This window comes from Saccoglossus kowalevskii, chromosome 11 (genome assembly GCF_978046115.1).
Source record: "Saccoglossus kowalevskii chromosome 11, keSacKowa6.1, whole genome shotgun sequence".
Lineage (NCBI taxonomy): Eukaryota > Metazoa > Hemichordata > Enteropneusta > Harrimaniidae > Saccoglossus > Saccoglossus kowalevskii.
In genome coordinates this window covers 19,526,277-19,581,658 of record NC_140651.1, presented here as the reverse complement: position 1 = coordinate 19,581,658, position 55,382 = coordinate 19,526,277, and the positions used below count along the sequence as shown (strand labels likewise).

The 55,382-nt window shown below is 36.7% G+C and overlaps 3 protein-coding genes across 3 annotated transcripts; all 3 read right to left on the bottom strand.

Annotated features, from left to right (window-relative positions):
* Window positions 1-9,002: 9,002 nt before the first annotated feature.
* Window positions 9,003-13,682, bottom strand: LOC100373532 (uncharacterized). Its single transcript, XM_002738724.1, has 5 exons — window positions 13,433-13,682; window positions 12,115-12,724; window positions 11,871-11,985; window positions 9,462-9,709; window positions 9,003-9,312 (listed from the first exon to the last, which is right to left on the bottom strand). The coding sequence occupies exons 1-5, from the start codon at window positions 13,619-13,621 to the stop codon at window positions 9,113-9,115; spliced, it is 1,362 nt and encodes a 453-aa protein (XP_002738770.1). The 5' UTR covers window positions 13,622-13,682; the 3' UTR covers window positions 9,003-9,112.
* Window positions 13,683-18,856: 5,174 nt separating this feature from the next.
* Window positions 18,857-22,891, bottom strand: LOC100373828 (histamine N-methyltransferase-like). The gene is made up of 4 exons (XM_085505463.1): window positions 22,852-22,891; window positions 21,741-21,933; window positions 20,041-20,361; window positions 18,857-19,713 (listed from the first exon to the last, which is right to left on the bottom strand). The coding sequence occupies exons 2-4, from the start codon at window positions 21,925-21,927 to the stop codon at window positions 19,361-19,363; spliced, it is 861 nt and encodes a 286-aa protein (XP_085361589.1). The 5' UTR covers window positions 21,928-21,933; window positions 22,852-22,891; the 3' UTR covers window positions 18,857-19,360.
* Window positions 22,892-41,809: 18,918 nt separating this feature from the next.
* On the bottom strand, window positions 41,810-53,187 carry LOC144359462 (histamine N-methyltransferase-like). Its single transcript, XM_085505244.1, has 3 exons — window positions 53,022-53,187; window positions 42,627-42,947; window positions 41,810-42,162 (listed from the first exon to the last, which is right to left on the bottom strand). Exons 1-3 carry the CDS (start codon window positions 53,185-53,187, stop codon window positions 41,810-41,812), a joined length of 840 nt encoding a protein of 279 aa, XP_085361370.1.
* Between the last annotated feature and the right edge of the window lie 2,195 nt (window positions 53,188-55,382).

Sequence of the window (55,382 nt, the reverse complement as noted above, 5' to 3'; positions counted from 1 at the left end):
TCTATGATGTTGACGAAGGAAAGTACAGAGTGCTTGTCCCTGTACAGTCAATGTCAATGTCTTAATTACATTTGAAAATCAAAAATGTTGAATTTCAGAAAATATATAATTCCTACTGTACTAGTAATAACACTGAAGTTTGGAAGATATAAATGTAATGAGATGTATTGTCAATTTTATTGAATTCATTTCATTCTAAATACATTCTTGCCTTCCATAAGTTATAATGACGAGTGTATGCAATTCAGAAACTAAAATCTGTAAAATTTAAATCGTTTAAAACGTGTTTATGCATTCTTTGTTTTAGAGATTTGATTGAGTATTTCTTGATGTTGTTTAAATCATAGACCCTGGTCTATGTTTAAATGGCACAGATTTTTTGGGTCAGAATAGGACATGATGTGCTATCATCAATTTGAACAATAAAGTATGATATTCGTTTTAAGATTTAAACATTCGAAGTGACTTTCATTGCATCTGACATCTCAACAATTAGGGGCTATAGAAGTTGATGACACAGGGTTTGTGTATAATATATTTACAGTAATTTGCTACACAAATTCTTTTTTATAAATGAATCAAAATTAACATGGGCATGATGTATGATCCATTTGAATAATAAAATATACTAGAGATTCTTTTTTTAGTTTGGAAGATTTGAGATTATGATCTTTAAAATTTAAACTCTCGAAAATCAGACATTTTGGCCTATTGTACTATAAAAGGATGACTTATAAACACCCCTATTTGGAAACAAAAATCCGTGTTCTTCATTCTTCATAAACATCTATGTGCTCATGCAGATTCCAGGGCTATAGCCATCTTTGCTATATAAAAGATATAACTGTGGAATAAACATGCTGACAATATGTCATTATTAATTTTCTGCAGTGTCATATTGGATTCGAGGGTACTTCCATGCAAAATGGCTAGCACACTGTCAAGTCAAGAATCATATCTAAATAAAATATAGCACTAACCCAAACCATTGGTCCTGTAAACACTTTTGGGAGTGGGGGGGGGGTAAAATTGAACTATGGGTCGCTTATCTGATATACTATACTAACTTGTTTAATATGCATTTAGTAACACTGCAGTTTTAGTTCATGAGTGTATCAAGTTTAGTAAACCGTGACACTTGTATTCAAGCCTATATGCAGATTAGCAAATTTCATTCAAATCGTGATTTTAAAACGTGATCATCATTGCTATATGTTTTTCTGTATTTTCATCGTAACTCCTTTCAATGGGCTCTCTAGGTTGAATGTGTACCACGTGATAAGGGCCCAGTTCCTTGAGGCCATGGGATCTGAATAAAATCCGTTTAAATTAGCTTGTCTGCAGTCATTATCATCATACCACCATCCGCCCAAATGATCTCTTGCGCAATAGTTATTGTTATCTCGATCTATGGTTGAAAACAGCTGTTCGTTATTGTTCAAGGAGTCACCAGCAAGACCTGTGCTTTTTCCTAAATGCAACTTGTAGTTATTATCTTCATTTTCAATCATGAAAACATCATAGTCTGTGTACGAAGTAATTCCAGACCATTTTTTCAAGTCAATTCTCAGTTTATACGTAGCCTGATTTGTCAAGTGATGGATAATATTGTTGCCGATCCAGTATTCTCCTTCAGTGTTTCCAAAACCTTCCTTGTATTCAGCCCACGTTCTGGTTGTATCTGGTAAACACCAGAGATGGGTCCAACTTTATTCTGTATGTCATCACAATCTGTAAATAATAAATTATTTATTATGAGAATGAACTTAAAAAGATGAAAAATCAAAAACGACACGCATGTGCAGTGATTGTTATTGTACGTATCCAAAACAACCAATGCGCATGCGTATTAAATATATGTTTTGTCAAACAGCATTTCAAACAAACAAAATTGAACATTTCTTGTTCATTGCATTTTTAAATTTGTGGATAATTTGACTATTTTATCACCACGTGATTTTTTTTTTAATTTTTTATATTGCATCTTGAAATTAGGTTATGAGTACTATAACATGAAACATGTTTTCGCAATAAACATAGCAGTATTCATTATTTTGACAAAATATAGTTAATACGTAAAATAAAAACATTCTGCCTGTAAATATTTTCACATTTCTAAATATAATTCCAGCGTAGATTTAGTACCGTTATTGACATAGTACGAGTCAGTGTATTACAGCGGCCACCAAAATAAAATGATCATGTAAACCTAGATCTCTCGATCAGTTTTTCAATCTGCATTGCAATATCTTTTGAATGAAAAAAATCTACTTTTAATAATTTGACATGTCATTGTTAGCTTTCAGGTAGTTTTGTTTCCTTGTAAAGAAAAGTTTTTGTTGTCTCTCTTTTGTTTGAATTTATTCATATACACTTATCCAGAAAGTTGAAAAGACTGATTAAAGACATAACTATCCATTTCTGATATTTATGATTACCTTGTAGTTTATTTTATTCACGTCCACATATTTTGAGAAGCCCCCTAAAACTACGCACATGGCAAATATAAAACAACTAGTGAGCAACGTTACATACAATTGAGATGCTGAATTGTTCGAGTTATGGGCATCAAGTTATGAATATCGAGTTACAAAAATGACCACGCCCATATTTTTTAAACCACGCCCAAATTGTAACTCGATGTTCAATTCACAGTTGAACAAACTTCGAGTTACGGGCAACATAGAATGCTATTGTTGTTTAACGTCCATATTTAGTAACTCGACCTTTAATTAACAGTTAACTGAACTTCGATTTACGCGCAACATATATTTTCTTGTTGGTTTATTGATGTATGTTGCCCGTTCAAAATTCAGTTAACTGTTAATAACGTTCGAGTTACTAAATATAAATATTACACAAAACACAAAATCCAGGTTGCCCATAATTCGATGTTGGGTCAACTGATCATTAAAGTATATTGCCCGTAACAGTGGTTTCTAAAATATAGGCGTGAACATTTTTGTAACTCGATGTTTTCGTAACTCGATGTCCGTAATTCAGCATCTCCAGCAAATCACGTGCTTGTGTTGATCAGTGAGCGACATTGTTTATGAGGGATAAGCATGCTGGGTGGCGATTATGTGAACAAATAAAACCACAGTAAGATATACTGTCATTGGTTATATTTTGCCAACCAGCATGCGATAATCGAAAATGCATGTTTCTCACTGACCAGCTCACTGAGCTCTTGATTTACTGTGACAACATTGCCTATAAGTTGTTTTATTGACAGAAACACGTACAATCATCATTACAGCAGCAGTCAACACAATTTATCTTCTGCTAGTGGGATCTAGTTAACCAATCACTGTTCTATAGTTGTGTCTGATCACTGCTCTATAGTTACGCAATCACAACCCGACAGCAATCAGTGTTTTCCACTGAGGTCGAAAGAGCAATAATTTACCCACGACGTTCCATGGACGATTAGTTTCTGAGTATTTAAATTTAAGGGTGCCACCAATTATTATGTTTTTTGCCACGCACTACCACTTCTGTAATCAGTTCTAATTCACCAGCTCGGGGTAGTTCTAAGCTCTGTTGTCATTGTAGATGACCGGGGGAACTGTTCATATACTAGATACATGTCCGCCGTCGTCTGTTGTCTGTCTGTCCGTCTTCCTTCAACACTTACTGTTTCGACTTCTTCCTCAAAACTACCAGCCCGTGAGCTTTGATATGTTACATGTACCTTGGGTGGACCACTATCAGATTTGTACACTTCGTGAAGATATCATTATTCTATATTTTTTGCGAATGTTTTGGTAAAAATAATATTTTCGATTTCTTCTTCAAAACTACCAATCCTATTGCTTTGATATTTGAGGTGTACATAATTTTTGTGAACTACTTCTTTTATATTGTTGTCCAAGTTAGTTATTGAACTACCACATCGACTTTTGCTTTTGTTTTTTCTCGATAATATTGATATTAATATGTAAATCAAACTGTTGATCAAGTTATTTATGCAACCCACATTTCGTACAATACTCAATAGTCAATTCATTTCAGTTTACATTGTTTATATTTCATTTATAATTGTATTGTCATATGTTAATTTCATCTGGTCAGTACATTATAATTAAAACAATCTTTCATGTTTTTTTTCATAAACCACCACCTGCCGAGATCCCGTAAGGTGAACGTAGTAAATTATTGCTACGTTCACGTTGAGAGATCTCGAAACAATTTTAAGCCTTTGTGTTTGCAGAAGAATTACAGCAGTTGCGTGCACGCTGATAGTCGGGACCCACTTGGGACCAACTCGACTCGTGTCGAAATCATGCACCCAAACATAGAAAACGATACTCATATGATGCTAAGAAAAATTGCTTTATTGAAATTATATTCATTTGCTGTTATGGTATTTATTACGAGTCATCGTGCGCATGAACGGCAAAGAAGATTAGAAAAACAATTATTTGTTCACGCCTACTAGCATTGCGGTTGCAGCAGCGTATAAATATGTGTCGATGACAAACGTTCTGCATTCACTTAATTAATTACTACAACATCCGACCATTATACAGCTTTACTTCCCTCCATCATCATGTCATATATTATATATATATGTCTTAAATGTTCTCTTAAATTCACCGCCGATGGCGTGATTTCGGCTCCTGCCGAGTGTTCATGCAGCAAATCTCGGCACATGCCGAGTTTCGGTCCCGTGCATCCGTTCACATACACGTTTCGGCACGTGCCCACTCGGTCCCGAATATCGGCACGTGCCGAGATCTCTAACGTGAACACCCTTTACATATATTATATTTATGGCAGCGTGTGTACGAGGTGAGATGTTGACCTGCTGAAACAGGGTGCGCCATTTACTAGTAATCTTCACACGTTCTTGAAATCTTCAAAGGGTGAATTCGTTTTGATTACTATATACAACCAACTCCCAATCTGAATGATGCACGGATGACAGCTTATTGTGCTTCGTTATCATTTATGATTATTTTACACGTACTAGTCCGATATGAGAATATTTCAACACTCGTCGAAATGTTACTCCTTGCATTGTTCGCATACAGGCTTCGATGCTGTAGCAATTTATCCCCGCATCCCCATTGTATGTACGATATCATGAGTACAATGTCCTGTATTATGTGAGAGAAAGATGAATAATGCTATAACTAGCAGTAACATACATTACATTATTTACAGTGAAATAGAATTAATAATATCGAGGCGATATCACACAATAAACTATGTAACACAATATCTCCAAAATGTCCAAAGTACAGTCGTAACACATGGGCATGTGAAACATGGGAATAACAAAAAATATCCCCATTACAGCGGCGATTTAGTTTGTCTATCATAGAAACAAACACCTGTACACTAGTACTGAGTTTATTTTATTGATAGTCACATGTTAATTTCTTTCCATCATGTCGACAACTCCAAAAGGTTGCTTCCATGTTTTCTGTTTTGTGTCACGGTGTATGCGCATAGTACCATATTTTCCGTCTCAAAATAAAGTTAGTAGACATCCAACAACTATCTCATCGAAAAAAATCGATCTCGGGGCCATATGCAGAAAACAATCCAGCTTATCAACTAAGCTTGGGATCTCACCAACGCGTTACGTGATTTTCCTAATTGCAGACGTGAATTCACGTAGCACGCGATAAACTTGAACTTTCTGTGTGTCGCTTTTTAACCATGTTTTACAATAGAAAGGAATTTAAACTAAACAAATCATCGACGCAAATTTATTATCATTACTACTGTCACGCACGAGTAGTAGCATTTATGTTTTCAGTAATTTAGTAATATCATCATTTTGTAGGGACCGGAGAGTAAGAGTGGGAACACCGTGCAATGAATAGTTTGTTTGATGTTTACCGTTACGGAATGCCTATATGCAGCTCAGGTCAATGCTCTAAGGAAGCAGTTCTGACTGGACTGCTATACACATTGACACTCGAAACCAATCTTTGAACACGAAAGTATGAAGTCAATATTAGCAAGCTGAACGTGTCCTCTAAAGTATAAAGAAAGTTCAGTACTCGTTTCTAATTAATTTGCAGCTAAAAACAATTAATATTCAGAATATTTGTTATTTGATGGGATGATATAAATAGATAGTCATAGTTATGGATAGTCATCTTGTTACGTTATCAGTTGAAAAAAAATACACTATCGGTTAAATTCTTGTTACATTATCGGTTAGTGATACATTGTCAGGAATTTATTACATTATCCGTCGGGGTAACATGCCCCAGGTAATCACACACTTCACATTCGCGCTATACATAGCTGCTGTTATAGCCATTACAAACAATACTCGCCTGTCGCTCCTGTAATGTTGAATGCACCGGGATTGTATTCAGTTGGCGAGTCCGTCCCTTGACTGTCACATTCGTTCTGACCATTTAGGCGTTGTACTGACTGTAGTAATTCCTGTATCGTTGCAGTTTGCTGTTCAATCAACTCATTTTGTTGCTGAATTTGCCGGCTTAATATGGTTACCACGTCATTTTGTTGATCGTTGTCGTCGTGACATTTGCCACATTCAGGTATTGTTACAGTAAAGCTACACCCCTGACCTGCCGTGCAATACCGATGATATCTTGCTCTGTCACACTGATCCACCGTACTCTGCGAACAGATCACGGTAACTTTATACAACAGATACAGCGCCGTTGACAGAGAGAACATCTTTCCAAGCATGTTGAAACAATCTGAGTAAGGTTAGAATCGGTCTCCAAAAGTCTTGTTCAGTGAAGCATGGTAACGGTTTATGCAAATAATGATGAACCACGATAACCTGCCTCTTAGTATAGTATAGGCCCGTTGTTCCAGTCTATTATAGACTAGATGCCTTCACACCTTGAAAAATCTTGGTAGGGATCTCTGAATGGCTGGATTCCAGACTAGTCTATTGCAACAGTGACTTGGCCTCGGGCAGCATATCAATCAGGACCGGCAACTACGTGTGAGAAGGGCTAATATGTGGAAAACGCAACGCAAAAAAATATCACACAAGCATTACGTAAATACTCTTTAAGAATATAGAACATACGGTAAGATGTGATGGTGCCTATCGACTGTCTAATTTGACTAATGGTTTTTATTTTGTATATTTCAGAGAAAATACATTATTAAATTTTGGACCAATCCGATTCATACATTTTTAAATTAATCACGAGCATTTAAATTTCACATACTGTTTTATTTATTGTACCACTATTTATTTATGGACCATACAACACATAACCACACTAAACAAACACGATGTCATAATGTACCGGTATATATATACTAGTATACACCAACTGGCCACACGAACCACGCGGGCGCTTGATGCAGGAATTCTAGTTATTTGAATGAAATAATAGTTTCGAATAAAAATAGTATTTCACTTATTATATTATGTCTATGTTTTTCCCATTACCTTACCCCTTTCTTACATTACATCAATGCCTATCAATGATTAAAGCGGGGGAGTCGTCACCTGCGCATGCATCAGATGGCCATTGCGTGTTAATGTTTACAAACTAGCGTCTACCCATAAGCCCTTGCGTTTTAGCGTGTGTTGTTATCATCGCTTGGGACTCAATTCCCGCGCGTGCACAGGGGACGACCATCCCACTTTAAATGAAATGACCGGCATATGACGTACGTCACGAGTATACTGATAGTAACACTGATATGGACGTCGCCAACTTTAGATGACAATAATTATATTTGTAAAAGACAAAACTCAAAGGCAAATGTATCCTTCGTATCACCAATTAATTATGTTACTGAAAATTCGAACAATATCTATCAACAGAATCTGAAAGAATGGAAATCTTAAAAGTCAAAGTAAGCGTGGTGGCGTCAATGATCCAAATATCATAATCAAATATAGGCTATCGTAAACACTTTTGTGCATATTTCTAACTACAGTGTCCATAATAAATACTAACAACATTTTAAAATTCATACAATAAACTTTCCGAAAATATATAGTTTTGTGGACTAGGGAGGTCATCTTGGTTTCCTAATTAACTAATTAAAATACCTGTCAGGTAAACTGCATCTCTACCTTAAATAAACACTTAGCCGTCATTGTCATTTCACTGCGAATTAATTAATGTCGTGCACTCGGTATAATATCCTTGAAACTTAAAACGTATTCTGAACTGATTGTTAATTAGATAGTTAAATCATAAACATATCTCGAAGAAAATAATATCTGATTGAGCCTAGAGGCGGACGACTCAGTATCTCACAAAATATAGAAACTACACACTAATTATTATTATCTGCCTATGTACTGCATAGTGGGGTTTAGGAGGGGTTCTAATATTTATTATTTAATTATTATACAAGTTACTGCTCATATTTATTAAATGTATTGCATATGTTGAATGGAAAACTCATACTGAGTTTTTATAATTACATGCACACATCACAAATGCTTCATGTCTTTTTAAAACAAGGAATGAAATTGTCCAAAATTATTTTTGGGGGATTAACAAATTTATGAAATAGATTGTATTAAACCCAAGTTGATCATCTTTTGATCTAAATAGATCAGATATCTTCATATTTAATGTGCACATTTTTGTGTTGTTTTCCATTACATCGTGCTTTAGGCAACGAAGATCACGTCCCCGCCAACCATGCTTAAAATGTTAATGCAATTATAGTAGAACCGATGTGTCTAACAATAATTCAATTTGCAAAAAAAAAAAAAAAAAAAAAAAAAACTAGGCACATACAAATCTACTAAATAATTATTTTCATTATTAGTAGTATCGACCCTCCAATTACGAGTCTGATCAACCTGTATTGCATCTGTCCACCGATTTCAAACAAGTTAACACTTGACACGGACTTGAGGAACATGTGAACAAGTGCGGTCTAAAAAACATAATTAAAAAAAATATACTACAATTTCAACCAACAGACCCTGTCTCAAAATAACACTTTGCATTTCTGACTCGTGATTACATTTGACGCACACAAATTGCAGTGTAACGAAAGCACCAAAGCTCAACGAATTAATTTATCAAAAACATTTATTAAAATACATTGTAGTTTTTTTTCATTGACAAGAAAATTGAAAGTGTTTCTAGATTTCCTGAGTGATGGAGAATCCAATTATTTTGTTTTATTTTTTGATGACGAGGTGTTCGGGGCCAACCGGGAATTTCGTGATATTTTCAGCACCGTCTTCGGTGACAATCAAGATGTCATGTTCTCGGTATCCACCAGCACCAGGACTTCCCTCAGGAATCATGATCATAGGTTCCATTGACACAACCATTCCTGGTTCAAGGATTGTGTGGACGTCCTCTCTCAATTCCAATCCTGTATTGTAAAGACGGAGATAGAAAAAGAGAGACATTTTGACTTAAAATAAGTGATAAATCATAGTACTGACTACAAAGTAACCTTAGTTGCATTCAACACAACTGTGTATGCTTTAGTTTTGTGTTTGTTTATATTCACAAGCTTACCAGCTTCTCGTCCATAATAATGACTTAAAATCCCAAAAGAGTGACCATAGCCAATTGGAAGATCATTCAGTAAGTCATGTTCACGATATATTTCATTCAACTCCCAGGCAATGTCGCTACATCGAATCCCGGGCTTGATTAGCTCATTCCCCTTGCGCTGTACTTTGCAGTTAATCTCCCAGAGTTCTAAGTGTCTGTCGGAGGGCACATGGTCGACGAACATAGTCCTTTCTACTGCTGTGTAGTACCTGTAACGAGAAATGATATTCAAAACAAAAAGTGAATTTACGAAATTACATGCACACGACAAGATGTAAACGTACTAGTCTTTATTAGTAGAACGACTCGGTCGACAGACAATTCATATTGTGTCAGATTGTAGTTGTATTGTCGGCAATATTTAAAAGCCTTTTATGGTATGTAATATGTGTACTGTAATAAATACAACAGCTATGCGATTTTCAAGATATCTGCCCCGCCAATGGCCGAACATCGCTTTGATTAGGTTTTTAATACCCTAGAGTGTCACCAAGTCAACGAATCGCACGCGGGTTTCTCTGTTTGACGACCGGAAATGGGCTATGCACATGGACTATGATTTTACAAAATGAATAATCGATGTCAAGCATTTTTCATTAACATAGTCTGGTATGCACACTATACTCTTTTTTTTTGAATAGCCAACAGGTTCATCTTTCATATACATGTTTATGACCAATGACTATATTACCGATATAACATCGTACATCGCGCTCCCGAAGCAGAATTCAAATAGCAATGCATGACGGGATTTATTTCTGTGAGGGCAATAGATAATGCGTCAGGTTTCGATCAGTATAACCCGCGAACGCTGCATCTATAAGATTTGATTTTTGACCAAGTTACTCGAAATCAAACGGGCTTTCAACTAGGTTTTCCGACAATAAAATGTTAAACCAATTACATAACAGTACTTAAAATATTGAATAATAATATGATACTAACATAACGAATACTAACTTTTACCAAGGAAAGTGTTGTAATGAAGCGTTTTGCAATATACACCTTCAATTATATCGAAAATGCATTGGTATAAAGATTATAATACGTTGTCATATACAATTTAAAACTTACTCTACCATTTAAATATAATATATGGTTTATCTGGCAAAATTATTGCGATTATACAAATTAGCAACTATTTCTCTTAATTCAGGGGCACTCAAAATAGGTTCAGTATAAAACCCCTGGCTGATTGCTTTTTGAAAGTTCACAGTGACGCTATCTTTTCCCCCATGTATTCACTATAATACCAGGAATAATATGAGGTTATTACGAAGATACCTCTAAGTATGCACGAAGACAGTACAGCGGCAGTATCGACCGACGCGCAGCATGTCTGAGTGCATACTTTGAAGTATCTTCGTAATAACCTTATTATTATACATCTTATCCTACCAAGAATACATCATGGGAATGCCGAAATCTAAAAAGTTTAGAACAGAATCAGCGAACTGCTTTGTATGGAGTCCGGTCAAACCCTAGTGGCAGCCATGTTTGTTTTTATTATTAGAGGACGCTTACGCGCGTAATCATTCCATATTCGGAATTCGCATTTCCTAATATGGTAGGATGAAAATACCCCGTAAAATACCGTAAAATTACGGCACGCTGTAACCTATGGCGTTACGGTGACAGATATATAATAATGAAGAGTATGACGAATTACTAAACGAGTATTTTTAGGCTAATAGCTAATTTTGATTGATTGTTGTGTCACCCGCTAAAACGAACATGCCTGGTTCTGATCATTGTAGCACATGGTAAAAATAGAATCGTGTTAAAATGTTCGCTCTTAATCATAGTTAAAAACAATATACTAATAACCAGATGTTTCGTAAGCTGAAATGCGCAGCTCTATGGATACATTTAACGTAAAATGTTTAAATACCACAACGAAAAATTGCATTACTAACTTAATTATGCGCAAATATACAATTGCATACATATATATTACAAACATGATGCAATGCGCGCCTTAATATTGTTCATAGTTGTACAAAAAATATTGACTTGTGGCGTTTATTCAAAGCAACATAATGCAAATTGTGACGCCCCACAAACAGTAAAATTGTGTAATTTAAATATTTTCATAAATTGTTTGATTTGTTCAAATCAAACATTTGATTGATTATCAACGTATTTATTTATTTCTATTAATTTTCCACGGGAATGTACATAGAATATTGATGTTCCCACGAAAACAGAGAATCACTAGATGGCACATTCTAGATATCTGATGCGTCCGTGACACCCTAAAATGACGAATACTTGATCACGACCGAATTTTCGGAACTGTGACAATTAGCTACGGACATACTCTTGTGGTGCGTTTTTTCTGATGCAAATTTATTAAGAATAATTACTCACCCTGATATCATTGGGAAACAATTGACGCTAAGTATATCTCCTTTCATTAAACGTCTCGTAGTGACTGGATGATGAGCACTATCGGTATTTACTCCTGACTGAACCCATACCCATGCTGTTAAAAATAAAGTCAAGTCATGTTGAAAATGATCACAGCATAATGAATCCCTGAATATAGGACTAAAATATTATTAGGCTGAATACTTGAAACGGTAATTCTCCAGGTCACAGCGTAGATACTTACTGTTTCTCAACTCATCATGTGGAAATGTTTTGGCGATCTCCCTAACCATTGGTTCCGTACCAGCAAGAGCAATTTCGTATTCCATCACACCTTCCTTGATTGCGTCCACGCATGCCCAGGCACCAACCTCTGCAATACGAGCACCCTCTCGTGTCACAAACAGCTCTTCTGGGGATTTGATCAACCTCATCTTCATTGATGCCTCGCTGATATCGACAAGAGATCGACCGGTTAGAGATTTCTCCAGCTTCTTGAAGTTGTCAGCAGTGAGATGGTCAAACTCAACACCTATTGCACCTTTATACGGCTCCAGGACAGTTTCAACTGCATGGAAGAAGTTACCTGGCTGCCAGTCAGTGTATGCGATGTTTTCACCATGGGTGCGGCGCCACGGTTGACCGCCATCAACGGTGGCCGAAATGTTTATGGTCTTGTCCATGGTGACGACAAGACCATACGAACGGGCAAACGAGCAGTAGAGAAAATCACTGAAGTAGTTGATATTGTGATACGATGTTAACAAACATGCAGAAATATCATCCTTCTCCATGCGTTGTCGGAGGTTTGTTACTCGCCTGTTTATCTCAGCCTTCGAGAATGTTGTTTTCACCTGATTGATAGTACAGATGATTAGTTTAATATAATATGCATAGAAACAATTGGTGGTGGATTTAATGAAACAAAAAGAGCATACATTAATTAAATGTACAAGTTAACCCCAGTAAGCATACCTTCCAGAGCCAAGTAATCCAGAAACCATTGGAGTGTATGTTGCTTATCCAATGTAATCTCCTTACCACGTAGACTATGAGTGGAATTGAAACAATCGGCCAGCCTGAGACATCCACGGAAACATGTATGACACCGAATCAAATGTGTTGATATTGCCGAATTATGTTGTTTTATTTATCACATGAAATTTAAGTTTTAGATTGAATTCCGCAGTGCCATGATACTCATATCGAGAAATTAAAATATAGTAATATATTATTTTGAAATACAGTGTTCGATCGTATTGGAGAATTCTGGAAAGTTCATGACATGGTTTAAATATGTGCAAATTCTGAGGAATATATAATGAACGTTACTATGGCCAATTTTATCAATATTGTCACCGCCCCTATAATTTAATATATACGAGATCTCCGATATAGATTGCACACACAGGCATACATTATATATATACACCCATATATTGACACGGTGGTGAAACACATTACAGTTGTGAAATAATATCATTAACACACTAGTCCAAGATAACAACGGCATGTCCCTTACTAATACGTTCACAACATCGTTAATTAATTAATTCACTCACTTTACTACCATTTTTCAACTCCACCAGTCTGGGCCTTTGTCTGATGTCTTTCGGGTTCAACGAAGAGTCACTAGTTGCGGTGGACAAGCATCGTCTGTTTGTGGTAGTCGCGGAAGTGGCGAACCTTGGCAGTAATTTCCTGAAGGGTACTCTACGTACGACGAGACTAGACAGCGCTTTGAGCATCATGGTGCCTACAAAAACCAGTAATGTGCTGTTAATATGAGAAGTGTATACCACATCAATAGCTTCAAGTAATATAACACAGATAAGCCATATATATATGTACACAACGTCGACAGCTCTATGTACATTTCATGACATACCCCTGGGAGGTCAAAGATTAAATGGAACCTTTAAATGACCTTCAATGCAATGAATGCACAGAAACATAAATATACATACTATCAGATCTAAATATAATCTTAGTGATGGCAACACACGTGACTAGTGCGATCCTCGACATCAGTATGGATAAATCCGCTCCCCAGCAGATGAATGAACAATTTCCCGTGAGGAATAGTCTCGCCCATCTTGTTAACACATTCAAACGTGCATAAAGCCTGTAACCACAACATAACGTAAATGTACTCATGAAACCCACCCAAGGGTTAGGGGTTTTCACGAAGATTTTAATATTTGTTCATTAACAATAAACAGCCCGTCTACTAGACAAGGTAAGGGATCGGGTGAGGCAATGCAATGCACTAGGGCATTGGGTAATACGTTGCTAACCATACACAGCGAATAGCTAATATAACTCGTGCCGTGAATAACTCAGTTTTCGGGAGCAACCTTTTCAAATACTGATAACACAACTGTACATGATATTTGAACATTGCGCATTGAATTATGATAGTTTGTAGTACGTACGGTATCTCTGTATATTTGTATATATCACGCGGAGTGTCTAGATCACCACCTGATAGATTTATATTACAGAGCAGCAATTTTATATCTGCTTGGTATAAAACATTATAAGTTCAAATAAAAATGATAGCCTAACAACATGTACAAATATAAAAATATCTCAAATGTATCCCTCGAGCAGATTGTAATGTCAGACCTGATATGTAATGGGCATCGAAAACAACTCATTTTTTATGACAATTATGAAAATATATACATTGTTCTAAATAACGATGGGAATGAATGAAACAGCTAACATACAGGTGGATTTGGATCGAGAGAATATTTCTACAGCGCAGTGGTCCGAGTGTTTGTGATCCCACGAAATAATCCCTTTGTTGCATGTACCAGTAAAAATGCGGAAAAAATACGTATTCAAAATGGAAAACGCCCGGATGTTTTTGACGCTTATAATTAATTGCAAAGAACATGTTTCTTTAAAAAAAAAAAGAAAATTGTGCCAGGCGACAGTTCCGGGCATTAAATGTCACCGTTGTCTTTCTCGACTTTCTTTTCATGTGCAATTTGCAACAAAGGTTCCTCCAATGTCGTATTTGTTAGTGAATAAATCTAGGTCAGTGCAATTGCTTCAATTGTCTACCGATCACGAGTCCGAAGCAACAATCTATTAGCTGGTCAAATTTGGTGATAATAGCTTCTTGAAAATGCAGTAGTTTTAACGGCGCGTGTTGTATGGGATGCAACATTAGAGGATTGTGCAAAAGTGGTTCTTCACACACATCTTAATAGGTGGTTGGCCTATTTTTCCTAAAAGTTGGTAACGTAGACCAAACTTTTAGAACATCACAACAAAAAAAGGAATGTTGAAGGTATTTCTGAGAGGAGTAGTGATAAATATTTCTTTGTCGTAATGCAGGTTGTGTATCTGTTGGAGAAACAAACTGGTGAGTGTAAAACAAGGGTGATTCAGACCCGAGTATAGATATCTTTGTATGTATTGGAGACGGAAACAAGATATACGTGTTGACAGATTCACAATACCATGGCCGCCTTCTGCCACTGGTAAATATACAATCTCTTTACAGACCCAATGACGTCCGCGCCAAAAGAACTTAAACAATATTTCTTGGATGTGACTAATGAAAATTACAGGTGACCATAAACAGATAAATCTATGGAGAAACTTTGACACTATGATTGGTTTATTACCAGAGTGCCCCCTCTATATAACATGTTTGGTGCGTATTTTTTTCCACCTTTCCCGTTTTGATTCGACTTTTTCGAGCATTTCCTCCCAGTTCTTGTCAAAAATGATGAGCTGTTTCCAATGTAGGTGCCAATAATTTTCCCCGCATTATTCAAACTGATCATCGTCCGCATATACTGTAAGATGTACATGGTTTCCCCTGGCGTTATGTATTCTTAGACCATGCATTGTACTTTGTGTTCGTGTTTTGTATAAAAGTGGTTCAATAACTATTGAATATAATTGACCTGAGTTGTTAATTACGCACAAGACACTTTGTGCCAGAATAAATCAATGTTTTAAATAGGTAGCCATGATGAATATGATCAAAGGCTTGTTGTTGGTCTAATGACACGATTGCAAGTTCTTTGTTAATGTTAGCATATGAAGTGATGTCACGTACTAGGTTAATATTATCAAATATTTGTCGACCACGAATGCAGTAAGACTGGTTGGCGTGAATGGTGTCAGGAAGTAGAGACCCGAGTCTCAACGACAGAGCTTTTGAAGTCTGAACACAAAATACTAACGTTACGCCAATTTTTCAATAAATATTCATTGACATTTTTTGGAAGTAGAAAACACCCTAAACAAGTCATGACCAAGTAAAGGTCAGAAACGCTTGTAAAATTCTCCCGGCAGCCCATCAATGCAAGAAGTTTTTCCAATAGATATTTGTTTGACTGCCTTAGAGAGCTCATCAAATGATAGCGGAGAGTCACATTTTTCGTTAGAGATTTTTGTAAGCTGGGCAGGTCCTCTACCATTTGTTTCTGATATTCTACTGATACAGGGTCAGGCGAATACAGGTAGGTCTGAATAAAATTGCTTTGCCAGTTGGTGCATACTGCAAGATGAGTCCGTAAGAATGCCACATAGTTTTTCCAGTCGAGAAATTATCTTCTTTTCACCTTTATATTTTTCTATGTCGTCATTCTCATTGAGTATTTGATGGCGTGATCCTATCGCAGCCCTTTTCGTCTCTGATATGGTGAATCTTCCGAGTAATGATTTTTTCTCATTCAATTATTTTTCAAATATAGGGTTGTTGGTTATATCATTCTAGTTCAGCAATTTTATTTTTGAGTCAACGTTTGATGACACGGTAGTTTTTACCCAGATTTGTTATATATTGCTTGGTCAGCTCCTTAATTTAAATTTTTCCTATGTTCTATCATCTTTGAATGGAGCCGAAACTAGGCTTCTACTGTCTTCATAGCAACCAATAATCGTATAGTATATTACAATATATTTCGCCGTGTAAAAGGCTTAAATAAAAAGCCCTAAAAAAGTTCCGATTGCTAATATTTTTAAGTGGCAAGGATTGGTCGCTCAAATCGTTGGTATTGGTGACACGAGCGAGATTGTCCCGACGATGTATTCGTATATGTCCCTTTTTGTGGCATCTGTGACCTTGTCGGTAGGCAAATACATCCTGTAGGGGCAGTCGTCATATTTAACAATAAATACACCTTGAAGTTTAACTTGAACACACAGCATGTAAACCTGTCTCCGAAAAGACTTTAAATAACGTAGTTATGGTTTTTGCATCCCGGTGGGGGATAATACGCAAAGTGCTAACAATTCTACCATAGCGAGTCAATTCTTTTTCAAGAATGTCATTAGACATGAAGGGAGGAACTCTCGACAGTATTAGCTTAGTAGCTGGTTGAATTAGAGGCTCTACAAAAACGAAACTATTGCTAATACTGGCAATACCAGTACCAAATCATAAACTCACAGACGAGTTCAACTGATTTAAGGTAGCGAGACTATTATTTGCATACTTGTTTTCATCTTCTAATTGTGACTAAATGACTACAAATAGACCCGGGAAAGTATATATTTTTAGAATCGCCAGACTTCAAGCTTTTCACAAGTGTATTTTGCATGCCCGTATCTGCATTCTACGACGCGTTACTCAATCAAAGGTGAAAAATTACTTTTTCTGTAAAAAAAATAATTACGCATTTACGCTGGCGATAAGAAGTATTTTTTTCACTTTTCCTAGTTGTTCAATAGTCTGGTAAATTGAATGTGTCTGGTCAGTTTTATTCAAGCAACGCGTTTTAAAAAATAGTGTGCTGAATTTCAATTACTGTTTTAGTCACATTGCCCCCAACTCAAACCACAAATAATCGATGAAATAGTTTGTCTGGACACATTCAAGTTCCTCTCATTGTCACCTTAAAGCTGTGAAAATTTGGTGTTAATCCGACGACAATAAGTATACGTTATTTTTTGTTAACGACCTTGTATTTTGAAAAACATAAACTCCTAGAAAACGTCCATGAAGTAACAGCAAAGATTTTCAAGCTTGTTTATCGGCACAATCAATTTGTTTTCCCATCAAGGTCTGTTTTACCATGTGTAGGGGCATCCAAATGTGTAAGGCTATTAGAAACCAAAAAATAAAGGAATGGGATAGCTATAATTGGATAAATTCGGCATATGAAAACACCAAAATCAATGATTTTTTTTCAGTGGCTGTGTGACCTTGTGTCTGACACATTCATATGCAAATGACTAATCTGTGAAACAAACAGGGGCGGAGACAAACCACTCGAATGTTTGGAAACACTCATTGTGTGTCAGATAGCTACTGATAACACATCCTAACATTGCTTTGTCTTGAGTTTATTTTTGAAATTTATAGGCACACAGATTAAACCTGTATTGTTGATTTTGGAAAACACTACTGAGGCTGCCTTGCTTCCCTTCAGAAAATATGCATTTTAACCAACTTACATGACATTCTATGTTATGTTGACTTTATCATATGAAAGTTTATAGTGCATTTCATCAATTAATAAATAAATGTGAAAATCGTAATTTTCAACACAAATAATAGTCTCGCTACCTTAACCGAATTAGAAAGACAATAACCTGACTATTAGCTCGTGAAGCAGCTACGGTATTTTGTGAACCAGTAATTTCAGCGATCGCCTGAACATAGCTTTCAATGCAGGACCCATCAACAGATTCACATTTTACACCATGTTTTCAATTCAACCCGGCAAACCTGACATGCTGACTTGACATGTGGGCATACATCTTGGATGCCAGCGTGGCTGAGAGCCACAACACACAGAGAAGTTCAAAACTAACTAAAACAATGTACAGAATCAACGAATATTTAGAAAAACGTGGTGAAAATGGCAGAAAATTCAGAAGCGATGAATGAACGTGAGTAGCTCATTAACATTCATTCATTATTTGTACACAAGACACAACACAATGGGTGATATACAAGTTTTGTCTCACAATCTACTAATATAGATCGTTGGAGTTACCAGACACGACAAGTCTTGTCCTCGGGTGGCTTGTGGGGCTACCATTCATTTATTAATTTATGATTCCGTAGACAATCTATGACAGTGGAAACACATTCAACGCAGTTATAATCATAAAAAAATATATCGAAAAAAAAAAGAATTTCGTTGAGTGAGTTCTTTATTGATGAACTGCTTTACACGTTGTAATCATAATAGTGTTGATAGTTATGATTTGATACAATTGTATAGCTTAATAGAAGTCGTATTAACTTCGTAAAAAAATCATAAACTCATCAGATAATTCAAACCTTCACACACAAAATTAAGAGGTGGCATAATTGAAATCATCACATTTCAGAGGAACATCAAAGATAAGGGCCACTGCTTAAACGGACTCTCATGCTGCTGACAAGTTGATCTGCGGTTCTAAAATTCTAAAATACAGAAGCTCACAAGCAATGTAACTAACTAAATTTGACGTATCATTCATGAACACATACGTGCTGCTTATATATCCTTCTCATTTCAACTCATTAACTACTGCTTGAATGCAATCAAATCTGCCTCTCCTGCCCTGAGAAAGAATTTGTCACCATCCTTGTTACAACACTCATCTCTGAAATACTCCATAAATGCTTTCTTTATTTCTGGTTTACAGAAATTGCGAAAATCGTGAACTTGAGTTAGGCATTCCAGCATGTAACCACCATCTTGCGATTTCTCATCAAAGCACTCTGTCACATCCACCAAATTGTCTCTGCCGACGACTTCTAGTTTGATATCAGGAATTCGACGCTTCAGCATATTTTTCACTGTCTCAGAACCAAGAAAGTGGAATTTGGGGTCGCAGTAGTATTCTCCAATCTTCAGAAAAACCTTTTCCCATCCACCTATAAAAAGAGAATGCATGTAATGGGATGACAGAGAGGATTGCAATTTTTTAGTAAACTATATTTTAATACTACAAGTTGGTGATTAGCTGAAAATTATACTTCCTGCCACGTGGTCAGAATCTTAAGAAAATTATAATGTTCTGATCAACTGAGCGTTGTTATAACTGTAAAATTAAGACAACGAATACAATTGTATAGTAAGTTTATAATGTACATAAACAATGTATTACACAGTGATTTTCTATGAACTGGGTTCATATTATTAATAATATTGCCTAAACAATGAATGCAATGACTGCTATAATGATAATACATCACATATACCTGCAACCATCTTGATGAAAAACATTCCTCCTTTGACCAGATTATCATTGTACAATTGAGCCAAGGTGCCCTCTATATCATTGAAATGATAAGCTGATTGTGAAATGACGATCAAACCGAACGTTTTGTTCTTCTCTTTTTCTAAATATTCTTCAACTGTAGTTGCTTGAAAGTCAAACTTGACATTTTGCCATTTCTTCTCATTATCTTTGGCCATTTTTTCAAACTTTCCAAGTTCATCGGGAAGTGGGTCCACAGCTGTGTATCGTATCTTCGAATACTTTTCTAATAAGGTGTTTATGATGGATTCATCAACTTTACCTTGAATAACACAAATATTGGTATACATTAAAATAGTACCAGGGTGAAATATATGGTTGTCATATAAGGATATATTTTACAATCTTCAAATAAAGAATAAAAAGTAGATAAAGTGTATTTAGGGAGGTGATCAAAATCAAACAAGCGGTTCCCGGCCCGGTATCCGTGGAGCTCCGGAGAGCTGTTATATCCTCCGAGGAGCTCCGGGGAGCTCCGAGCTCGAGGAGCTAATAAGCCGATTTCTCTAATTAGCTTTTAATGAGGTCACCCAAAATGATATTTGTTCGGCTCGTATGCGAGCAGGCTCAACTAGAAAAAGTAACTGACAATCGTATGTGTTTGAAAAATTAACAGAAATTAATTCAAAGTTGAGGGAGCCAAAATTTTTGTCCGGATAGAGATTTCCAATTTGTTTTTAGTGCCAGTGCGTCCAAGTCAACGAAATAGTTTTAATTTATTCACGCAGTTTACCACGATGGTTTGACGAGTAGAAAATGAATCGTTGTGTAGTCATGTTGTTATGAATTATGGCGTTATATGGTCCCATTGTTACTGTGATTATAACTATGAATATTTGTAGAATGCCGACGCTAAGGTATACGTATTTACTTTGGGAACTGTGTACGGCCGATCCAGCGTTTTATCAAAGTTAAGAGGCTACGACGTTAACTACGGCGTTATATAATCGTATTGTTACTATAATTATAGCTGTTAATATTTGTAGAATGCTGACGTATTTGTTTAAACTTTGGAGCCTTTGCACCGCCGATCCAGCGTTGTATAAAAGTTGCGAACCTTTGGAACCCTTGTATCATTGGAACCGTTGTACCGCCGATCCAGCGTTTTATCAAAGTTGAGAGGTTACGATGTTATGAATTACGGCGTTATATAGTCCCATCGTTACTATAATTATAGCTGTTAATATTTGTAGAATGTGGACGTATTTGTTTATACTTTGGAGCCTTTGTACCGCCGATCCAGCGTTTCATCGAAGTTGCGAACCTTTTGAACCCTTGTATCATTGGAACCGTTGTACGCCGATCCAGCGTGTTATCAAAGTTGCGAACCTTTTGAACCCTTGTGCCATTGGAACCGTTGTACTGCCGATCCAGCGTTTTATCAAAGTTGCAAGGTTACGATTTTATGAACTAATTATATAATCCCATTATTACTATAATTATAACTGTGAATATTTACTTTTAAGTAAGTACAGCAATTAATGTTTTTTTTAGAGTTAAACAATAAGTTTTTAATTTGTTACAGTCCGCTCGCTAAAAGGAGGCGCCGCACTAAAACTGTCAGCTTATGAATATTCTTGCATAAATTTTCATATTGCGCGGGAGCTGCCGCTGCCCGCATAAGTGTGATGTCATACTCACCATTTCCACATCCAAGTGTTATCGCATTCATTTCCTCTGATGGATCCAAGTCTAATCTAGCAAACGTCTTCTTAGCGTCATTGGCCCATCGCTCACCATCCACGTTAAATCCATTCTTTTTAACTACGTCATAAGTGACGTGATAGTGGATAGGGTAATAGATCAGCGATTTGATTTCCTCTGGCATTTTCGTCTGCACGTTTTAGGAAGATGAAGACGTAAGAATTAGTTATAGTGGCAACTGAGACAAACCAATGCTGTATTGTGCGGACGTGGCTTAATGGCGGACAATGACGATAAGTGGCAAAGAAGGCAAAGTTAATTGTTAACTGGTTTTAAATCAGGGGGGGGGGGCTTGAGGGTGGCTCCTCAACCCAAAGGTCTCATTTGCATATTTATAAATTATCTGTTTCAGGCCTCATTTGCCTTTTATGAACTACCATGTATAGGGCTAGTTAACTTAAAGGTCACTTTTGCATATTTGAGGGGGGGGGGGGGTTGGTGACCAATCATTCGGCGACTGCCTATGGATTAACGTAGGTGACGCTTCGCGCCGTTATTTAAGCATGTGTTTTAAAACTTTTAATTCAGTGTTCCTGCATTGCCTGCTTTTGCTGCCAATTTTCCTCACCTGCTGCTGCCGGTTTTTTTGCTACAATTTGCTGCCAGGAACAACAATCTCTTTGTCATCCTAATGTCCTTATCATCCGATCCTGTTGAAACAACCGTACGTTTTGTTTTTGGTATACCTACCACTTACATTCTATAGTGCACAAAGTTACGTCGGTACGCTCGATTTTTGACTGAAAAACATCCACGCCTGGCTAGGCTGTTGGATTGTTCTGCAAGCTGTGACAACTGAAAGTGTTCTTCGCCTGTTTCACCAGATCCTGATAGATCGGTCAAACAAGATACTGAGAAAAAGGACACACCAGTTTACAGGTAACAATCCTTATTGCACCTAGACAATGAACTCTGATCCAAGCACGTTTCCAGGTGTCTTTTCAAGCAAACTAGCTTTCACACCTACAACCCAGAGAACAGTGGTTACCGATGACCCAGCAATTGACATTCAACAATGGGCGTTTGACAACGAAATAAGCTCACATACCAACACGTTATCGGAACACGGATGCAAGACCTGAGCGCCACCAACGGTGACCCACAGCTGCTACTAAAACAACAACACACCAACATGGCGGCCCCCATGCAGAATATACAGCAACAACTTGCCGATCCTGCCGTCCCGAACCAACCGATCACACCACTGCAACAGTTATTACAGTCCGCGTTGCTGTCTGACAACAAGAACACTTTAGAAGCGAACACTTTGAACAATTCTCAATGTGGTATTAGTTTACGGGTAGATTTAGATCCTTTGGTTTATATTCAGACCCGGAAAGGTGAGAAGTGCCTTGATATCGTAGATTTTCTATCCATTACTGATAGTGTAACAAGCCGGTAGGCTGGTTGGCGATCCGCTCTGCTCAAAAACAAGCAACATGTTTTTGGCTGTTTCCATGGTGTGACATAAACGTGAAGCTAACGGTCGGTTTATAACTAATATCCAAAAGGGATAACTACATTTCTTCATTTACTGAAAGACCCTTCCTTAAAAATAAGGAATCTGTTAAAAATTTTCACAAACCTGCATTAGCCATCAAAATATAGACATTTCAAAATCAGTTCTGATTGTTGAAACCTGGAAACCCTACAAAATGGCTACCATTTGTTATGCAAATAAGGTGATCTTAAGTGCATTGATTAATACAAGGTCATTGACCCTTCTTCTTGATTTTAGGCACAGGAAATTGCTTATTAGAAGAAGAGGTATCTCTACCGGCCTTTTTCATCTTACCAATAACAGAATTGCCCAAACACAAAACCAAAATAGCAAAAACGTCCAAAACACAAAATGTGTGTTTTTGGGTATATAAATCCAAGATGTCCAGCAAGTTTTTGAAATGGCTACTAACACTATCAAATTAGCAGACAAATTCACAACAGTGACACACTGATCCATACTATACCTTTTGACATACATCATTGCTATGAAAGGCACGTGAGCTGCATTTTTAATTTTCCAGTGATTTTCAGTCTAGTATTAAGTAGTATGGACATGTGTATTACCATGGCTATTACCATATTAATATTACATTAACTGACATATTTGCCATAATTTGTTGCAGCTGATATCCTTTTAATTTGAATGGCACTGGCTTTGCACACAGCTCTGTGCAACTTTTCAGGATGTTGTTAATTTGGGTATATTTTGGTTTACTTTACTTTACAAATAAACAAATACTGATGAAAAGGTTGCAAACACTACCATTGCCGGTCAAACATTACATCACTTGTGTGCATGTAGGATATTTCTTATTAACTGTAGTAATTTTTTTGGAGGATGGTGTGGCCCTGAAAAGTGCCATTTTGCTTGTGTATGCTAGGCATACACAAAATGAAAAAAACAACTTCCGACCTGAACCAAAGTCTGGTAAGGCCGAAAAAAAGGGTGTGTTTCCGGTAACCCGACCCTACCTAAAAATACGTCCTGATCCTAATTTTTTTTTCAACATATATAAGATTTTAATTTATTGCACAGTTTAAATTAAAAAAAAAAATTGCTATTTGATGATGACGTTTTGTCTCTCGTCCCGACTTCCGATGGTGTTTGGAAACGTGTGGTCGATGATGCGTCTTTTAGCCAATCAGTAATCGCATACCACATCACGTGCCACCATTTTACCTATTTTTAGATTCCAAAATGGCCGCCTCCAGTGCAAGTGCGGTCGTCGTTTGTGCGATAAAAAATGTATGTTCAAAGCACAATGTTCGGACATCGAAGTCGTTTATTTCTCTAACAACTGAAACTTTTGAGGATTTCGAAGATTTCTACGCGTGTACGGGACAATCGTTCTGTGAGTTTGCGTTAGCAGAGAACGAACATGGGCCGTGAACAAAAATCGGAAACACGGACTCGATGTTCAAATCGCCCGTGTCGAGCGTTGTCAATTCTTTTGGAACTAAATTCATAAAGTTCACTTGTGTCCCTGAGACGGACAGCACGATGTGTTCGAAACTTGATAAATGCACAGAACCCGCATCGCCAGAGACGAACAATCCATTCTAAGTACTGATGTCTGCTTCGACTAAGAAAAAGTCTCTACCATTGATCAAAACCTCAAAGTACGTGTATAAACTATGGCGCTCTTATAAATAACGTTCGGTATTTATTTTTTACCTGTATTCAGGAAATATAAATGAGTTACTTTTAATTTGTAACTGAATTTGACAATCCATTAAATTTTAATATAAAGTGCCTACAAATTATTTTGTCCAATTATAAGATTAAGTAGGCTTCGTTATTCCGGGAATTTGACGTATTTATGTGTACCTATATATATTTGCAAACTTTATTTTAATGTAAAAACGGTGTGTTTTATAGCAATAAATGTTATAAATAGTCTTTTTTTAATTGATTTTATACAACTATAAAAAATTAGAATAGCATAATTATATATTTTTTATATCCTAAAAATAACACACTTGCAAGTTGTAGGTAAATTTAATATTTGTTTACAGTTCGGACGTAAAGAATGCAGCAGGTATACATTTTGTATCAAGGAAAGATAAGCTGCATGCACCAGTGAAGGGTATGTCCCAGGCTGCACGAGACCCTATGAAAAATAAATGAACATTGAACATGGAAACATAAAACTTGAACATCTTTGAAACTTGTCTTTTTTCACATTCTATTTAGTTGGCCTCAGTTGAACTAGGTATTTAAATATGGATATCCAAGCCACAAACCTGAGAAAACACTTGAGAAACGTCACAATGACTCGCTCACATAAACAGGAAAAGGAATATAGTTATATCCCATAATATGAATCAGATGACACCGTCTTTGGTGAACTTTGACACAAGTGGTCAGTTGCGAAGATGGCGTCTGACAGTGTGGTTCATTGACGGTCATCGCTGCCGATGTTTAGTTCATGCAATGTCGGTAGAGTATTTTGAGTCATTTGGGCCACGTTGTTTAAACGTATGTGTACTGGTTCAACAGCATCAACCCTTGCCTAGCGAATTTGTGTAAGAATTTAACGAAAAATCGGTAATAATCGATAGTGCTTATTTATATGGGTCCAGAATAGGCGCCCTCATCGCTTAATAGCCCTACTAATACGAAGTTCGCAAACACCATTCAGTCTTTAGAAGTCACTTAGTTAATTACTAGGACCAGGTGCTAGGACGTATTCTGCTGTTACATTTATTATTTCCAACCGTTTCGCGATAGCAGTTTCTAGAATGAAGCGTTTCCTGTAAATGCTGGAAAGCGAAATAATGAAATAACAAAATGGTAAATATTTACCTAAAGTACAGTGTGTTGACCTTCATAATAACATACTTCATAATGCAAAACACTAGTCACGGTGAGTTATTTAAATATACGACTCCTAATTGAAAAATATGACCACAGTTCAGAATTTCAGACGGATATTAAGCAATGTAAGAGCATATCAGAAGCATTTACTCTAAAATATAAAAAAGAACTGCAGTCAAAAGTCAAGAATGCCAGCAAATAAATAACTCTGTCCCACAATCCTTTGTGCGCGTTATTACGGACACGCGCAAAAAACTGTACCACGCTTGTCAAATCTGGGTCAAATATACAGTACGCTACTATCTTGCCACAGATTGTTTAGTAGTGGAGTGTTCGGTGACCATTGAATTAGCCCGTGATTCATATTTTATGTGTATTAATTTATTCATCAATTTTCGTGACTGACAGTACTGCCCAATACGCGTTCTATTTTTACGCATTAAATTTAGCTCTTCCGTTCCGCCCCCTCCGGAATGTTTTACTTTTGCAGCCTAATCGCAGGTTTTTCGAAAAACGTCGAAAAAACACAAGAATTAGTAGAAATGTTCCTGTTTTGGGCGGATTATTGATAGAGAATAATGTCTTTATTACAAAAATGCTGAAAAACCGTGAGTTGTTGCCTTAGTTATTTTTTTATTGGCGAAAAACTGCGAACTCGAATTTGGTTGCACAATTCCCCTTTATCATATACACCCAGAGACACCGATGCCAGCTGACTGTGTACAAAACTGGTAGAAGGTAATACATTTGGGGTGAAAGTATTCAAAAATCAGTTTTTGGATGTTGCAATGGCAGTGGTGGGCCAGGATTTTTTTTCCAATTAGTGACGGCACGACCTACCTGTGAAGTATGAACAAAACCAGCCGAGCCGTTGCTGGTGAAAAGTTACCCCAACTTTGGGGTCAAATTTCTCGGTAATGAAAACAGATATCAAAAATTCAAATAGTAACTTTGTGCCCACACTCAAGCTGAGTAGAATGAGCTGAATGTCTGAAGGGTTTTATCCCAAATTTGTAGGAGGAGATACATTTGGCGCAAAGCTATTCAAAAATCAGTTTTTTGGCTGTTGCTATGGCAATGGTGGGCCAAAATTTTTTTTCAGATTTTTCCTTATAACTAGGGTGAAGGTGTGACCTACCTGCCAAGTTTGAAAGAAATCGGCCAAGCCAAAAAAATCACAGAAGAAATCATACGTGAAAACACTGGAAATGTACACACACAGACACACAAAACGACAAAAGTGATTATAAGGGCAATCCTAGCGGAGCGGATCGCCAAAAGAACAGCAAGTTCTTCGTACAGGAGAAAATGGCGTTAATTTAATTCTGAAAGTCGAAATTAAGAAACCCACCTTGAATCAGTCACTCCTACTCAGTGGTTTGGTGCCAACGCATGCATTATGTACGAACTGATTCAAGAAGGTCTCTGCAGGGCAATGCCGTGTTAAATTATTTGTCATACACGGATAAAATTTCACAGTTGGCAAATCGTTACAGTTGGGGATCCATTCTTTTTAATGATCGGCAATATCGCCAACTGCAAGCAGTTCATAAATTTGCATGGGGCAATGACATCCCACACCTGACAACTGTCATTTTAAAAGATAAGCCATTATCCTCTACCCCATATATCAATAGACATGCTGGCTCTTACAGCACCAGGGTGGTTAATAGTACCAACCGCTCCCCTGCCCCAGTGGATAGCAAATCTGGTAGACCAATTTGCTTAGATTTCAATAGGGGTAATTGTAAGTTTGGAACTGAATGTACTTATGCACATGTGTGCCTTGAACCATCATGTCACAGGGCCCATCCAAAATCAGCTCATGTCTCATCTCAGTCTTCAAAAAACTAACTCTGGAATCGCAGCCCATTGCCAAACCCTCTTTAGCAGCAGCCACTTATTCCCTCAATTATCCGGTTTGGATAAAATGAGCTGAAGAATGACCCTGATGCTGAATTTTTAATGACAGGGATTAGAGAGGGCTTTTACATTACCAATGCAAGCATTAATTATAAGCCAGCTTATACCAAGAATAACAATTCAGCCACTGGGTCAGCAAAAAACCAGGTTGAAAAGCAGCTTTTACCGGAAATTAGTGAGGGTCATTATGTTATTACTCCACAACAACCCACCATTGCCAGCGCCCTGGGTGCCATCCCCAAACCAAATTCTACAGACATTCGTCTGATTCATGATTGTAGCCAACCAAGTGGGGGTGCTGTCAATGATTATGCCTCACATGAGACCTTCCAATACCAAACGATTGATGATGCTACTAACCTTATTACTAAAGGGGATTACCTTGCGAAAGTCGATCTCAAATCTGCATACCGCTCAGTGAAAATTCATCCATCAAACTATCAGGCAACAGGACTTGAGTGGACTTTTACTGGAGAGGATCACCCCACCTATCTCTATGATACTCGTCTCCCGTTTGGTGCCAAGCTGGCACCGAGTATTTTTCACCGCCTGACCCAAAGTGTCTGACGGATGATGGCCCGCCACGGTTACGATGCAATGGTGGTATATTTAGATGACTTCCTCATCATTGCACTAGACTATAAAACCTGCATGGAAGCCCTCAATTCCCTTATTAGATTGCTTAGGCAACTTGGTTTTTGCATTGCTTGGAGTAAAGCCGAAGGCCCATCTCAACGCATGACTTTTCTTGGGATTGAAATTGATACAAATATGCTCACTGTGCGCCTGCCCCCGAAAAAGCTTAATGAACTGCAAGATCTCGTCAGATCTTATTCTGCAAAGAAACGTGCAAGCCGCCGCCAGCTGGAGACCCTTGCAGGTAAACTTGCTTGAGCATGCAGAGTGATAAAAGGAGGTAGAACTTACCTCCGACGCATCCTCAACCAGCTTCACAAATTACGCTGCCCATCACACAAGCTGCTTTTGTCTTCGGACTTCCATCGCGACATCCAATGGTGGTTAGAATGTCTTCCCCTGTTCAATGGTGCTACTAAGTTCATCGATCCCCGCCCCATTACTGATGTCCATATGGATGCCTCTAATCAAGCTTCAGGCATTTTTCACAGGGGGGATTGGCAGTTTACTATCTGGCACCAGGATTGGCCAACAGCTACCCCACTCCATATTAATCATAAGGAGTTTCTCTCAGTGATTCTTGCGGCTAGAAGGTGGGGCCCATACTGGAGAGATTCTACTGTGCACATGGATAGCATGGTCGCCATGGCCAACATTAATCATGGTACGTCCCATAATAAATTGGTCATGGAGGCCCTTAGTGAGCTGTTCTGGTACTCGGTGTACTATAACTTTCATATCAAGGCATTCCATGTCCCAGGCATCCATAACGACATCCCTGATGCAATTTCAAGACTTCACCAGCCAGGCCAGGTCCACCGCCTTCATTCCCTTATCGCCCCCTACTGCCCAGCTTGGGATTTCATAAACTCGTTCCCCAGGCACATGTCTCACACAGCTGTCTCTGTGCTCTCTCCCCAGATCAAGAATCATGTAAACTAGAGGAACAGTTAGACCTTGAGACAGCGTTTTATAGGGGTCATACCTTCGCTTCAACCACTAAAAGCACTTATGCCGTCCATCGTAAGGCCTTTCTGGAATTCTGTTTGAAATTCAACTACAACCCAGTACCAGTTGATTCTGTGGTGCTTTGTCGGTATGTTTCCCATTTGGCGCGCCGTCTCAATGTGAATTCTATTCACCAATATTTGAACTTCATTCGCATCCTGCACTCTGAGTGTGGATTTCCTAACCCACTCTCTGGTAACTTCACCCTTTCAACACTGCTCAAGGGTGTGGCAAGGGTAAAAGGCACTGCAATGCAACGTAAATTGCCAATTACCCCAGCCCTGCTCTTGGACATTCACTCCCAGCTTGATCTCTCAGACAAGCAAGACAAGGTTTTTTGGGCAGTTTGTCTGGTTATGTTTTTCGGGCTGCTGCGGAAATCCAATGTCCTACCACCATCGTTGCAGGGTTTTTCTTCTGACAAGCACCTTTCCCGTGGGGATTTTCTTGCATTCCCATGGGGGCTAGGCATTGTGGTTAGGTGGTCAAAGACTATCCAGACCAGACAACGAGAGTTGCTCTTGCCACTCCCCATCCTGCATGATCATCCATTATGTCCAGTATCTGCAGTTATTTCTGCATTCCTGTGTACCCCCTCCCCACATGAGGGCCCTGCCTTTGTCGTCTCACCCTCCCGCTCACTCCTTTACCCAGCATTTTCTAAGCGCCTTGTGTCACTTTTACAACTGCTGGTTTGTAATGTAGCTGATTATTCCTCTTATAGCTTTCGTAGAGGAGGGGCATCTTGGGGACTGCATTGTGGCATCCCTACAGAAATGATTAAGCTTTTAGGAGATTGGCAGAGTGACTCATTTAGGAAATATCTGCACCTCCCACTTCGCTTAAAGACCATGGCCCAGTTTGTGTCAACTACAACCTACCTAACTACGCATACCGATGTCTTGGGTCTTTTGGGATATAGTCTTTAGTTCTGGTTTGACTTATCATTTACCTGCTTTTAGATTTAGGGTGAACACATAGTTTGTAGAAATAAACTACCCCCTACTGGACCCAAGACACTGTTGTGTACGAGTATATTTGTTTTGTTTGTGAGGGTGTTTTGCTCTGCTCTGGTGTTGCGCCCTCTGGCGGTGAACCATGATTTAAGTAATAACAAACAAACAAACAGAGCAAAAGATGGCGGTGATGGCGTAAAGAACACATGTTTTCTATAAATCACGCCCTCCAGTGACAACTCGCTTCTTTGACGTAAATGGGTCACATATACGTCATTTTGACGTCACAGAAATGTTCCGTCACTAGAGGGCGCGATTTATAAGAATGGTATATTAGATGAGAAAAATGCAATGAAATGGTAATATGGTGGCGATATATGGTGTGTGATGTGGTATTGTATGGCATATATCTAAAATCTACACAAAACACAAAAATTATAAATAAATAAATAAATACATAAATAAATAAATAAATAAATAAATAAATAAATAAATAAATAAATAAATAAATAAATAAATAAATAAATAAATAAATAAATAAATAAAAGAAGCGATACGTAAAAATAATAGGTAATAAACAATGAATAATTAAATAGATGAACAATTATTAGATTAGATAAATAACGGAATAAATTAACAAATAAAATAATGGCAGAAATTAAAATGGATTTCAAATCCGTGACAGCGTTTTTAAAATGTTTACTAGTATGTATATGCGCATTTAACAATGTATTTCCATAATACGACGTAAAATTGATTTCTAAAGTGATAAAAGCGCGAATAGAAATTGAATTCAAAGAATGAACATTAACGTCGATAAATGTAATGGATGATGAGAAATATATTAACTCCTGCAAAAATACTTTTCATATAGATGTACGCTTGGGACAGAAACGTTTGAATGCACACTCCACGCATGTGCAGATGGTAAGTCGTTGTTCCATGTCACAGCACATAGCTGTTGATTTGACATGAAACTGTTAGGATGTGAACATTTTTGATTTGATTTGACATTTTCAGTTAATTTATCATCTGACCGACAGTCGAGCAACATTGAATTGTGTTCCGAAGATAATGGAATTGTTATCGCTATCACCGAACTCATAGTTTCACGGATACTTCAGAGTTACGTGCAAATATCCGTGATACAATCAAATCACCGGTATCTGAGTTGCATACAAAATCAATCCCTGATAATAATAGATATGTTTATATATGGGTTCGCGGTCACAAATAAAGGATCATTTATTAAGTTGGGGCGATTTTTGTTTGCCTGCCCTCTGGACGCCCAGTTGTATCAACTCTCTCCCACCCAGTTCATACTGTCTTAATTCTTCCCTCCTAACAGTTTCTACTACCTTCTCACTATCATTTCCGAGAGAAGAAGTTAAAGTCTCGATTGGTCACCAGCTCCAATCCCTGAAACCATGTGAATTAAATTTAACACAGACGAATTTAATGGTAATATAAAACCTATATTTTCAATGAAATAACAAAATGCCATGACCCATTTCACCGGCAACACTCTTTATTAAGAGAGTTGTACCCAAGCTCAAAGTTTGCACTTATGAACATACAATGCATGTACAATGCATTGTGGGAGACAATAACAAATCGAAAAAAGCTTAGAAAGAATTCACGTGTGCTTGAAATTGGGGTATTTTACTAACCTAATCCGGATCACAGGGGCTCGTCGGCGCTATGGGTGATCCCAACAGCGTGCACGAAGTGCCAGAAGGGATGTCACACTTAGCCACCAGAGATGTCACGGATTCAGTGTCATTCCGTTTTATTAGTAAATAAATGTGTACCTCCGAACAAACGCCATACATACCTAATATAGTGTACTCTCAACCTATTCAGTACACCTACCCGATCCAATTTGGGGTAAAATGCAGGGAGGTATTTATTTATCAATTAAACGGAAACGTTTTTGGACTACTCCCCATTGGCCAGTCTAAACATTCCTCCACTTTGGCAATTTGGTTGTTGATGCCAGCGGAAAATTCTGCCTTTTGCCCTTACCCGCTCAATCTAAAAATGGAACTTGCCTGCCCTCTGAATAAAATCTTTTCCTACTGGAATTCACCTATGAGAAACCCTATTTTAATGCTCTCCTACTGATGTTTTATTTTGCCTGCCAGCTAAAAATCCCTTGCGAACACATTTTTTCACGAACAGCTCCGTTGACTGTACCTGCGTGTCACCAAACAGATATTGAGATATATCCTCATTCCAGAAAACAATGGTGAAATTCAAAACAAAACATGACAATAATCTGGAGGCAAGCCCTGAAACTAGGGACGACTGAGAGCGAAACTGCGAACATACATTTGCGCTGGCCATGAGCTGACAAAGCACCTGTAACTCTCCGTACTGAAATCGAAGGAGGAGTCATGAGATGTGTTAGTCCAAACTGTCATCTCACTGTAACAAAAATATTCGCGATATTGCTCGCGATCAGTGAATTTTGCAAATCGCATTCCAGGAATTATGCCAAAACCATGCAAATTTAAAGGGGATTAAATAAAAATGGATTGTTCAGCATTCTACAATTGAAAGCAGTTATGACGAAGAACAAATGAAAAGATTTTCAGTATATCAAGAACTGAGTAACATGTTCAGCTGCAAAGCATATCAATGACGTTTATGACAAAGAGCGAATACAATGACAAAGATGCTAAGCAGAAATCATTCGATACTCACTTACTGTGTAACTGTGTTTGCTTACTGAACAGATTCAGGTGGGTACAACCATTATGTCATGAAGGTGAGTAGGGGTATAATAGTCAATTGTGCCAAGTTAAGTACAATTTTTTTGTTGATAAGGTCGTCTACAATCGCATTTTTGTTACGGCAATGTCGCCATATCGCGCGATAACAATGCGTATTGCTGATTAGATGAAAATGACACCCCTCTCACTCAACAAAGAGAAATTAACGCACCATCTTTCACTGCGCAAAATATACAATTTTACAGGGTAGGCAAATGATAGAGATTGAGGTAATATGACACTTTATAAAGCATATATACACTACACTTAGTCAACTATTGTAACTTGGGTGAAATTTAACAGTTGTTTATGCAAAGTCGAATTCATTCAAATGACATTTAGCTAGTTTACGATAAACACTAGAGGTGAAATAATGCGATACATATTACGAAATTATATTTATTCAATACTTCTAAACATAACAAATAGTTCAGTGAAATGAATAATTAAATGAAAAAAAATATGAAAGGCAAATAGTCAAAAAAGTAAAAACAAATGGGAGCTTTCACAATTTTAGTGGGAGAGGCATTTCATGTGATTAAATACAGCAATGAAAGGGTTTCTACGATTGAACTGCGTTCACATAGTCCCGTTTGCCGTTGACTTACAAAGCACGTGTAATTGAGTGAGTCATGAGTTGTGTTCGTGGATGCACCAGTCTCAATCTAATGAAATTATTCGCAATATTGCCCGCGATTAGTGAATGATGCAGATCACATTCTAGGAATTATGCCAAAGCCATGTAAATTTAAAGGCGATTAAATAAAAAAGGTTAGTTCAGCATTTTAAAATAGAAGCAGTTATGACGGTAGACAAATTAAAAATATATTTAGGTCGAACATAATCGCATTTTTCCATTACAAAAATAACTCCAAAGCACGCGATAAAAATGTAAACATGTTTGATCACATTTAACTAACCTTTTCACTTGTGATACTAGTATATATCATGTAAAGCTGTATAATAAGTGTCAGTTTTGTCTACTATGGTTAAAGTTGAGTAAGTTCAAAATTTTAATATATTTAGACCTCCGATGTGGTATATAAATTCACGGACAATCTTCACATAATGCAACTTGAAAAATAGTAATCTCTGCCATTATGATCTTTATCGTTCGAATCACGTTGGCTAAATGGCAAATGATTAAATACCACATTGAAGAGACTTCTGCGATTGAACTGCGAACACATATTCACGTTTGCCGTGGACTTACAAAGCACGTGTAATTCTCGATAATTAATTAAATCGAGAGCGCAACTCAAAATTCAGCATCCCGTGAGTCATGAGTTGTTTTCATCGATGCAATATCATTATTAGCAATATTGCTCGCGATCAGTGAATGTTGCAAATCACATTTCAGGAATTATACCAGAACCATGCATATTTTACAATGAAAAGTAGTTTTGCCGGTGGACAAATTAAACGATTCTTGGTAGATCAAACACCGTATAACAAGTTCAGCTGCAAAGCATATTATATGAAGTTTACGACAAAAAGCAAATACAACGACAAAGATGCTAAGAAGAAATCATTCGATACTTACTAACTGATGAGAGTACAATGTTGCTAATACTGCGAACCTATATCAACTGTCTTTGGTTACTGAGTAGATTTAGGCTGAACAGAGTGCAACCATTATTTCATGAAGGGGAATAGGTGTGTAATAGTCAAAAGGTAAGTACAGTTTTCTTGTTGATAAGGATGGACACCAGTCGACCACAATCGAATTTTTCCATTGCGAAAATAACACCAAATCACGCGATAACATTGTGTATTGCTGATTCAATGAAGATGACACCCCTCTCTCTCAACAAAAGGGAATAATGGTATAACCTTTCACTGCTCAAAAAATTAAATATTACAGGTTAGGCAAATCACATGAGGTATAATAAGAGAGAAATATGTTTAACCAAATTTAACTAACCTTTTCACTGGTAATATATTTCTTACCTTTGACATGTCATGGCGTACAAGGTAAAATGTCCACTGTGGTTAATGTTGAGAAAGTTCAATACATTAATTTCATATCTCCCATATGATACATACACTAACTATGGGGGAATGCATACATGCTACAATAACATGTAGTAATCACTGCCATATTTATATAGGTCAAATAATGTGATATACGCCACACAATTTACCAGTGAAAGAGATTGGTGAAATATTGCACTATTCAAAGAATATATAAATGGGATATTAAAATGCGATATTGGTAACACAATTCAATAGTGAGGTGGATGAAATACGGCACTATTCAATGCATACTGAAGAAAGGGATGTTAGCTAAGGGGTGTTGTTTTCATCTCATGCGTCATTTCGCTAATTCAAGATATCGCTAATTTAATGTGTGTTCTCACAATGAGATTATTGGCACTCGGCTAAATTAATAGTTGTTAAATCAATGTCAAATTTATTAAAATGGCAATTAGTTATTTTACACTATACACTTGGATTCAAACAATTAGATACATATTTCGAAATTATATTTATTCAATACCTAAAATATGAAATGAATGGATGAATGAATATGAATATATTTCGTCTTCAAGACCATTTAGCAATGAATAAACAGAAAGACAGGTGGCCATAATTCGAAAGTGATTTTACATATCATGGCTTTGCTTGTTACTCAGATGTAATTCTATTGTTTGAATCTGCCTTACCGACTAGCCATGGAGCGTACCACACTAACACTGAATGTTGTATAAATGTTGCTAAATGAGCTCACCAGATTGCCGTGGAGCCAGATTACGTATTTTGGAGTAGAGGTAAATGTATTCTATTTTGTCTAGTGGAACTACCAAAAGGTCGAGGAAGTACTGATTTTTATGAAATTTTGGGAGGGCCAGCATGCAACAAGGTGGATGAATATATTGGACACAGTAATTGTGCATATGAGACTTGCCATGAAAGATGTGTTTGGGTGTTCTTACTTTGTTAAATATTACTCTTGAACGGTAATTCACATAACTCCTGTGAAATATTTGCAATGTTAAGTTTATGTGTATCTTTAAAAATATTAAATTACCCATTTTGTAATCAATTAAACTTTAAAGTTATGCATGGAATTACTGGTTCCACAGCAGGACACGGAACTAATGCCATATTGATATAACTAGCTTGTCTACTATTTAGTAGATTTTTTACAATTCCATAGAATGGTTAGCAACTGAATGTAACTGATATGATGAATTTGTTTTTGCGTATCTGTTAATCGACTTAATTAGCTGATTACGAGCGAATTGCTGTGTTATGTCTGTCATCGTTTAGGCAGGCGAGGTCCTGGACGGAACTTGACTCAGTGATTTGGAACTAATTACGAGATAACCGTCGCTATTCGGACTACTATTTCTGAGAGTTAGTATTCGTAATTATTAATGTACTGAACGATTAATCAAAAGATATGACGTTTCCAGTACTTAGTGTGATTAGTTGAACGTGTGAAGGCCACGCCTTAGAGTCTTAATACTGTTTTGTAATTGGTTAAGATTTTGAAAATGAATAAAGTTGTTTTAGTTGGTCTTGGCGAGTACTCCACGGCAGTCCAGTCCTGGAGAGTCTTGGGGCGAGTCTAAGCACAGTCTTGGGCGAGTCTTGGGACAGCCTTGCGATAGTCATGAGGACTTTTCCCCAGGGCGCTGTGTCTTATAGAGTACTCGACTGTCCGACTAAGACGAGAGTTGAAACGTATTTCGCTGTGTGTGTCTTATTTGACTGTAAAGTATAAGTGACTTTCCCGATCCCGCACCTCAAGGGGACGAGATATAGAGACGAGACGAGATTCCTCCCTGACACGTGTGGAGACCCCTAGAGGAGAAGACTTCCCCCTGATACTGAACTGGACTCAGCAAATAAATAGAGACATAGTAAATCAGCGCTTATACGCTATACTGTGCTCATTCGAATTAGCGCATATGATCATCTAAGCGCCTACCGCCGACTTTAGGGGCTTTTCTAGTTTTGAGTTCATATTCGGCTTATCGCCCATCCCTTCAAAAATGCTCAACATTTGACTGACTAGTCATAATCTCTAAGTATTTTGATTTTTCCGAATAACGGTAATTTGTACGATACGATGCACTTTGTCAATGACCTGTTAACACTGTTAGAGTTGGTACATTCCATATTCAGTTTACATTTAAAAAAAAGTCAATTACATTATTTGAGTAGATATATTGCTTTCGATGCCAAAATCAACAGGTTGTACTTTGACATCGATATATCACTTCTGCATCGTGTTATCCGAATATCGGGGAATCACGGATAATTTGCTTTGGTACAACACTGCATTCTGATTAATTCTGGTTAATAACAAACTTTACCTATCAGGTTAAAATACGGTGTTGCAGGACAAATGTGCTGCGTGCGAAAATTATGACGGAAATTTCTTTGCACATCAAGAATTTCACATAATACCTTGTCTTAACCGTTGCCACATCTACAAACATACACAGTTTTTGTGATCATTTCTGTCTCGTCATTGTAAAAGTCAGTGACGATGCTCCACATTTCGCATTTTCAATTCCATCTCAAGTGACATACTATTCCCCTCAATCTGGCACATGGTGAACGAAAATTATTATCTTATTTTGCCACTTTTTAGAGTGGGTGCTTGACTAAGCCCCCACCTTCCTAAGCAATCTATCGTTCTTTGTCTTCGCATGAACTTATATTTACGAGTACCTAAGCATGTACCTTTATACCTCATGAATCAATCTCGATGATTGCATTCATTTATCAACACTAAGGTACAAAATAACGGACAATGATGTTGTTCATATCAGAATTGTCTTCGTTCAATTACTGTCTGATTCCTGGAAATGTGATGTTGAATGAAAAGACTAAAAGAAAGGCGAAATTACCAACCTAAAACAAGTCTCCACAGTTTCACTGGCTTTTGGCAGCTTCCATTATCGTTTTAGTGACTGCCATATTGCTTTCATTGCCAAACCTAAAAGTCTCAGAAATGGATAATATGCCCTAAATAAGCATAATTTTTTTTTTAATTCATATATATATATTGTATTATTCATCACCTTAATGCTAATTTTGAGCTAGGTTTGTCAATTGTCAAAACATGACTGAGCAGTATCTAAAGCGACATAAACGTTTTTATAGTATATATATATATATTTACATCTATGTATTGCAGTATTTATTAAGTATGCATTGTGTGAGTTGATATTAAACCTAACATAGCGATACGCACAGTGCGTAGATGTACACACAGTAGTTATTAGTGGGATAACGCAGTTTTACTAAAATAGGACAACATAGCTATAACAGAAAAAGTTCAGGTAATATATTCTACATTCTAATATATTCTGAGTTCACTTTATTGTCGCGCATAAATAGTGGCGTTCATGTTGCCAGTCAGTAAATTGGTGATGATGTTATACCATTTTGGCCGGAGAGTGTATGTAAGAATGTCGTGCAGTAAATAGTATTGTTTTATTGTTTACCGTGAACAAAGTTATTGTTTATTGTGAACAAAGTACTGTGTATTTACTAGTTAAATCAGCGAAATCGTATCTCATTAGCTCTGATATTAGATTTGTCGTTAGGGATTACCCATGTATCCACAGTTACTATTAATTTGTTGCTCTGTGCAAGCAGACATGACTGCTATTAACACTTATGCCTTGGGGGATTAGCGTGACTTGCTTGTAAAAAACTACGAAGAGCTACTTCAACAATGCGCTGTGCAATTAGATAATAATGCTCATTAGCATAGACACGCCTTAAATAAACAATGCTCAGAGTGATAGAATTGGACCTTTAAGGACATAAAACGTGAATTCATACATTTCATATTTCAAATGCCTGCTAAGTGCTCAAATTAAAAGCTGCAAATTAAAATCTTCAGCATTGAACAAATAATGTGATAATACTTGTTTATTCTATTCCAATCAATTTATTCATTCCAATAAATTACTATTTATATTATGCACCATGATCTAAAAAAAGATAAATCCAGTTACGATTTTGTAAATTAATAGACCCAACATTTGTGAAAATAAGTCATTTCAAATTTGTCTTCTCACTAATATAGATAGATATACATGTTTGATGTGTTACAGGTACTAGGCTACTATACTATGCTACTACACCAGCATGATGTATTGGTAAATAGGGATATATACTCCGTGAAGATAAACTAAGCTATAAGAGAAACAGAATAAGAAAAGAAAAAGTTATGATAGCCACTTCACGTTCGGTTCACACGTCGTTAGACTATTGTTTAGAATTGACAACTTGCATGTTTGGGGTGGAAATTATGAACATATATTACAGCAATTTTATTAATAGATGTTTACCATGTTTACCTACATGTATTGTATTTTTTAGTGGCAACTTTGCAAGGCTTTAACCGTGAGACACATCCCTGGTAACCACGTGATTGTGCCAACGACTGCAGCGATTGGCTGGTCGCATGGTTACTCTGCCATGCCTCAGAGATTTCACTTTTAATATAGAGAGTTTGTAAATTGTTGTAAAAGGGGGACAGAGAACGGTACAACGAATGATTACCTCGGCTGATTGATTGGAAAAAATAAAGCTTGACTATTTGTATTCATTTGGGTCGAATCTGGTAAATCTGAGTGTGAGTGATATCAGTCAAGCGAGACGAAGTTCCCTGATCACTGAAAACAACACCAGTGTTAATGATGACACAATTATATTTTATTGACATCGATTGGTACGAGCTTGGCGATACATAGTTTGGGCGATGATCTTCATACCAGAGAAACAGAATAAGAGAAGAATCTAGTTTACAAAACGGAGACTAGTGACTTCTGGGACAAGGAAGGAGCTCGAGGGCGATGAGAAGAATGAGAAAGTTGAAAACAATCAGAATAGTGAGAGCACGAAGAAGAAGAGTCTAACATAAATGTAGAACAACCAGGTTTTTGTGACAGAAACACCAATGTCTGGGTGAGTTACAATAGTAAGAATCAATAGTGAACCCCACTGACACCGTAGAAATGATATACATCGAGAAGAGCAAGCTGCAAACAATATTGCCAATAACTAGATGTTGATAAGTGATTCATAGATGGGAATTCTAGAGAACAATAGATCTGATGGAAATAGAGAACAATTAAACCTGCTACTTATAGCAAATTTGTAAGCATGTATTACAAAGCAGTAAGCAGTGAGGCAAAATTGCTGTCTTGCGAGTTCATGTTTATATTCGTGTATGTGCCTGTCATTTTGAATACCAGAAAGAGAGAGATGCGATGGAATATTTAGAATGTACGAAATAAGAGTGGAGAAATAGAGAACATAGTGCTGGACAAGGATGTAAGTAAGTAAACTCGGAATAACCGCAAAGTCACAAAGGAAATTCATACCCAGGTGGTTCATAATGAACTACCCTTGTAGAGACGAAGGACCCTTATTCAGTTTCAGGGCAGGATGACAGGTCTTACAGTGCAGATTAGACGTTGGTTTAGCTTTGAATGGTTGTTATTCTGTTATTCTTCACAGGATGAGCAGACAAGTTGTATATGCTCATCACAAAAGGACAAATCTCTAATTTGAAAACACAGACATGCATTATTTCTAAATCATCAAGTACTAAAATAAAATAACATATGCAACTCTGATCAAATTACAGTGTATAAGTGTATACAGTGTACTTGGCAAAACCAATTTGATCATCTCTTCTTGCCTCTGCATTTACTGCAAGTTTGTATAAACTATACATTGGTAATAGTGGCTAGTCAGAATCACATTTGTTCCAACAGTCAAAAGAATCTCCTCTATAACCGGTAGCTAGTGCTACAGAGCCAAGGAAACTAGTAGGACAGTGACAAAATAACTCATGAAAAGTATGTGGTACTAATTGAGCAGGTGCCTCACAGGGATAATTCTACTTTTCATCGTTTGCTTGACCAATCAAATGCTAATGTATATCAATATTTACACTATTGCCATATCCAATGCTGTGCAATTACACCTTTTTTGTTTTTTTAATAATTACATATGACACTGCATGGTTATGTATCATGGTCGAAGTACGTTATAAATTGATACTATATGACAACTGAACAAACGTTATTTCTTAAGGAATTCGTTCAAGTTGTGGTTGTGATTAAATTGTAATCTGCCAAATACATTGTTAAAAAAGCACAGAATTTGCTAGAATACCATACCATACCAATATCCGTGGTTAGGGTGTTTATTAACAAGAATAATTCCAATTCTACGTTATAGAAATGTATTTAGATGTACAACGGTCTTTGCAAAAAGAAAAGAAAAGAGATTTATGTCATTGTAGCGACATGCACTTATGTATGCCGCAAAGTACAATTATGGAGTATTAAAAAAGAGAAACGAATTACATATTTATCATTTACATGTTGATTTATTCCCGACCATTTATGGTCTGAATGCGATCAGATACTCCTCTCCTGCATTGAAAAGAAATGTGTCACCTTCCTTGTTACATAACTCATTTTCGAAATACTCCATCAAAGTCTTCTTGATTCCTGGTTTGCAGAAATTACGAAAATTGTAAACTTGGGTTAGGCCGTCCAAAATCAAACCACCTTCCTCGGATTTCTCATCAAAACACTCTGTAACATTCAACAAGTTGTCTTTTCTGACGATTTCTAGTTTAATATCAGGAATTTGACTCCTCAGTATATCAGTCAGGGTCTCTGAACCCAAGAAATGAAGCTTTGGGTCATAATAGTACTCTCCGACCTTCTGAAGTATTTTTTCCCATGCACCTAAGGCAGAAGACGATTTTGTACCTTATACAGCTGTTTTCTTTGATTCGATTATTATCATATATTAATTCAAAAACAATGTCATGAAGCACTTCAGATTGTTCGGCAAAACGGGAGTCCGACTTATACAACCAGAATTTGAGAAACACAATAATATTACAAATAATCCCTCAATATACACACTACAGAAAAGGGTTTCAATATACGATTTATTCTGTGCCCATATGCAATTCAAGATGTGTCACCAGACATTGACAGTACAATTAGAAAATGTATATCTTTCTTGCAAGTTCAAGCGGAATGAGGGTAGCTTTTAACATTCAACATGGTTAGTCTATGTATGGTGAGTTTGTAAATTCCAATAAAACAATGTGAATGTACAAGGACTGTTTAGAATAAATTAATGAACGATGCAATGGATTCCATGAGCATACGTGGTTAATGGTAATGACCATGGCACATACCTGAAACCATCTTGGTGAAAAATATTCCTCCTTTGATTAGCTTGTCATTGTACAGTTGAGCCAATGTGCCCTCTATATCATTGAAATGATAAGCTGAATGTGAAACAACGATCAAACCAAACATGGTATTCTTCTCTTTTTCTAAATATTCTTCAATAGTAGTTGCCTGGAAGTCAAACTTGACATTTTGCCATTTCTTCTCATTATCTTTGGCAATTTTTTCAAACTTTGCAAGTTCATCCTTAAATGGATCTATGGCTATGTACCGTATTTTTGAATACTTGTTCAACAAGGTGTTTATAATGGGCTCATCAACCTTACCTTCAATAATAATTAAAAAAAAGAAACAATGATAATAATATTCCCAATTAAATACACCAGGAAGCAGCAAGCGGCGGGTATATAACATTGTTGTTGTAAAGAAAGTTCACAAATGTGCATATTTACTCGGTATAATTAAACCATGCTTCTGCTCTTCAACAAGGGCTATTTTCCTGGAGTTTATTATAAGATTGCAATACGCATTTGGCAGTTGATTTGCATAATGCTTTAATAATACTAATAATATAAGTAAATGTGTCAAATGACCTTTTAACCAAACGCCTTTCAGGATGAATTGTTCCATTTCCCAATTGCATAGTATTATTCATACTGGTTTGCTTATGAACCAGTTGTTGTATATGGATGACGTAGGATGGCATGTATGAAATAACATGGTTTAAACTATCCTGCTTTCAGACCCGAAATCACAGGATCTCGCCCAATTAAATAACAAAATGAGATATTATCGTGACGTTTGGATATGCTTTTATACATAACAATGACACATAACAACAATTTTCTTAGAAACAAATAATTATCACCTTCTCTAATGGCCTTATATACAATTTAATATATGATTTGTGTCAGATTTTAGCAAACCATTTTTATTGACAGGTGCCAAAGCATTCAAAACATGATTACAACATATTAGTTTTCAAAATATTTTTTCCGAAGTTTTGTTTGATAACATTTTGTATCATTTAGAAAATATGGCCGATAAATAACAATAATTGTTTCTGGAATAATCATCAGCCATTGTGTTTTTTTGCGGGTAATAATTAAATGCATGTTTGTGGGATTATATATTGACTCCATGTTTAACCAATGTATTTAGCAAAATGAATACTGAGAAAGAAAAACGCAATAAGATAACCATCCAGTTTGTATGCATGAAATTTCCGATACCACACAAAAAACACTTAATCGGCTTGGTGGCTGAAACTAATTTCAAAGATAGTTTTCTTGAAACTTCTTACATATTGACCCCGATGCAGCAAGGCGTACTGGTAGCAATTACCATGCAACATTGCAATTGATAACATGCAAAATACAAGAAACCTACAAATCAGAATTATAGCTCGCCACATTTGACTGTGCATGCGATCGCGGAAATATGCGAATCTAAATTATCAATTTCAGATATGACGTTCTTTATTCTGTTTAAATTGCCATGTACACAGTATTTAATTGCAACAGATGTAGACACGACAAGTCATGTAGTTAGACAACAACAACAACAACTGAATTATAACTTAATGCTCACCATTTCCACATCCAACTGTTATCACATTCAGTTCTTGTGTTGGATCAATCTGATTAAAATCTGATGTAGTGTACGGGCCTTAATTATTTTGGCTATAAACTTATTTTAATTTTATTTTTTATTACTTTTGTTACTAATTTTATTTTATTTTATTTTATTTTATTTTATTTTATTTTATTTTATTTTATTTTATTTTATTTTATTTTATTTTATTTTATTTTATTTTATTATTTTACTTTGATTTTGATTTTGTGATTTTTTTAATTCCGCCCTACCTACATCTGAGCCGATGCCTATGTAACGAGATTTCAACGAGACCCACTATCGACGATTTTAGTCAACGAATCACATACCTCCTTCTATAGCGCACATGATGACGTCACCGGGCGGACACACTCAAATAAAATGGCGGATTATACCGACGTTAGCGACCGAGAATAACACGGCTTTTTGGTAAGTTTATCATTGTCAAATGCAACGAAAGTCATTTTTATGTTAATATTGTGGCTCGAATGGTTCGACTTTAGATCGTTATTTTGCATAGTTATTCTGGGAGTGACGATTTTGTTTCTGCCGTTTCGACCGAACACCAGTGTCTTTTACCTGTCGCCTGCCCTGGAGACGGGTGATGTTTTGTTGAAGATCGGGCCAACATCGTCTACGGTATTGAAACCGTAGCTGTAAATATTCATCAAATTGTATCATCATTTTGTACATTATACAATAACTCTTTATTAAAGTGATTGAGCTGATTTGAACTGGAATAAAATATTTTTTATTGGAACACATCGCAATTGATCAGGAAATATTTTTTTGCTACAATTTTCTGCCAGTGCGTCGATGCCGTGGGCCGGTGACCGTTATACAATTTAAAATCAGTTTGCATTGTTTACTATAGATGTTTACAGTGTTCTAATCATTACGATTTACTTATTTTTTTGCTTCCATTCTAGATAATTATGCTCAGTGTTTGATGTAAAATTGAAGCGATGACTGAATGAACGAACCTTGGTTGGCGAAGATGTATCTGGAAGTGTACACATTTGTTGGAAGTGAAAAAAATATTCAATGTAATGACAAAAATTGTAAAATGCTGTGGAATTTCTTTTGCAAATAAAAATATACTAGCAATTTTCTATTAATGGTTTATTCAAGTGAGCAAAATATAATGTACAGAAAGATTGCCCGTAGAGTATCGCTACACTGAAAAGTAAGCAACCGACAGCCTGTATAAAAGGGGGGCTGTGATTGGCTGTTACTTATGCGAGATTTGAACGGGACTTACATAGGCGTCGGATCAGATGTAGGTAGGGCAGAATTAAAAAAAAATCACAAAATCAAAATCAAAGTAAAATAATAAAATGAAAGGGCATTAATAACAAAAGTAATAAAAAATAAAATTAAAATAAGTTTATAGCCACAATAATTAAAGCCCATACACTACATCAGATTTTAATCAGATTGGTGTTGGATCTAAATCTAATCGAGAGAATATCTTCTTAGCGTCGTTGGTCCATTGCTCACCATCCACGTTAAACCCATTTCTCTTAACTGTGGTATATGCTACGTGATAGTAGATAGGGTAATGAATCAGTGATTTGATATCTTCTAGCATTTTTACCTGCAAATTTGATCATATATGTGGGTGTGCATTAGTGTGGGAATTTGATGGGAATATGTTGATACTTCCTTAACATGTTGTTGGAACTTGATAAAACTCGAAACGAATATATTGTCTGTTAGTACATAACTGTGCGTCACAGCTGCTGATAGGTAGTAGTAATGCATGGTATAACATAAATATATAGTTAATGAATTTGATAGCTTCCAGGGTCTTTGTATAAGTACAGAATAGGCCCCACCTTCACCATCAAATTCACCACCTCGGGAGGCTACTTGAAAAAATAGACAGAATGCTGCCTTCAAATTAAAATATACATTTGTCTCGCATGCTTTTCGTCTTAACAGGCTATAAATATATGTAATGTCTGTGGATTTAATATATAATGTTTTGAAAACTAAATTAAACTTGTACAAGAAAATAAATTGACATCAATTGTTACGAATATTTGTTTCATTATTGTGTTGACACATTGAAGACGGAGGAGGCCATCTAATCGCCACAGACGTTTCCATCAATAAAGATACGCGACGCTTGAATTCAGGTCCATACATGCTACACCTGCCGCTCAGTAACCCAGGGATGTGAGCGAAGAGGTATAAAACTAGATGATGTGATGTATTCTCGATCTAGTCATCTCTCACGCGTTATCTAGAAAAATGTTGACCACAGTCTGAACACTAAATACTTCATTTAAATATTTGTATTTATATTTTAGAAATGATTCTAGCAGTTAATGAGTTGTACTGATATGTCGTGCACCTCCGCCCAGTGAATAGCTTCCATGTGTTAACTAAGCAGGGATAATCAGTCGTCAATGGATATCAGCCACAGAAGTGTATTACAAACATTTCTTCGATCTGTCTGTTATCTGTCACAAATTTCACACAAAAACACATCTTCAAACATTTAGTAATGTTTGTCCATATCCCTGATGGTGGGGGTTATGGTGATATGATGAAATTGTTTGCACGTATCTGTTGATCGACATAATTAGCTGACTACTAGCGAATGGCTGTGTTATGTCTGTCATCGTTTAGGCCCATGCGAGGTTCTGGACGGAACTTGGTTCAGTGATTTGGAACTAATTACGATATAACAGTCGCTATTCGGACTACTATTTCTGACAGCTGGTATTCGCAGTTACTAATGTAGTGAACGATTAATCAAAAGATACGACGTGAAGGTTACGCCCTAGAGTCTTTTTACTTCTTTGTAATTGGTTAAGGTTTTGAAAGTGAATAAAGTTGTTTTAGTTGGTCTTGGTGAGTACATGAGGAGAGACTTGGGGCGAGTCTTGACGCAGTCTTGGGCGAGTCTTGGGTCAGCCTTGCGATAGTCTTGGGGACTTTTCCCCAGGGCGCTGTGTCTTATAGAGTGCTCGACTGACAGACTAAGACGAGAGTTGAAACGTGTTTTGTTGTGTGCGTCTATTTGACTGTAAAGCTTAAGTGACATTCCCGATCCCGTACCTCAAGGGGACGCGATAGAGAGACCAGACGAGATTCCCCCCTGACACGTGTGGAGAAACCCAGAGGAGAGACCCACCCATGATAGTGACATGACAAATATGGCGATGTGAAAGTAAACTACACATGTAATTTAATGTTCTAAATTAGTAAATAATACACCTTTGAATGTAACCTTTGAATTAGCATAGGAGCCACAGCAATATACGTTTAGGCAATATTTACATTCGATCGTAGGCGGTGAACTAATCCTTACATGGATTAATCCTGTCATGGCAGTAAATTCACGACATTACCATACGCATGTACACATCAGCGGAAGTCTAACTTGAATCGAATGTGCACGAAAATGAAAGCAAATTGTTTTAATGTCATGTTTATTGCCATTAGAAGGTTTTATCTGTTAGTCTTTGTCGGTCTAAATGTAAAATTCGCCCAATCTTATCACGTTGTGGGCATATGTATGTCGAACTAGATGCAGTACATCACATAATCTTCGATGATGGTATCTATGAACATTAGATTTACATTCAAAGCATATCTTTGTTGTTCATAAAAAGTAGTAAAATACAACAGAAAAAATACTCACTGATACTGAGAACCTGAATACAAAAGTGCTAGGAATTACTAAACAACCACACAAAATAGAGCATACCATTATTAGGTGTAGGGGAATGACGGTGTGCATTGGTTTATTGTTGATACGGTTTCAGTTCTGGTGTTATTATTAATACAACTAAACACATGTCCAAACCTTGAAAGAATGTACATGAATTTAGGTTGTTGAAAATCTCTCCAAAATGAAAGGGTATGGTCCTGCCCACAGGTGACCTGACAACACAAGTGTTGTCTTGACTTGTGTACCACTTCCGTGTCAATGAGAATGTTCTAGAACCGTACTGTGTCTGGGTGAAATATTCTAGATTTTGTTTAGAAACTGGTTGAATAGGTAATAAAACACTGTAGGAGGCAATAGAAGGTAATGGAACATTCTAGAAATTGGTAGTAAGTTCCAGACTCATTATGTATGCTGATGTAATGGTCTATTTATAGACAGTGTGGGTATATATAGGGGAGTTGTTCAGCACTGAGTTCAGATCGGAGATCTTGTTGAATTGTATTGGAGTTTAAGTATCTAGTTATTGGAGTAGTGGAGTTTTACCGCGTTATTGTACTTGATGTTTGCAGAGTATAATAATACCAGTACCAGTTGAAACCTCATCTGTTGGCTCCGTATTCGTATTTTATCATCGCTGCCAGGGAAGTCTTTCTGTTACTGTTGCCATTTTGGTATTTGAACCATCACACCTGTACTATACTAATTACGGTAATATTACGTTGCGTGTGACAACAAGAATAAATACGACTCGTATACCGGACAATTCAATACTATTCAAAATAATATCACACCGAATCCAAGTAACTGTGATTAACCAGTCCATGCAGGTTCGACTATTATTTTCCAGGGTTGAGCAGGTTAGAAAACGGTGTGCAAATAATAATTTATATTGTCATTGAGCTATTTTAAGTTCAATACAAAATGCGTGTACATTTTTTCCCAAAACGGATTTTGCGTTTTATTTAATGGAAAAATCACGTGAATATATTTGTGCATAAAATGATCTGATAGTCAATTTTATAATATTCGAACAAAAAAATACTTTGAGGTACTGAATACCAAAAAGCCGATTATTTTTATTACACAATGGAAAATAGAACAACTACCGGCCATGGACTGTTTATTTAGAGAATTATTCGCTTCACGACACAAATATAACCAACTTCAGTCTAGGCAGCATACCATCACCATGTCTTATGTCAATTTAGTATAGTTGTCCATAATTTAGAATAAACAAGTCCAGTCAATACATAACCATGGAACGACTACGTTAATACAAATTACATGCACATGCACACCGAAGATTCGGCGAAAAAGCAAAACAAAATATATAAAAAAATAAGGGAAAATACATCCAGAAAAAATGCGACCTGAATTCCTTGTAATCTCAACTCTCAAGCAATATATATATATATATATATATATATATATATATATATATATATATATATATATCAGTTCTTTTGATTTAGATCATGGCAATTTTTTGGTCAGAGCGCCCTCTAGTATTGTGGAGAAACATGTTCATTTGGAATGCTCTGATTGGATGGAAGTTCAAGCCTAGCAAGGTGTGATAGAATTGGCCTGTTATGTTCAGATTCAAATAAGCATGAACCACTAATTTGACAGGGAAGTGATACTTATAATGCAGCAAGCTGTTCTAATTGCTGTTGTGGTAGAGTTTTTCTATTTTCCTGTCAAATTCATTTATTGGTCCACAGAAAAATGAAAATAATGTTCCCTGTAACTTAGACTCTTATTGATCAAGGCATTTTAAAAATCATGGGTGTTAACTCCCCTCAAGTTATGACCCGTTGTCCCCTACAGAATAATGGTTGCATCTAATATTAAAATAAAGATGGCGGAGTATAGCGTTGATTCATCTCGTTCTACTCTGGATTACTTGGAGTCAATAAAGATCCTAGAAAGTTAGTATTTATATGCCTGTGTGTTTTTTTTTTGTTTGTTTTTTCACTGTCTTTGACTTTCCCAGTATGTTTGTTGCTGTTGACAACAATTCAGTCCTCTGCCAGGCTTCAGTCAATGTTTTTCTTCACTACCTACCCAACTCCTCGTCGGGCACTATGTAGCTGGTGTGGTATATTTATCACAGACAGTAGGGCAATTGTCACATTTAGTGCTCCAAGAAAATATTCTCTGTCCATGTGTATTTATATAAATAGATGCAGTTTCTTTGGCTTGAATAACATTCACTGGCTTCGTACATACAGGTATACTGGTTTACCTGTTTCTAGTTGAAATATAGCCAATCTTATTAACCAAGACAGTTGGACATTTGCCACATGTCACAACACTCATTTCCAAGTGCCATAGCTTGAAACAAGTAGTCAAATCTGATATTGGCTGGAGCTTTAGTTTATATGGACATGGTAAATGGCAAACTAGATGGTCAGAAAGTAATAAAAATAATCACAGCTTTACTCCACCCACCCCACTATGAAGTAAAAGGCTGTTTATAAGGCCATGTATGATGGTTTCATTTTTCTTATGGAAAACAATTTTAATTAAAAACTTCTATGCTCCTGTACCCAACCGTGGGGGTTCATCACACTAAACAACAGGTGTCACTATTACTAAGATAAATGTACTTTTTTTTCATTAAAATTACTGATATATATATATATATATATATATATATATATATATATATATATATATATATATATATATATATATAGTTAATTATGTCAGAACTCAAGGATGACAATGAAACGAATGAGTGCTGAGGCGATACAATAGAGGAGCACAGTCTCGGTCAGTTTTTGAGATGGTCCATAATATATATAATAGATGCGATACACACCCCTTCTCGTCTGAACTTCCCGATACCAGCCTGCCACATCCAAATTCAAAATGTCAGATCAAGCGAAACAGGTGCCTTCACTTCCGCTTGCAAAACGCATTGTCTTTATGTGTTGATGTATTATTCATAAACATTTAGCGACTGCAGACAAAATAGTATGCTCGCAAGTGCAGGTACGATACGAGCGAATACCGCGAAACTAATGTGTCCAAACAAACAATTACTGTACTGTTAATTGGGGTCATGAAAGTACATCGTTTTGAATACACTGCAGCACAGCTCCTCTAACCCCGGTCTGGAAGTGCTTGTTGATTAAGTTGCGGATTTACGGTCAAAGTTGTTGGTCGAGAGGTTTGTTTGTTATCACTCTCCTATTGTGAAAATAATGAGAGGTACACCCGATCATGCACCGGAACCCACTTGACCAGCTAATTCTGACAGAGAAACTCAAGATGATGCACTGGCAATACGACAATGTATACATCAAGGGGTTACCTAGCATCACTTCATTGCATATCTGCATGTACAAGCTCTGACCAGAAGCCAATTTGTTGGAAATGTTGGGGAGAAGACCCTCACAGAAAATGAAACATCACATTCATTTGGTACACTAAAGGGTGTTCAGAATGAGGCACAGAAAGAAAAGAAGGTTCTAATCATATACAGTGGCTCTACTTATGTGACTAACATGCCAAATCAAGGGGCATACTCATGTTAAGTCAGATGGATGACGTGCTGTTGCTCTGGTGCAACGGGGTGGGAAAGAGCTTCACCTGCGCCCTGCACTGTTCCAATTAGGTGCTTGGAGGTTCCCCATCAACTGGCAGAATTTTCCTACATTACTTTGCTTGACCCCAACATAACACCACCATCTGGCTCTCTGAGTATGGGTCGAGATGTATCTGTTACTAGTGTAGGGAGCAGCAAGGGAGATTCAATAAAAGCATCAGACTAAGTAGATTAGCTTAATGCCAGTGGTTCATGCATACACTGATATAGATATTGGAACTGATCTACAGATAGTGTCAATGATCAAATTCTATTCCAAGCTGCCCCTGCATTTGTTATACACTGTAGCAGACAGGAATTATTGAGCATTTGAAACAGTGTTATGTCACTTTACCCCATACTGCAGACAGAATGAAATAAAATCATATGGGGTAATCAAATGATTTTTTCGAAGACCAAGCATGATTTGACATAACTACATTTATTTCCTGACTGTCATGAAACATGAATTCTGTCCAGATGACCATTGGCAAATGACTATTGGCTTAAAAGAAAGAAATGCTACGAGGAAGCCGGAAAGAAAATGAATGATGTCACAAATTTGACAAAAATAACACATTTATAATGATAATGGAGAATAAAAACAAACATTGCATTGACCATAATATACATATATTGCAATGTATTTTGGTATATTTTAATAATGGACCTTACTAATATAATATCCAAAGTTAGTGTTTTATCAATAAAATAATTAAATCTTGCATTTATTCATTTCAATGGTAAAAATCAAATATTATGACTTACCAACCAACCTTTCTGACTATTCACTATTGTTAAACGTTTTAAGTATTTTTTAGGATTTTCACCCACATTTTACGGTCATCCAGCAACTTTGCACGATTTATCACCTAAATTTACTAAATACAGGTTTTTTGAACCCTCTAAGTTTTGTGAATTTTCAAACAATATTCATGCATTTTTTTTATTGACATTTCACTCAAATGTCGGTCAATATTGTTCAGCCACTTATTTCTAACTTTCTTCGAAACTGTTTCAAATTTCTAACCAACTTTCTCAATGTTTATTATGCCAACTTTTCACCCAATCGATTTGACATATCAGCCAATTTCATATTTTAGAAATTCCGCATTTAAAAAGTTTCAAGTCAACATTTTCGAATTTTTATACAACCTTTTGGACAATTAATGAAATTTAACTATATTCCAGTCAACATTCTAGACTTTCCGCTAATTTGTTTTTCAGTTTAAAATTTCATCCAACATTGTCATGTTTGCATCATGCTGGCATTTTAACACCACACCTTTGAGCCACATTACAATTTGCTATTTTCCAACCAATATGCCATTCTACAAATCTTCATGACATTCCAACTAAGCTTATTCGACTTTTCACACAAATTGTGTTCATTTCAAGCAACTTCTTTCCTATAGGTAAAGACTTGACCACACCAACAGTCACATTTCAAATGATCAAAACAGACCGCAACTCAACCTTATACAAGAGAACAGACTCCACCTCCAATACCCTGAACCAGCACACTGGCTTCTGTACTAACAGCATCTAAACGTACTACACCAGGCAACATCAATGACTGAGCTGCACTAGTATCTCTGTATATAACTACAGGCTTACTATCACAAACATTACTACCAAGGCATACCTCACCCTTCGACCCAAAGTCTTTATACATTTACATCAAGAATTCTACATCCCTTTCTAAGCATTGCTGAATTCCTTACTACTTTCCTAACAGAATATCTAACAAATTCTACTGGCTTTCTCCCCTGCCTCTCATTCTTAAACTTAAAACACTCAGTCCTCACATGCCCTGGCTTCATACAATAGTGACAAATAAATCTTTCCCTGTGCTATCTTTTTTCTCATCTGTCTTAGATGTTACGAACTGACTTTTAGTACTACATTTGGGTTAATTCATGATCATCAGCCACAGAGGGGAGGGGTTCTAAACCATCTCTTGCTTCATAGCAAACTCAACAAATGCCTGCCCACTGGTACTCTGCAAATGCCTAAATCTCTGTCTATAAGCTTCGGGCACAATTCATAGGCTGACCGAACTGCAGATTTCACGCACTCATAATTCGAATACTGCTCCTCATCAAGGGTAGGACACTCTATGCAACAACAATGTCCAATAACGTTCCTCAAATGACAAAATATAGGTATTAACGTACTGCTCTTGAAACCTCGGTAGCAATTGAATTTCGCGAGCCATATCAAATTCCTGATCTTTACCACCACCACCACACCTTAATCCAATGTCTAATCCTATAGAATTACTCCCGTGAAAATCCTTCTCTAGTCACATTTGTTTTCCTTTTCTCTTTCTTTCTTGTCTATCTAATCTTTCTCTCTCCATGCTATCTTAGCTAGAGCTGCCTGGCGGTCAAGGGACATTGCTTCTTCATCTTTTTTCTCCTCTCCCTCCTCCCCATCGAACCGCAAATGTTCGCTTAATAATACTCTCATAATCGCATACCTGTCAATGTGTGACCAATGCCCAGGGCCTTTAACTCACCTTTACGCAATGCCTCCAAGTCTTTAACACATAAACTGGCAGATTTCAGAAAATCTTAGATACAATATTTTACAATATTTTTGTTATGTAAAGACAATCTCAAATGTACTAACAGCCTAGCCAACTATCAAAAAACAATACCCAGATTATATGCAATATAACACAGTGTACAACCTTTAAATATACTCAATATTAAGCAAATTGTCAGTATACGTTGTTTACAATACCACGAACTAATACATATCCGTGGTACATAATCAAATTGAATTCCATACAATACAATTTATTAGTACAGCCATCAAACGCAAATCAAGCATTAATATACTAGAATGCACATTATTAACAAGATGTAATGAAAAAATACACAACAGTCGGCAATATGCATTACAATAATAACAATGATAATAGCCAAGCTCAGAATTGCCTACCCTACCTAGGTGAAAAACTCGTACTGTGTAGTTCAAATGAGAGTACAGTCATTCACAGTAAAATCGACACAAAATCAGTTCCACAGCTTCAGTGCTAATAATACACTGGTATTTATTGGTGAACAACTTTACACGTTGTAATCATAATAGTTTTTCCACGTTTTTTCTTCGTGCACTCGTGCCCACTCACACATCACACTTTAGAGAGACATCGATAATAAGGGCCACTGTTAAAAGTATCATGCTGCTGACAAGCTGATCGGCGGTATAGATTCAAAAATAAAGAAGCTCACAACTAATATAACTAACAAAAACTTAAATACTATTCATGAACACATACGTATTATTTTTTTCAACTCTTTAACTATTGCTTGAATGCAATCAAATCTGCCTCTCCTGCCCTGAAAATATACCCCTGTCACCATCCTTATTACAATACTCATCTCTGATATACTCCATAAATGCTTTATTCATTTCTGGTGTGCAGGAGTTGGTAAAATCACGACATTGAGATAGCCATTCCAGTAGGTAAGCACCATCTTCCGATTTATCATCATAGCACTCTGTGACATTGACCAAACTCTCTTTGTTATCAGTTTGATATCAGGAATTCGACGCTTCAGCATATTTTTAACGGCCTCTGAACCGACAAAATGCATCTTTGGATCAGAGCAGTACTCTCCAGTCTTCATAAAAAGCCTTTCCCATTCACCTAAGAAGAAAGATGACAAATACGATCACAATCTTTAACAGAGGTACTGTCCATCGTTTGCTGTTGCCATAGCACTGCAAATTATATTTCAATAGTACATGTTGATGATTTGCTGAAAATTAAACTTTCTGTCGCATGGTTTTAAAATATTGATAAAGTTTAACTTAAAAAACAAATCCCTTCCATAAACAATAGTTTCAGACAATAGT

Excerpts from the sequence above, each read along its gene's own strand:
- LOC100373532 (XM_002738724.1), bottom strand. The coding sequence starts at position 13,621 with ATGATGCTCAAAGCGCTGTCTAGTCTCGTCGTACGTAGAGTACCCTTC. Across the intron at positions 12,725-13,432 it reads AGTTGAAAAATGGTAGTAAA|GTGAAAACAACATTCTCGAA; the intron begins GTGAGTGAATTA and ends ACTATCAATCAG. Across the intron at positions 11,986-12,114 it reads ACATGATGAGTTGAGAAACA|CATGGGTATGGGTTCAGTCA; the intron begins GTAAGTATCTAC and ends TATTTTTAACAG.
- LOC100373828 (XM_085505463.1), bottom strand. The coding sequence starts at position 21,927 with ATGCCAGAGGAAATCAAATCGCTGATCTATTACCCTATCCACTATCAC. Across the intron at positions 20,362-21,740 it reads AACACTTGGATGTGGAAATG|GTAAAGTTGATGAATCCATC; the intron begins GTGAGTATGACA and ends GTGTTATTCAAG. Across the intron at positions 19,714-20,040 it reads TTTCATCAAGATGGTTGCAG|GTGGATGGGAAAAGGTTTTT; the intron begins GTATATGTGATG and ends CTCTTTTTATAG.
- LOC144359462 (XM_085505244.1), bottom strand. The coding sequence starts at position 53,187 with ATGTATAAAGACTTTGGGTCGAAGGGTGAGGTATGCCTTGGTAGTAAT. Across the intron at positions 42,948-53,021 it reads AGCCAGTGTGCTGGTTCAGG|GTAAGGTTGATGAGCCCATT; the intron begins GTATTGGAGGTG and ends TTATTATTGAAG. Across the intron at positions 42,163-42,626 it reads TTTCACCAAGATGGTTTCAG|GTGCATGGGAAAAAATACTT; the intron begins GTATGTGCCATG and ends CTTCTGCCTTAG.